The following is a 72,089-nucleotide window of genomic DNA, read 5'->3' on the forward strand; positions in this document are numbered from 1 at the left end:
TCCATTAACTGTGTTTACCATGACTCTCTAAGAGTTTTCAGAGCATCTCTCAAACCTGATGTTTAGATCTAAAATTCTCAGCATGTTCAGCAGAATGTTCACAACACAACTATCTGTTTTTAGAATAAGTGTCTTTCCCTATTCCAGTTAATTGAAAGCAATTCTCAATCACCCTCCTGTGTTTAAAGTATCTGGATAAAGTTATAGTGGCAGAAAAGTCTCAGGGTTTTAAAGACTTATAAACAACATAGTTGTTTGAACAGCTGACAAATAAATTCAAGCTCCCCAGGATACTCTTGTTTAGGATTTTCCCAATTAGGCATTTTATTTGATCTCTGGGTCTGGGTGAGCCACAATTCTCAAGAATTGAATAAGAGATTAATGGACTGGATACAATGGCTAATTCCTCTCCAGAGTTTTGTTCATTGCTTGTCTTTGCTAATTTAATACCATTTTATTCAAAGTGAAATAAATCAAAATGAGAATTAGGCTTAGTGCAACCAGCCTTTGAAGGGAGTTTAGAGCTTCCAGATCATAAGAGTTTTTACAATTCTAAAAAAAACCCTTCATTTTTCTTATGGAATGTTGCAAAGATAGGCTTGCAAGAAAGCTTTTGTAAGAAAACAGAAAGTTGCGATTTTACCTGTTAGACAGAAATGTAAAATCACTTTAAGACAGAGACACTTGAAAAAGGAAAATAAGAACTGAGTCCCTAAAGTATTAAGTATTAAAAAAAAGTCTGGGGAGCTGGAGCACCAGAAAAAATATTTGAGGGAAAGCCAGTGCAATGTGGAACACAGATAAAGGCAAAAACAGTTTTGTGCTTTGTTTGTTGGGTTTTTTTTCTCCTTTAATGGCTGCACTTGAATCTGAAATTAAGCACAGCAGGTAGGAAGATACTGAAGGGATTTTAAAAGGTATCACACATCTGTATGCTAACTGAGTTTGGTTTTTACCCATAGAGATGTGGACCCCACAGTGTTTACAGTCACAAATGGGAATTGTGTATTTCCTGCAAGTATACTGCGTCCTGTTGACCCACTATTTAGAGCAGATAACTTCTATCTCTTAATTGCACTTGGCTTTGTGTTAAGAAACAGGTTTTTTCCTTGAAAAATGCATTTTACGCAGGCTCTCTTCCAAGATAGCGTATTTTTCCTTTCTGTGACTGCATCAGTCGGGACAGGAAAGATTTATATTCTGGGGGACAGGTCTTCAGATGTATAAATAAGTCTAACCCTCCCATAATCAGGTATATATGATGAACTGCTTGTCATTGCAAAAAGGCTACCTCTTTCTCCCTTTTAAACTACAACACATGTAGTGTGCAGTTATGATAGCTATGATACACGTTGTCCAAAAGTTTGCAAGTAATAAAATGGTCAAAATGCCCATCCTACAGGAGCTTTCTGAGAATTCTGTGAAGTGTGACAAGATCAGAAAGGCTATCCTTTCTGATCCTTTTCAAAAATGAAAGTAGTAGGGGGATTTTTGTTCTCCAATTTTTAAAGCAACCACCATATTTTACCACTCCTGATGTATTCAAAAATGTCCTCACTTTTTGGGTAATGTAAAAGTACACTCAAATCTGATTATTAGTATTAAAAGACCTTAGTCTAAGAACTTTGTTTTGTCATCAAACACTTGATATTTGATGTGAGACATTTGCACATTCAGTTCACATCAACGAAGCATAAACTGATCCAAGCAGAAAAATCTCAAAAAATAAAAAGAGAGAGAGAGAAAATTAAAAAGTATGAAAGAAAAAGCCAAAGAAAGCAGCCCAAATACATTGCATTCCTTTTGGGAGCATGAAGGCGCTACAGGCCAGATCAGGTTCTGTGGTCTGGTGCTCCCAGATACCAAGCAGAATAGAATAGAAGGTCACAACCAATTTTTCCTGGAAGTCTTCCAGGTCTGATAAAAGCCTCAAGGTAGATTTAGCCAGGTTGTAGGTTACTGTACAACCTCAGTAAAGCTGGACTATGTAGAGGGTGTCCAAATGCAATTCTTTCAGATGCAGCTCTGGGCAGGTATGTAGCAACAGTTAAGTCCAAACCATTACAGATACCACACATCACCAGTCCAGAAGGAGATTTTCATTCTTTTCCTTGGTGTGACAGGACAAATGACTAAGGCCAGGACTGTCTTAGTCAATGCAGTGTGTCTGGATTTTTTTTCTCAACACCAGTGAAGGAGTGGGAAACCTTAATGAGCTCACTGCAATGGAAGACTGTGTTGCCCAAAAACTAAAGAATATTATTCACATGGGGCTCTAAATCCCATTGGAAGTTATAAATCTCTGTCATTTAGGTATCTTTTGCATTTGGAAAGTAACTTATTATCTCTGTGTTTGTTGCAGGGTCTGAAGAAAAGGAGTTAATGAAGACAGTAGGCCTTTATTAGCTCTCCAGTGTTCTAACCATTTCCTGAAGACTTTTCTGTCTTTACTTTTAGGTGGCTGATAACTGAGGCTTTTCTCACAGCATTACAAAGATTTTTCTGCAAGGGATGGACAGGCCTGTTACACAAGACATTGCTCATGCACTTGAAGAAAAATTGTCTTCTTTCGTTAGAAATCCTCTTTCAAAGCAGGTTCATGTCAATCCTTGAAAGCTGAGAATTATCCCCAGCTTAACCAACTCTCCACAGCTGTGTCCCACCTATCTTGCCACTGCTACCTCCATTTCTGAGTTTCTCTATCACCTGCAAGGAAGGGCAAGATTTAAATCCAGACCTTACCCATCAGCTGCTTCCAGTTCCTGTTCACTCTAACAGGAAAAATATCCTTGCGAACGTGATGAAAATTTGGTCAAGAGCACCCAGAAGTTGCCCTTGCACATGGGGTCCTGTGACTTGCTGCAATCAAAGGAAGTTGACAGTTTCCTAGGTTTCACAGACTTATTTTGTGGATTAATAAAATAACCAACCAAACAAACAAAACTGAAAAAAAACCCGAAATATTTTATTTTGCTGAAACAGTGCACTCTGCTGGGCACAACATTTGGCCATTGTCTTTGTCAGTTGTTCTGACAAAGCCAGTAGTTACTGTTTTGAGCAATATTGTAAACCTAACCTCTATTAGGGTTTTATTCTTCTGAAGTTTCAATTGCCACAATTTTCAGCGTCTCAGGTAACTAGTAATGGTACTGGTATAACAGTTAAAATACGTTTTAGGAAAAACAGCTAGAGTCTATCTCCAGCTAGAAAATTTTATGGAAAATGTAGTGAGAATTTTGTAGGTAAGCAGGTCAACTTTGGAGACATTTTTTCAGTACACAAAGAGAACTTTATTCCTGCATCTCATATGGCTACAAGTGTGATCCTGAAAATAGACTGAATTCAAACTGAATTCAAACATATAAGCCATATATAATAACTATAAACAAACTTAAAACTTTAAAACTGTTTATGGAAGTTTTTTGTTATTATTTTCATTTTTAGAGTTAAAGGGAAAGAAAATAAAATCATTCTTATGGACAAAACAAAGATACTGGCCTGATGACCATTATGCAAGTTATCCCTATCTGTTTATGGCAGAATTTGTGACAACTTCTGAAGTCCTGAGATGCTGTCCTTTAACTGCAGTGCTTCCTGCTAGCTTTTTTTGCACTGCTTATGTCTTTGAATATCATTTTGACTCCACACCACAGAGTTGTAGCTCATATGCTTCTCTGCACTTTTAAATAGACAATCCAACAAATGCAACTGTCAGGATTGTTGAAAGAAGATTTGGCATTTAGACCAGATCTTTGGAAATAGTCAAGATATGTGCAACGCCACTCTGCTTCTCAGACTCAACTTCTACAAAGAGATGAGTACACCAGGGATTAATCCCTATGGTAACATCATCAGTACACCTCCAGATTTCACTCCTTTACTGCTTTACATTCTCTTTTGTAACTCTAGAGAGACTAAAAACTTCAACACCAGAAATCATATGAGTATCCTATTTATCTTAAGCAGCACTTTTAAATAATCCACTCTATATTTTCTATCAGTACTGTTTGATGCCCAAAAATATTTACTTGAAGTTAAAACATTATCAGATACCTACTGTCCCTCTGTAGTACCTCAGGGGGAATTCAAAACCAGACAGCTTAGATCTCTGCACTTCAAAGAATTTCCCTTGAAACCATGTTTACAGCATAAGCTGAAAAACAAGGTCCCTTTCACCTTTTGTACTACCATTAAACACATTAAAGCACAACATTCCACTGAATAATTCTTCCACAACATACAGACCAACTTCACCATAGTCTAAAATTGGTCAATTGCTTTCCTTTTAGCATGCTAATTTACCACTGCAGAAACCCAATACTGGAGTGACAAGAATGTTTTACAGTAATTTCTGCTCCATCCTCTGCTGTTGCATTATTTCACAGCTTCATAGAACTGTAATGTAAGATACAGTAAGGTCTATATTGGATTAAAAAATTACTTCAAAATAGAAATTTTAAGAATTTCCTTCCTTGGTCTCATGCCTTGACCATCACAACGAGATTTATAGTAGTTAATGAAACCCTTTTTTGGTCACATCTTTCTTTTAAGTTGCTCTTTGTTTTATTGTAGTAAAGGTTATGGCTGTATTAAACAGCACACCCTATTTACGCTCCAATATCTTTAACCAGCAAATGAGAGGTTCATACATAAATTTATACACTGTACCCTCCCATCATGTGTGCAAGCTCTCCAAAAGCCAGCGACAGCTGTAACTATTTGTAGAGGGTTGATTTCAGGTGGCTTTCAGATCTCCATCCAGGTTCTTTCTCTCTAACTCTCCTCAAAACTAAAAGACACTAAGATGGCCAAGCTCATTGGTTGAGATAAAGGCAATTTAATAATGAAAACAGAAGCCACACATGGAATTAAAGCAAACCCAGGAAATTTAGTCTCAACTTCCCATCACCAGGCAGATTTCCAGCCACTTCCCAGGCAGCAAGGCCTCACCATGCATAGGAGTTGCTTGGGATGACCAACATTATAAACTTCCAACGCTTCGTCCTCCCTTTCTCCCTTCCAGCTTTTATTGCTGAGCATGATGTTGTATGGCATGGGATTACCCTTGGTTATTTGAGGTTCCTTCCAGACTCCTGCCCAGCCCCAAGCCTTCTAGTGGGGAAATGAGGGGTGTTTGGTGCTCCAGCCTTGATGCTGAGTGAGCACTGTGCAGCAACAGCTGAAACACCAGTGCCGCTCAGGCACTCACACCAAACACAGCACCAGATGGGCCCCTACAAGGAAGGTTAGCCATCTTCCAGCCAGACAGGCCCACTACCGAGCAGTGTCACAAAGTATGCTACATTTTAGCAGCAGTTTGAAACCTGATGCTTTTTGTCTAACAAAAATTTGTAACAATTTCATAACAATCCAAAATCAATCTGCTGGATAAATCAGATTTTATGCTGGTGTGTACAAGTAAGGTAATTTATAGAGTAATGCAGTTTGCATAGCTAGTTTATGAAAGCCTGCTACAACCTTCTACAAGTTTCTAAAGGCATGGGAAACAAATTAAAAAATATTGTTGTTTTTCTTAATTTGATTCACAAGGCTAAAAAATGGAAACTCACATCCAAAAGATGTCAAATGCATTCAGAAATTTCCTTTGCTGCTTCCATTTTTTCACGGCTATTTTCATAATTGTAAATACAAAAGTAATGTTAATGAACTACCTTGTTTTAGTAGTGTGTAAAGTCTTCATATACTTCACTGAACTTTAAATGACACAAAACATTTAAAAACCCCATTAAATTAAATATTTCTGATTTTCTTTTAAATTTTATATTTGATCCATCCCTACAGACATTTTGTCTTCTACTATGATGAGTATCTGTTGAATTTATCTGGTTTCCTTTTTTTGTAAGAATAATATTTTCACACCCATCAAACCCAATGGCCCTCTTAAGCATGAGAAACTTTATTTGAAGTTAGGATAAATCTGTACCATTTCTCATTATCCAAAATATTTAAAAGCTACTTTATGCTCTTATATAAGAGTATAAAGAGAACTGTAAAATGGAAATTAATGTATTCTATTAAGCAAAATAAAATGTAGCATCAGTGAAACACATCATTCATTTATGGGAGATACTTGAATCCTTTTCTTAATGTTTACAAATTCTTATGCAGGTTGCTGCCAAGTAAATAATTTCATAAATAATCCCTCATAACTCTTCTAACTGAAAAAAAATGAAGAATCTGTCTCCATGTCGATGTCTTTGGCTTATAATTTTGTATCTATCTAATCTAATGTAATCAAGGACTTATGGCCAGTTATTTGTTTAGTAGTTCAGTTTTCCTAGAGGATTCTCATTTTAGAATAATTTTTTTAACCCACCACTGAGATAATCTATCTCTCAGGTGTATTATGTAACATGATCTCCAAATTATATTTAAATCCAAACATATTTGAAAGCAACTTCTCTAGATAGCTGCTTCGAATACTCAATTTTTTCCTTTAACCATTACATGAAAGATTCACCTTAAGACTTCCTTGAACAAATTTAATTCTCTCCCCCTACTCTCTTGTTTTGTTGTAGTTCGTTTGAGATTTTGTTTTGGGTTTTGGGGTTTTTTTTACTGTTGTTTGGTTATTTGTTTGTGGCGTTTGGTTTTTTATTGTTTCCAGCCAAGAGGGCTGTTTTTATACCTTCGGTTATATACTAGGGTAACTATCAATAGGAATAATGGTTTCTTTGTCTAATTTAAATCACAAAGGAGGAAAGAAAGAAAATAAAAAAGATCTTTTCATTCTCAGATTAATTCATGAGAAGACAGCAGTCTGTTCTTGTCAGTTAGGAAGATCATCCTCACTAAAGAACAATATTAGTATTTAGTTTTGGTGAGGTGGAGGACATACCATGTGTTTCACTCTTGGTGAAATTAATTGAATGTCACATGCCACAGTTCAGGGTCTGTTGTCCCACAGCTTCAGAATTAATGACAATGAAAGATGTTTTGCACTTGGGACAGCTGACACAAATTTGTAACTGAAGTTCTCACAAATGAGAAGCAAACAGGGGTTAATGTCTTGACCTCAAGCATTCAACTGTGCTCTCAAACCAGAGAGGGTTTTTCACCCACTTTGCAGCTATGAACTGCTGCTAATCTTGGATGAAACAGTGACATTTTACCAATCTCAATAACAACTGATAAGTGCCTCCTGTTGACAGCAACACTGTGTTTTAATGAACAAATAAACAGCTTATGTACCATTCTTGGCAAGAAACCCCATTCACTGAGGCAGAGCACCAGCTCTCCCAGTGTTACTTGGGCTAATTGACTCATTGGATGAAGTTAAATCACACTATCCCCGGTGGGATGTATGTTTCCCAGTAATCAATAGCTCAACAAGATCCACATGGCAGGTAATTACGTGGAAATTAATTAATACCAATCAAATGTTTCATTAAGTTTGCCATTCCTTCACTCAGAAGTCCCAGTGTACTGTAAATAAGGCGCTGAAGAAAAAGATAAATACACTCTGTTTCCTAACAAGCTAAATATTATTGCTAAATTCTTCACTGCTCTGTGCACCATTTTAAAGTAGCATCTCATACACACAAATGTCCTGGTACTACATCCTAGAAGAAATTCTCAGCTCACACTCCCTTAAAGATTTGCCGGCTGCCTGAAAGAAAAGGTGGTGTTTCAGCCCAAACCAAAATAATTACACTGATTGTGGAGAGCATTTGGAGTACTCCTTTTTGCAGTAGTATTTTACACGTCATACAAGAGAGGCAAAAGATGCAAGAAAATGTAAAATATTTCATGTTCACAAAGACAGCTGGAATGAAACAGTCAAAACAATTACTCCCAGCTATATGAGCAGGTGACCGCCTCCCATTCTATGTGCCTGGTATTTCTTTAGTGTTCCTTGAACACACTGGAACAGGACTTTAAAAGGATTGATGGTAATTTTCTATATAGAGTAAGACAGAGATAGATTTCTGCTCTAGAAAATTTCCTGAGTGAATTCTCACTGTGTCCAATGGTCTACAAAGGTGGAAGCCACCACAGGAAAGGAATCTTTCCCTCACCATGAGAAGCCTCATTTCTTTCTCATTTAACAGCTTTTTTTAGCTGCAGAGGTTAGGCTGTTATTAAAATAACAGTTCAAGAATTATTCTGTCTTAGTACTTCTTAGTTTATACACAAATGAGTGGAAACAATAAATTAGGGGAAAACATTGAATAAAAACCCAGGTGAGCAATATGTGAGAAGAATGGTAAGCCTAACCTTTTGCCTTTGTGAATGGGTTTCTTGCCAATAATGGTACATAGGCTGTTTCTTTGTTCATTAAATAATACACAGTCAACAGGAGGCATTCATCAGTTGTTACTGAGATTACTGCAGACTCTCTGAAATAATCAACTGTTTTTTTGTGGGAGACAACTTCCAGTTTGGGTAGACCTCAGCATCTGGAGAGAGATTGTCCTCTGTATAATAGCAATTTAAGGGTAGCCTGTCCAACAGTGCCCTCAATTATGGAGCAAAATAGGGTGAAAATATAAAATGAAGGCAAAAAAGCAGTTTCTTACTTTTGAAGTAAGTAGATTTGGGAATACATTCATAGACAGCATTTATAAGTGAAAAAAAAAAAAAATCCACAAAGGAAGACACAAATATTCCCAGATTGCCTAGTATTTTATTCCAATTTAAATTTTCTACTTGTTCAAAACCCACACTTTTGGCACCTGTTACAAGTGTTTTCTATCTTGCAGGGAGAAAATTGGAAATACCAAAGCCCAGATAGCATTTAATCTGGCTACTGCCAGTGTGCAAGCTCTCCAAAAGCTAGCTGCAGCTGTAACTATTTGTAGAGGGTTGATTTCAGGTGGCTTTCAGATCTCCATCCAGGTTCTTTCTCTATAACTTTCCTCTACACTAAAAGACACTAAGATGGTCAAGCTCATTGGTTGAGATAAGGCAATTTAATAATGAAAGCAGAAGCCACACGTGGAATTAAAGCAAACAACTAATGTTTTTACAAATATATCAGCAGCAAAATGAGAGCTAAGGAGAATCTCCACCTTTCATTGCTTGTAGACAGAAACATAGTGACCAAGGATGACTGAGATACTTAACGCCTTTGCCTCAGTCTTGAACAGCAAGACCAGATATCCTCAGGGTGCTCAGCCCCTCCCTAAACTGGAAAACAGAGATAGGGAGAAAATGAAATCTCCATAATCCAGAGTCAACCGTTTTGACACCCACAGGCCTATAGGGTCAGATGGCATCCACCCAATGCTGCTGATGGAGTTGATGGAATAATTCACCAAACCACTTTCCATTTTTGCCAGCAGTCTTGGCTAACTTGGCTAACTTGGCTGGATTTGACATTGACTGAAAATTATCACATGTGATGCTCATCTACAAGAAGGGCTGGAAGGAGGATCTGGGGAACTAGAGGCCTGTCAGCCTCACCTCAGTGGCAGGGAAAGCCATGGAGCAGATAATCTGGAATGCCATTACATGGCATTTGCAGGACAAACAGAGGAAGTCAGACCCACATAGCACAGATTTAGGAAAGGCAGGTCTTGCTTGACTAAACTGATCTTCCACTATGGCAGGATGACCCATTTAAGTAGATGGGAGAAAGATTGTGGATGTTGTTTCCTTAGATTTAGTAAAGCCTTTGACACCATTTCCTACAGGATTCTCCTGGAGAAACTGGCTTCCCCTATCTGGGACATGTGCACAGTTTACTGGCTGAAATACTGGCTGGTTAGCCAGGCCCAGAGGGTGATGGTGAATGGAGCTGCATGCAGCTGGCAGCCAGTGGTGCTCCCCAGGCTCAGTCCTGGGGCCAGTCCTGCCCAGCAGCTGTGTCGATGGACTGGATGAAGGGATGGATGCCCCTCAGTGAGTTTGCAGTGACTCCAAGTTGGGCAGGAGTTCTGATCTGCAGGACAGCGGGAAGGATCTACGGAGGGCCCTGGACACACTGGATTGATGGGAGGAGGTTGGTGGTGTGAGGTCAATGAGGCCAAGTGCCAGGTCCTGTGCTTGGGTCACAACAGTCCCTGCAGAATTCCATGGGCTGGGGCAGAGTGGCTGGAAGTCTGCCATTAGAAAATTACCAGCTGGGGATGCTGGTCAACAAAACTTGACTATGAGCCAGCGTGTGCCCAGGTGGCCAAGAAGGCCAAGGGCATCTTGACTTAGATCAGAAAGAATGTGGCAAACAGGGCCAGAGCAGTGGCTGAACGCCTGTTCCTGGCACTTGGTAAGGTCACACCTCTAATCCTGTGGTCAGTTTTAGGACCCTCACTTCAGTAAAGACCTTGAGGTGCTGGAGAGAGTCCAGGGAAGAGCAACAGAGCTGAGAAAGGATCTGAAGAGTAAAAGTCATACGAGGAGTGACTGAGATGCTGAGGGCGTTTAGCCTGGAGAAAAGGAATCTCAGGGAGGACCTTAACCCTCTCCACCTCAGTGAAAGGAGGCTGAAGACAGGTGGGGATCAATCTCTCCTCCTGAGTAAGAAGTAATAGGACAAGAGGAAAGGGCCTCAAGATCCACCAGGGCAATATCAGAAAATATTTCTTCTTTGAAAGGATGATCAGGTGTTGGAGCAGGCTGTCAAAGAAAGGTGCAATTACCATTCCTGGAAGTTTTCAAAAAGTGTTTGGATGTGGCACCTGGGGATATTGTTTAATGGTGAACAAGGCAGCACTGGGTTAATGTTTGGACTCTATGATCTTAAAGGTCTTTTCCAATCCTAAAGATTCTATGATCCTGTGAACTCACTCTTTGACAAAATGATCAATTCTCTGTGTTCAGAAGATTGAGCTGGAGAAAGCAGACACAAATATAAGGCTGAATCTAATTTGTAAACATGCTCAGAACACAGTCAAGTGAGAGGAATAATGCCTCTAATACAAGTACAAGAATTCGAAAACACAAAAAATAATCACAACTGAAATAAATAGTAAAAAAGCACCCTCTATTTTCTGTTAAAAATATAACTTATAATGTAGGTTAAATATTCTGTGTATATTTATATGTATGCTTATTTTAAATCTATTTTGATGTGTACTGTATACATTTGATAAGAATGCCCTAGTGCAGTCAAATATACAGAGTAAGATTAGCTGAATTTATGGGCGATATTACTATTCTGAACATCTCAAATTTCTTATAATTTCTAGATCTTCCTATACTAAGTACAAAGCATTTGGTTGAACAAAAAAATCTGCTCTGATATATACACACAGAGTTCCCATTGATTTCTGCAAGGCTGACTTCAATGGGACAGGAATGTGTGTACTGGAGGGCAAAAGACCGCTATTTATAGTCTATCATTCCCAGGAAAAATGAGCAGACTGGCCGTCCATTATACTCTCATCTGCAGTATCTCTAACACTTTTTGTATCATCTTCTCTCACTTAATCCAATTCACTGCAAGTGAGCTGTAGTAAAAGATAGCTTCTAATGAAACAATTTAGCAACAGAAAAATAGAAAATTATGTACTTATCAGCCAGCTGTGAAACATAAAATTACAAGCTTTTTTCCTTTTTTCTAAATAATGTTTTCTAGTTACCTTCTACAGATCATCTGGAATTTCTCTTTTTAGTACAGAAGAATTAGCAGACTTTAACAAAAAGCAAAGTTTCCTCAACTTTGTAAAAATAGCAAAAAGGAAAAAAGTCAAATAAAGAATTTTCATCTATGTTTCTTCCTTTTTCTTTTTTTAGAAAGCAATGCAGCCACACAGATGGTCGGCTGCTTCATAACACTTTTCTGTTGTGTCTGTTTATTTCAAAAAATACAAAAAACCAATAATATTTTGGCTTTAAAAAAAATTAAAGGAAAGGGAAGATTCATTCTAGGTTCCAAAGTGCAAAATAGGAAGCCTTCCTTTCTCTATGTGTAAAATTGTCCTACTTCATTTTCCAGCCAAGAGGATCTGATGCTTTGCAATTTGAAATCAGAAAGGATTTGTGGGGAAACACCTCTATATCTTCTGTCTCAGTTTTGTGAACAGAGTATGAGTCTGAAATAGGTTTGAGTCACATCAGACATGTAGTCTTTGAGGAAATAGGAAAAAGAAAATTTGTCTTGGGTATAGGCATAAGAACTCAGAGGTTCAGAAAAACATAAACAGCCTTGAAACAAGGCCAAAGCTCAGTTTGACATGTTGAATTTATCCCTTTTCAACCTGACTCAGCTGCTTGTTCTCTTAACCAAAGAACACCTTCCCCATCTTTCCCATAATCACTCTGGTAAAAGTTGTGTTTGTAACTGTAACACCTTACTGAAACAGAAAACCTCTCCATTAGGAATTAGGCCACAGTCTTTGAAAAATGCTATTTGTAAAATGCTGATTATCTATGGGGAGTGGTACCACCAGAAACTCCATATAAAATATTCCTCAGATTTCAAAGATGTATATTTTACCCAGCTGGATAGCCTTATGAAAAAAAATCTGGAGTTTGATGCTAGGACATGCCTTTTAAGAAAAGCAGGGCTGTGTTTGAAAACCTGCCTCCAGCAACTACAGCTGTGTGTGCCTTCTATAATCACATAATAAGAGTTGCTAAGAAAATCATAATCACACCTTTAAAGTCACAAATGGTCACCAGATAGCAGTAAAAGCAGTTGCAGGGGAAACAGAGGGAATGTAAAACACCCTAGGAAAAAAATGCAAGCAAAACAAAAACCAAAATAACAAGTAAAGAAGTAGCACTACTAAAAAATGTGAATGAAAATTGCAGAAAGGGGATTCTCTCTAAAATACTGCAATCGTAGAGAAAGTGTTCATTTCAACCCTGATTCCTCCATGAATCTCTTGGCACAAGTAAAATTGTGGATATTTAAGGACTGACTCTTCTGCCAACTTCTCACCAAGGTGAAAAAAATCACTTGTTTACAGGCAGCTCAAGAACTAAATGCTTTTTTTCAAGAACTTGTTTTCTTGGAAATAAATTGTCAATATCAAGTATTCCAGCTGTCACTGATGCTACACCAATGGTTTAAATGATCTTTACAACAGCTAACCTCCACCAGAAGTATCCTCATTTAATCAGTTTTAGGATTCCTAACAAGTGTATTTTCATGGCAAATGTTTTCTAGCACCTCATTAAACAGAACACTCTGTAAAAATAATTTTAAATCAAAAAACTTTTGTCTAAAGATTCACCTAATAAAATAAATGCATATATGTATATATATTACTGAAAATATTATATTCCAAGATCATATCCTGATTGAAAAAAGAAGAAAGATATAAAAAAATTTCTGTCCAGTGACAGAACTAACATTTTAGGCTCACTAATGTTTACACCAGCAGAGCAAATCTTTGGTAGCAGTCTGGAAAAATAAAACTTCCTGTAAATTAAATTAAAAGGACAAACTGAAAAATGTGTGCCTTCACATTTTCACGAAGGTCCCTTTCATCTTTTGTTTTAAATGTAAACGAAGTGCTCTATATAAATTACCTATATGCACACAACAAGTGTGCTTTGTTTTGATTGACTGTGTTTCCAAGGCTGCACTTCCAAACGAGGGAAATCGAACATGCAAAAAATGAAGCAAACAAGCCACACACATGATTCTTCCTACCACACTGTTCAGGATGATGGAGGACATGCAAAGAGTGTCAAGAGCTAGATTTGTTTGGTCTCCAAAAATAAAGAAAAGGCAGCAAAGAGAATTGATGGCTGTCCACAGATGCCTAATGAAGAGGAGAGAAGGATAACAATGCTGAGAGATTTGTTAGGAAATGCTGGATAAATTCTTAAAAAGACTTTTTCATCATGAGTGGGTTCAAGCAGTGAAACAGATTGTTCAGAGAGGGTGTGAAATCACCTTCCTCACAGACCGTAAAAATTTATCCGGGCCTAGACATGAGCAAAGAATATTAACTCAAGGTATATTAAGTGGGGTTTGGACTGAATACTCCCCTTGAGCTCCCTTGGAAACTAAAATATTCTTTGGTTTATGTTTACATTCACTGTTCTCAGGCCTGAATAAAAGCTCCATTCCTAGTCCTCCCTAGGGAATCCCACTACTGACTACCAGCATAAAACAGGAATTAACTTAGTCTCACATATGTAGGATCTGGTTACAGCTTCTCAAGTCTTTTCTCTCTAAGAATGACACCTCCCAAGTTGATAACTATCATCCCATCCCCAAATTATTATAAGCCAACAATAGTTTATAATTAAATTAGCAAAAAAAAAAAAAAATTAAAAGAGGAAAAATCAGTGCTTATTCTTAGTGGAATTTCCAAACTGTAAAACAGAGAAATATTAAGAAATCAGGCTGTGATTGTGTGATATTCAGTGAAATGGAAGAATCTGAGGAAAAAACCCTCCCTTGTTTTCATAATGTGGGAGTATGAAAAGGATATTTCCTCGAGGACAATGCACCTAAGTCAAACTAAGAGATAGATTCTTTGCCCAGGCTCTTCATAGCTGTTTGAAGCAGCTCTTTCCAAGCCTCTTAAGTGAATCTTGGTGGGGAGTGGGGGGGGTAGGGGGGGAGGTGGAAATCAACCATAAGATTTACTGTGTTCTGTTTTCATTTTGCAGAATGAACAGTGTTACCAGGTCACAACATCAACCCTAAAAGCAGGAATGAGCAATAAATGTTCTATTAAATTCTGTCAAAAAATAGAGGAGTGGACGGGCATTATGCTCTATGGTTTTGGCTGGAATTATTTACTGAGTTCTCATGTTCTTGATTGTTATCCTCTGATTCCTTCTGCAGAGAAAACCAAACCCCACCAAAATCCACTCTCATGTATAGGCATGAATGTATATAGCATTGTGGTACATAAAGCTTGTCCTAAGTTTTGTATGTTTACAAACCTAGACCAACAATCTTTGGTTTTGTGGGTTTTATTGCTGAAACGTGTTTTCCTCTCATTAGAAAATCAAATTGTAAAGTTTTTTCCAAAATTACAAAGTACAGTTTTTAATCCAATTTGTGTTGAAACATAAGCAAGTCATCGATGTACACTTCATGCACCAGAGGAAAACAGCATCTCTTTTAAGAGAAGGTCTTCCTGTAGCCAAGCTTAAACCATTGTAAGCTGCTAGGAGATTTAATAGACATTTCTTAAAAGTTCATTTACTTGCATAAGGAGACCTAAAGAAAAGCCTTTAAGAGATTCTTCCATGTTTGTCCGCTATCTCCTATACAGAAAGCAAAAATGATTTGCTAATGTTTCCCAATGGGAAACTCTTATACAGTCAAAGACCTACAGTCACATATCTTTTTCCTCCTTTTTCTTTTTTTTTTCTTCTTTTTCTTTTTCTTTTTCTTTTTCTTTTTCTTTTTCTTTTTCTTTTTCTTTTCCTTTTTCTTTTTTTCTTTTTTCATTGAGGGGTAAGAACAGCATTGCAATTTGGGTTTTCTCAGTAGCACTGAGCTCAACAGTGAGAACAGCAGGAGGAAGCACAGTGGAATCAAATTCTATTTCAGTTTTTCTCCGTGTTTTAGAAATCTGTGTGGGGTTTTACATGTTGGTTGTGGCCAATTTTCTCTTTCTCTGATTTTCTCTTAGGCTCCTTAGTTGTCTTCCTGCCTAGTCACTGAGCTTTGGTGTAGATCTAAAATCAAAAGTTCTTTTTCCTTCTGTTCTTGCCCTTAACTACTTTCAAATCAGATCAAAATATATACTGTCACAGTAAAAAAAAAAAAATAGGAAAAGGTACAAAAGGACACAGGGAGAGAGACAAAAAAAAAGTGAAAGAACTTCTTTCCTTTAAATTGTTTCAGAAAGAAAAAAGCTCCAGAAAATATTATTTGGGGTTCTTATCTTTATGAGAGTCTCTTACAGTAAGTGCTTTTTAATACTAAGAAAGCATAACACAGTGTTTCTCTAGGATCTCTGGTCTCTGTTAGCTGCATGGTTTTGGCTACGTTTTTCTGATTTTTCTATTCACGAACAGAAAATAATTTTGCTTGGGGGTTGACCTGTCACCTTTGATTACATGCAGCAGTTGTACAATATAAACCATAGCATGCAGAGTACAGGTAGTTATCAGTCCTCACTGAGAGGGGGGAGAGGAGGAAGATGAGGATGAGAAAAAGGAGTTTATTTGGGTTTTAGGATGTTTTTTGCAGGTGGGTGGATTTTTTGGGAGGGAAGGTATTGATTGTTTCTTACTATTTAAACAGAAAGTAGCTGGATTATTAAAATTGCACTGTAATGTAAAATTACATTTCTGCAGAAAGATAAATATAAAACAAAGAACACTGCTAGAAAGATCTCTGGCTCTTAAGCACAATGTGAATATTCAAAGATGAACAAATGTAGAAAAACTGAGAGAGACCTCACAGAATCTCCACAGAGGAGTCTGGTTTGTGAAAATCTTATGGTGAGAGAAAGAGAGTAAATAAGGCTGATGCAATTCATTGCTTCAAACTATAAAATTAAAAAGACCAAGCCATAGTTTACAATTAAAATATCTAGCTCTCACAATGGTCAGCTCCCTCCACCATAAATACCTCTTTTCTGCATTCACAGCCCTCCATTTTTTTAGTACAATAGACTCAAACTTTCGATGTCAAGAAAAATATCCTCCTGCTGAGATATTCTTACTCTTAACGTTCTGTGTTATGTCACTAGTTTAGTTAATTGACTTTACTGTTAATGCAAGTCTGGAATTATTATTTTAATTACTGTTATCACTATAACTATTATAATTTTAGCAAGCCTTCTGCATATACACCTTTTTTTGTGAAAAATAATCCAATAGTCAAACACTAATGGCCACACTTAAGGATCAAGCAAAAATTACCTTTTCTGTTATTGCATGATAAGGCTTCCATTTCCTCTTTAGTTACAATGGTAGTTGGAAATATCTCTGTTAACATCCATACTAAGTGTTCACAAAAAAAACTTTAAAACCCTAATTTTCACATAGGATGCTATAATGTTTCTTTGGAAAAATAAGTTGTTTTAATTACAAGTTTTGCATTTTTTGTAATTTCTACTCTTTTCCTTTTCTTCCCAATAAAAATGCAGTAGAAAGGCACAATGCTTTATTATTTTCCTTTAACCAACTGTAATTTCAGAAAAGAAATCCTAAGTTAAACATAATAAAAAATAAAACTGCAAGTGTTGGATTTTGGTTATATTTTTGCTTCCCCCACAGATGTACTTTTTTTGTGAAGAAAAACAGAGTGATGGACACAGGAGGAGAACAGGCAAAAAAAAGTTGTGAGAAATAATGAAAAGAATTTTAAAATGCGAAAACCAGTTCCATTTGAAGAGACCACTAATAAATCTAGACCTAGTCTTGAAGAGTTTTACTGAAAATACGTTTTCTAATTTTGCAGAAAGTTTTTTTTCCTAAAAAAAAAGCTGCACATTTCTTGTTGATTCTAGAAATGTTGTGGCCATCCCAAACCTCCACAATTGCAGACTGTTTAAATGAAAGCAGAAGCAACTAGAACAGAAATAGTCAGAAAATATATTTATGAGTTCTAGCAAGATGTAGTTCTAGCAATGGTATAGAAATACCAATAGTATATATGACTAATTTTATACATATTTGATACCAAAATTTGTTCATTATTTGCTTTTTTCCCCTGATATATCTAACAGGTGAACCTACTATGGCTGAACCATCTTAAGTTTCACTTTATTTCTCTTCATCATGGTATATATTTTAATTTTTAAAAGACTAGTAGGTTTGAGTAAAGTGATAGTCAAAAGTCAAAAACACACTTGGAAGCCATGACTGTAGATATTCAATAGGCTAAAGAGGTGCATTCGGGGCAGACTGGCAACTTATACTCTTCAAAAATTAGATTATTTTCAAACTTTATATATTAGAAAAAAAAAGAAGTGAAAAATCTTCTGTAGTAAATAGTGGTTCAATGACATTATAAACATTAAGGCTGGTTGCACCATCATACTCAGGAAAACAGACTTAACAAAAGGTTGGTACCCTTAAAATCAAATGTGCGCTAGGGACAACTGAAGGTAAAGGATTGTTTTACATGTTGTTCTAGCAGGGAAAGAAAAAGAAGAAAACAGTGACAGAAACAGCATATGAGGAAAGTGAAGAACAATCTTTTTTTTAGTTTTCTCTTTAGTATTGTCTCAGCTACAAAATAATGTAAAATTTCAGCTGAAAAAACAGCATCCTGGAAGCAACCATACAAATAGCAGCAATTTCTAAATGCTCCTTTTGTCATGATTTGTTGTCTGGAGGTCAAAAGTGCCATTCTAGCATAGGCTTCATTAAAAGTTATTTACATAACAGCAGGAGACTCTTCTCCTAGGTTATGACAGGCTCCTACCATGAACAAACCACTAACCCACAAAATGGTCCTCAGAATGAAACAGTACAAATCAAATAATTGCTATAATAGCATAGCAAAAGACAGATAAATGCAGAAATCAGGGGAAAAGTATGGTAAGAGAGGACTTCCATCTAGTATTTAGGAAGGCTATGGATTGCATTAGCTGCAACTCTTAATGATTATTTTTGTAAACCTAAGAGTCATACAGACTGTATCATACAGATTTTGACAATTCCCATAATATAAAATGGCTCAAACTACTATTACAATCAACAGCTATTACAATCAACTGCAGGACATGGTAGGAAGATGGTGAAATGTATTTTCTGCCAAGTTGTCATTCACTGAGGCTGACCTCAGACCATTTTATTCCCTTGCTGATTAGACCATCTCTTGCTGCAGCCAGAATTCCAATTTAATACACAAGAATAGAACAGTAATTCTTTTTTATGGGGATTTTTTCATTGTGTTGTCACTTTATGCGAAATTCTGACATTTTACGTATGTCAAGAATGCAGATAAAATGTGTTCAGGGTGTTACAATAGATTTTTGGGTGCTGACTAACTACCACTGTCTTTGTTTATTTTATGTCAATGTAATTACAAGCTGGAAAAAGAAAGGACAGCCTTGGCTCTAAAGAGATGGGAACAGGGACTTTCTTTCATAGGCACCTGAAAGAAACTGCAAATTGTCCCACATCCCCCACTGCCCCTTATTGTCACATTGCAACCTGGTGCTCCCCAGTTTGCAAATATTTTTGCACAATGCAGTTGTGATAGGCTTACCTGTTATAGCCTGTTGCATTTTGGTACTAACAGCTTCTGCCCACTCTGGTATTTTCTTTGCTTACAAGTACTGGTGTCACCTTTACCCCTGTGAAAGCAGCAGTCCAGACACAAATCAGGACAGCACAATACAGTGTTTCCCTAAGCATCCTTCAGAAGAGTAATAACCAGATGAGCTAAAACCCACAACAGACTAGAATGTGGAGTCTAGTGCTTTTTCAGTAGCAGCAGAGTTACACAAATGCAATTCTGTTGGTGTCAGTGAGCTCAGAAGAAGTGGGAACAGAACTGTGAATTTCAGCTTTAAAAACAGAGTTGGCTGCTTCACCTCTACAGACATTACATTGGAGACTGGAGACTTCTCTTGTGTTTATTCATTGCAAATTAATTGCCATTCTGACTTTGCTGGATTAGAAAAAGCAGTTGGCTTGAAAGAGAGAATAATAATTTAAGATGATGAGAAAAGTCTGAGATCAGTGATTACTTTTTTCCATTTTCTTTCCAATCAATTGTCAGTCATTAAATATTCTGCAATTTTCAGGAGCATGTGCTTGTTTGCCAATATGTTGTACACAATGTCTGAATATGTATCAGAAGTATGCTGACTTACTTATATACAAAATTAGAAAAAAAGAGACAGATTAAGCCAGAAAAGACTTTAACATCTCTTTAGGGGGTAGGGAGATGGAGGAGTTTTTCATATCCAGAACACAGCCAGACATACATTTCTTACAATGCCAGTAGGAATGTTAGATATGTATTTTCTACGAGTTTTATTGGCATCCATTTGTCTTAAGCTTTCCTTCAAGAATGCAGGAAAATTGAAAAATTACAAAGATCCCTTCCAGCAGTTTTTATCTCCATTAGGTCATTTTTTCATTATTGTTCATCTGAAAAGAAAAATCAAATTTCATGAGATACATTTCATAAGCAATGATATTCACTATCACAGTTTTGTTCATTTGCTGTTTCTCTTTCTAAAAGACCACAGAACTAAGATTTTTGGCTAGAGGGACAAAATTAAATGAAAATTAATTTGAACCATTGTCCCTGTTCAATGGACCTGCTGAATAAGTTATGGAAGTAGTCATATTTCTTCAGTGCCAAAACACACAGCTTCATTAAAAAATTAGACAGCTTTTGTCTCTGAAATGTATGTGTGCAACACAAATTAGGCTTTTAACTCTTCTGCAGCTTCTAGAGGATGACATCCTGGAAGCAGTGGGAATTCCAGAATAAAGGTGGGGAACTCTATGAGTGCAAAGAGGATTTAAGGTAAATTTCCTGTGAGTCTAGAAGAAGTGTGAAAACACTGCCCCTGCTTTGGAAATGGCTTCAAATTACTTAAGGATGTCCTCCAAAACTTTCAGTGGAATTAGAAACCAGTTTGAAAAGGTAAGTGCAATGAGAAAGTAAAAGACATATGAATAGCCACTCTGGTCTCTCAGCTACTGTACCACCTGTGTCATTGGCTTTGGCATCAGTTCTTAGCAGTGTTACAGAGTGTGTTGTGTTGCTCTTCTATATTTTCTGGATTTGAGTGTGTTTTCATGCTTTTATGAATATTTCCAGTAAAAGAAAAGCAACTATGCTTTCTATATCCCAAACCATGTGCTAAATAGCTTCATTATTAAAACTGTGAGATGTTTTAAAGCACAGACTTTGGAGACTAATGGGAGCCAAAGAGCTGGCAAGGCATCTGCTGGGGAACTCTAAGGACGTTCTTGTGTTGAAAGATTGACAGTGATTTTGGGGATGCAATCTGTAATGTAACATCAGTGGATAACTACTGTGTGTGAGTATGTGCTTAGATTTATTTTTTAACTTGATACTCTGTAGCTGCACTGATCTTTTGCTTGTTTCTTGGATCTGCCTATTTAAATGTACAAATACAACAAACCACACTGTAAAAATATATTCTTGTAAAGTACTCACTAATAGAATATGGTAATTTTAGTTCTGGTGAAGAATGCTAATACTTGTAAAAAATACATATTAAAGAAAAAGATACTTTAAATTTTGGTTAAAACATCATAATGTCCATGTATACCAGCAGATGAGTCCACACTAAACACCACAGCTTTACAGCTGTCTGCTCATGCTAATTTCTTTTTTTTTTTTTTTCTTTTCGTTATGAGGCATTCTTTTGTGGCCCATAATGTGATTGTATTCCATATCTATCTACGTCCAAAAGTTCTTGCTGTGTCTGTAAGACCCTACAGGCAGACACCTTGTGTGTGTGTCTGGGGGTGCTACCCTGGGGAGAGACATGATACAATTTTAAAATTGTCTCTCATGGGGATCTTCTTTGCCCCATGGTATTTTCTTCGTGTGCTGTTTGATTTCAACTCAGGCAAATGGTTTTTTCTTCTCTTTTCAGTTTTTGGGGTTTTTTCCTCATCTCAGAGGGGTTGCAGCAGGAGTTTTGGGCTGCCCTGGGGAGGATTCCGCAGGTGCCTGTCCGCAGCCGAGGCTCTGCCCGCAGTGGCGCAGTGGCAGCGCTCCGGCCGGGGACAGAGAGCACCGAGTGTCCCAGGATAGAGGGGACAGAGAGCACCGAGTGTTCCGGGACAGCGGGGACAGAGAGCACCGAGTGCCCTGGGACAGCGGGGACAGAGAGCACCGAGTGCCCTGGGACAGCGGGGACAGGGAATACCGAGTGCCCTGGGACAGCGGGGACAGAGAGCACCGAGTGTCCCAGGACAGCAGGGACAGGGAACACCGAGTGCCCCTCGCCCTGCTGGGCCTCTGGGGGAGGGTGCCGGCCCTGGGGGGCCATCAGGTCTCCATGTGCTGCTGCACCTGCCCTGAGAGCTCTGCCTTCTGGCACGGATCTGTTGCTGCCATCTCGTCCCTCAGTCCTACAAGCCCGAGGCCGTCCCTGCTGGGCATGGTATCAGGAAGGGCATTTCCAGCATTTCGGGTCTCTTTGGTCGTGTGGCAGATCATGAATTTGTTATTTTCCTTTTTTCCCTTGCCTGTTGGTATTCTTTTATTAAACTGCTACTTTTTTAACTTGTATCTAGTCATATCTCATTCATCATGGATGAGAAGAGATTGCTTGGAATCAAGGAGGAAGTTACTAATTTCAGACTGCCCACCTCTTTAAACTGTCTCAGTCCAAGACAGGCATTAAAAAATTTCCAGGGTCAAAAATGCTTTTCACCTACTTGAAGATTAATTAGGTCTAACCAAAAGGGAAGTGTGTGACAACAGGCTGTTTGAGACTATAACAGTTGTCTAGGTTTGTAATTTAGGGCTGCCTTTTGAACCTCAATTATTCCCATATTTCTGTTTGGTTCTCCAGATTAAAAGCATTTTTCTGACCTGTATCTCACAAGTTTTTTATCAAAGGTCAGGCTTATCAGTGGGTCAGGCACATGTAACTTTTAGGAGTTATCACTTCCATACTCCCTACAACATCCTCAAAAGGCTATTGGAACTGATGCTGGATGCAGCTGCCCTTCTGTTAAACTGTGGCAGCTGTAAGTAGATCACACCACCTGCATCTCATTTTTTTCCACCAGCAATCCTAAGCATTGATTGTGAGTGCCATGTTTATGCAACTGGGATTCCTACTGTAGGTTGTTGGTGCCATGAAGAAGAGTCACCTATTCCACTACTCCAAGGACCAGAAAATTAACAAGGGACAGAGCAGACCTTCAGCCATGTTCAAACTTTCTTTGTTTCTTTGTACACGAAACACAGTCCAACACCTCTTTTGAACTGGATAAACCAATTAATTATAATCATAGCAGCCTAAAAATTTAGTCAGTAGTCAAAGTGAGAGTAGACAGTTTAAACAAATCAAGAATATTTGTAATGCATTGCGCATTTGCAATTCTTTTCCAAGTAAACACCTTTGTGTGGCAGCAAACAACGCTATTTCAGAATCAATTTTTAAATTTCTTAATGAATTACTCTTAATTCAATGGGAAAAAAAATACAAAGAAAGCCCAAACTAACAAACAAAAAACCCACAAAATTCCAAAAAGCCGAACAACACCCATCTTCGCCCCAACATTTGGATGGGGTTGGTTAAAATAAAGGTTACCTTAAAGGTTACTGAGTCATTGCTGGAACTTTTAAACTGCAGTGGTTTGTTTTGTTTGCATTTCCAGATATCTAAAGAAAATATGAAAATTGGGCACTCCAGACTTTAATCATTTTGCAGACTATACAAAAAGGCTGCAAACACAGAGAGCTTGTTTCATGACCTTTTTTACCATAAACATACAAATTAAAATTGTTTTGTTGTATCATTGTTAGGGACAGCACCGAGTTCATAACTCAAGGAAAGCAGACCCCTATTATGAAGAACAGATTGAGTGCAATGGTGGAAACTGAAGTAAAAAAATTACTTTTCATACCATGATTCACATATTTTTCCTGGTAGACATTTCTGTGGTAGTTTCTGTACAATCCCTTTGGCCTGTGTACATGTTTTGTAATGTAGCTCTTAACTTTAAGACGTAGACCCCCCAATGGCAGCAGCTATCCTAAACATGAGGGGAGGGGAGGAAATAGGAGGGAAGAAGGGGACAGGGGAAACAACTGGCACAGAGAGGGCAAAACCGTGTTGAGGTCAGCAGCAACTGGGACTAGATTACTAGAAAGGGTAAAACTGCTGCTGTTTTTCCCCTGGCTCAGAGACTGAAGTGAATTTGCCTTGGCTGAACAGGGAATGATGCTTAAGAAACCAGTGCACGTCGTTATTAACTTAATTCTTCAGGGATTAATTTTACTTTGAGTTCTAGAGTATCTCATGGCAAAATTCCTGTAGCTTTGCTTCTGGATTTCCTCTAAATACCTATAATCCTCTCACTGTGGTTCTTACATTGATGATCCACTTGCATTGCTGCCTGGACCAGGCATTTGCCATGTGATGTCTGGACTAGTTATCATGATGTCTGGACAAGTTATCAGGGCTTCTGCACAAACCAGCTGTGAATCGTGGCGCACATACAAATATACAAATGTTGATGTAAGGGTATTTATACCACAGCAGTCACCTTAGGATCTGCACAAAGTCACAGAAGCACAAGTGAGAACAGGAGTGAGAACATGGGCTCAAAGGACAGGTGCACATGGGAGTGTGTGACACCCTATAGGTGTAGGTCTTTTGTATCTGCACGGTATTCACTTCATTCAGGTAGGAGTGTAGATGCTTCTACTACTCATTTGTATGTGTAACAATTTCTGTATAAAAATTGTTAATAACCAATAAAACATTTTCACTAACAGTAAACTGAGCCAAAAATTCATGCATCTTTCCCAATTCTTCAACATTCATAAATGTACAGCTATGGGTGCTTGTCAACAGTCAGCCATTAACATTCTTCTAAAACTGACACCTTGTTATACTAAATATTTGTTTACATTTATCAGCTACAAATTAATAGTAATATCAGATCCCTAGCTTCAGTACTTCATTCATAGAGCGTGAAAGAAGCATTGCAACAAGAAAAATTCATGACTCTCTCCACTGTCATTATCCATCTTTTCTGTCTCTTTCTCCCTAAATGTACATTTTACAAATACATTCTAGAGAAGCATCTAAATGCAAATACATGTGCCTGCAAACATACTTGTCTTAATCATTGCAGAAGAAAATGACACAAAAAAGTCTTGTATATGCTTACATGCATGCCTTATTTTTATTGATAAGGAAACTGGATTGGGTTTTTAATTTCATATTTTTTTTGTATTTCTTTGTTTCATAATTTTCCTAATTAAACTGGCAATTCTAGCAAAATTTTACAGACTCATAATGTCAATACAATTCTAAATATTACCATGGCACAGGTAGCTGAAAAACAAAACAACTTTAAAAAGCAATAGAAATAAAAGCAATGGGTAACTTTTCAGATGCATTTCCCACAAAACAGGACACAGAACATTTATAGATGTAACTGAAAATAAAACCTCATAATCCATTTTGATTCAGTTCTACAAGCATTCCCTGATACATTGCCAAGTGGCACTGAATTCAATAATCTAGACAGATTAGTACAGGACTCCTGTTTTCAGGGATCCATCTGGTATTGTGGCAGTTGCAGCTCATCAGATTACTGCTATGTCCCAGCTACGTAAAATGCATCAATGCTGCAAGAGAAACCTGCCCTGTACCACTTCAGTCACAATGTCAGGCCAATTGCTTGAAAAATATGTATTAACTTTTTTTCAATAATCATTATTTATAATTAATTCATGAACAGTCATATCATGTTTAAATTTTACACTACCTTCTTGTATCATGTCTAATGAAGAAGGACTGATAAATTCAGAGACTGCAAAAAGACCTACATAATACTGTAAGGAAAGCCATAATATGAAGGTTTTATTCTTAAAAAGTAAAAATCCAAAACATCACTTACATCACCAACAAATACCCAGCTGGGAAGGGGAGGAGGAGGGGGCAGGCAGGTGTGGGTGTGTATTTGGGCGTGTGTGCTCTTCCTGCTGCAAGCACCAACAGCTACATCTAGTGGTGTTAGGCAGTATGAACAATTTACCCACAGCCAAACCCTGTCTTAGGGAAGCATTTTGTATTCTCCATTAAGGAGAAAAGTTAAATTCTTCTCCAGTGTAGAGCTTTGTAGCAGCACTGATGCTTCACTGAAAGTACTTTTTCCCCCAGTTAATTTTGTGCTAATAAATCTATGGAGACTGGAAGTTCTTCGTAAGTTTTCAGTTGTATATTTGTAAAAGTTCCATATTCTGTATTTGTGTATTTTCCTTAATAGTTGGCTAAATATGCATATAGATAAAAATATAAATTCCAAATCCTAAGATTTCAATTTTGTGGAGTGGAAGTAAACAAATTCAGGTGACTTCCTACAGGTTCATACCAGAGCATCATAAAAATACTTAACTATCACATTGTTTCTAGACCTGGTAGATGAACCATAGATTAAAAAAAAACCTTCAAGTTTCCATAATACCAAGTGTCCTGTTTTTCAGATATTCTATAAGCACTTGCCTCAATCAATTAGAGGCAAACTTCCTATATATCAAACAATTCCACATAATGGTAATTTCATAATATGAAAAAAAAAAGTCCACACACAAACCTCCAGTATTTTTTGAAAAAGTGTTAGCAGAAATAATTAGCAATATATGGTATTTATTTATATCCAGTCATTATTTGACATAGGTATTTATTTATATCCAATTATTATTTGAAATAAGCAAGTATTTGGAAGTAATATTACCAATTCAGAAATTAAAAGCATTCAATTTGTCAATAAACTCATTTAACTGAAATGTTCAGTGCAAAGAAAAATATGTTTAAAAACTCCTAATCATCCCCATAATTAAACATACATGACTCCACAAAGAGTGAAGAGTTTCACTGTAAAATGGCAGAAATAGCAGAAGAACGTTTACAACTCAGCTGGACTTCTTGAAGCCTGCCATAACCTCCCAAGAAACTTCTAAGATCTTTGTTAGCTGTTTAGCAGCCAAGTTCTAGCATAGCTTAGAATATGGCAAGAGATGGTTGTGGAAAAGAAGAAAGTGTTGAAATTTAAAATGGATAAAACTGAGCAATAAGAAATTAAAAATTTTTCTTCATTCATTACATTCATCAATGATCTTGAAAAATCATCTGCCATTTTTTGTAATGACCTACAACCACTTTATGTGGATAAGAGGGAAGGACTTAACAGAGTTTGAAAGAGGCAGAATAAGTTTAACTGCCAAGGTAAGTTATCACTGCCAGTCACAAGTGCATGTTATGTAGTACTTACTACCTGCAACTGCTCAGAAAACTGCTGTTGGTATCACAGTGATCAATTTAATGTAAAATTCAGCACAGCATAATCAAGGAATATCAAAGATCTAATTTCCACCATTCTTTACTCAGACAATGCTAGAAATATTATGATTCACTTGTTTGTGAAGAATAGCATAGAAAACAATAATAAATATAGTAATGGGCACCTTGCCACCACTTTTGCAAATCTCAACTCCTACGAGCAGTGCATTTATCTTTTCTATATTTGGCCCCACTGAATGAAGGAGGCACTTGAATAGGTTGGAAAACAAGACATTAAAACTAAAGCCCAGATTTTAAAATAACCTTTTGTCTACATTTTTCCAATAATCTGAAGCAAAATGGGCATACAATAAAAGCACATAGCAATTGATAGAATTGGGCACAAGCCACCTCTGGAATGGAGATGGAAAACCAGCCTAATTTCCTGGAACAAATTTATGTGATTTTGTCTTTATACTAGATAAACACACAGGACTACTTAGCTGTATCACCTTGCCATAGCACCTTCTGTAGTGGTGTCTCTCAGAAGTTCCCCTTTCTATGTCCAAGTCTGCTGAATAAGAGAGACATACCACAGGATGGATGAGTCTTTCAAGTACAGGGTATGTTGTAAACACCCATGCACATTTGCTACCGTTTTTAAGAGGCCTGGTGATGTGTTGGGTTTGGAGGTTTTTTTCATATTCTACAGCTGTCTGTGTCAGCGATTTGAGAAACTTCTCTTTGCTGCTCCCCTTGAGAATACATCAGATAGTTCTTTTTTTCTACTTGTTCTTTTTGAAACCAGTGGGAAAAAATGGACACTGGAGCAGGGGGGAAATAGAAAACACCTATTTTCCATGATATGCTGAACTACTTTAGCTCTCTTTATTATGGCAGTTCAGAAACAGTGTCAGTAAATGAGCCTCCGCTGTTTGAGGCTGAATTTCTGTTGAAATACTATCCCTTGTCCTTGCTCTCGACAGTCACAAGGTGGCACCAGATGTCAAATTTTTTGGAAACGCCATTGGAAACTCGTAATACTTTTTCTCCTGTAAATCCATTATTTGCTTTTTGAGGGCAAAGCCAAAAGGGTCAGATAAGCATTCACAGTGAAAGAGAACCTGAAGAATCTGTCCAAGCACGCAGCAGACGGCTAATCATAAAATAATACAAATTAAATGTGACAAATGTAGCATTTCCAGAGTATTTTATTAAACAGTTTTATTAAACAGTTGTGAAAGAATTAGTACTATTTGAAGGAATCGTTTTCCAATCTATTTCTAAATTATTTCAAAGTTAATAGCCCTTAAGAAAGCTTTTCCTGGTGAATACGCAGGGTGGCTCTTTAATTTACATGTTTGTGTCAAAGCTGTGCCCTCACAGTAGTTTTCTGTTGATAGACTACAAGTGTACAATGATTAAAAAAATCGTATTTCAATCTTCTTGAAGCCTTTCTTGTGGCCCTTTTGTCTCTCCCACTCCCACCAATTTGCAAGGAAACCCTTCTCATGAATGTCACTATGGCCTTTACTGTAAGGTATTTATTGACATCGCCCTGACACTTCCTCTTGATTTCACCACTCACCTCCCTCCATCACCTTTAAATGGCTGGATGGCCATTCTCATCGAGTGGATCACCATTCTTCATGCATTTGAATGCAATTCAAATAATAATACATGACTTTCCAATAAAATAATATCTTACTGTCTTTGAAACATAATAGGCTACATTCCTTCTTTTCCATGTTCACACCTGATCAAAGGCTTCTTTATTTTTGTAGCTTGTTATGAAATACCAGCCCTGTCTCAGAAGAGGGATTATAAAATTCAAAAATCGTGTTTCACTAAAATAGAGGTGAAAATTCCAGCACTGTGCCTCAGCAAACCTTCCTCTGGACAGCCTGAATAAGCACTAAGAAGTTCTTTACAACACTGTCACAGTTGACTTTTTGATTTTGAGATAACTTTAGAAAAATGTCTTTTTTATTTTGCCTTTCTTATTTTTCCTTATGCTGCTGCTTAATATCTAATATTGGTTGGGAAAACAGCAGGAGAAAAATTGTAAATATATTTCCTTGGTACAAATCTGTGGACTGTTCCCATGCTTGAACCTCAGCACAGAGAGAAGTATGCTTCTGAATGGAGTCCTTAGGGACTTATTAAAACTCACTTGCAGTGATTTTATGTGACATTGTCTTCTTTGATGCAAAAAGATAGGGACAAAAAAATCAAAACAACCATTGATTACTAGTCTTCTATGGTAATCCATTTTATCTTAATGATAATCTGACTAGAGCTAGCATATGTAGACTCTTACTTACATTTCATTGCTGATGCTGTTATTAATTTTCATTGAAAATGAAGATTATTTGTGCTTCCATTTAATTCTCTGTCTCTCCCCTTTACTGTGCAGCATAACTCTTTAAGACAAGGACTGTCCTTCTTAATGCCAGGAAATTACCTTTCCATTTATGTCAGCATACCTAAAAACCTTTTTTGTTTTATTTTGGTTTTTGTTTAGAAACATCTCTCACTTCTACTCAGACCATCACGGGGCCTTCTGGCAGTGAAACAGATGCTGCTCTGTTTCACAAGCTTTAACCTCAGTCCTATTTTTTGCAGTATGAATGTTTCCAGACTACAATAAAGGGCTGCAAGTTTCCATGGCAATAAATAGATCACAACATTTAAAACAATTGTGAAACAGTCATATGAAAGAGCCATATGAATGAAATTTTCAAAAAAACTTCTGTTTTTCTAAATGTTTAAGTAGCTCCCTAACTGTACAGAAACTTATGCCTCTCAGACAAAAATGAACATCCTGGGGGATTGAGCTGGCTTGCAGTGAAGCTGTGTCTTCTCCTTGATACACCACTATGCAAACCAATCTGTCCTCTTCTTCTTCATTTTTGAAGTAGACAAAACAGAATACAATCGAAATGCAACTAACTCTGACTAAGATGCATACATACAATACTTTAAAAATAGTGAAATGCCTTAAAATTAGGAGAAGTGCTTTGAATACAGCAATGCACAAACATTTCCTCTGTTGCATGGTCTGGCAATGCCCCTGTAATCAGATAACAACTGTTTTCATACTACTAACATGTTTAACTTTATCTCCTCCTTTACTCTAAATTAAAATTCTATTAAAATTCCAAATTAAAATGCTCCCTCATTCCTATTTTGAAGTTGAATAGTTAGGCTGGGCTCTCACAGAGGACACATTTCTGCTGAAACCCTGTTGCAGTCTGCCAAAAAGAAATCTTATGCAGATCAGAGCTATACTTGATATTATTACATTGTTTTTTGATTAAACTGTTTACTGATTTTTTTCCCCTCACACACACTGCATTCACACAACTTGAAGTTAAATGCAGAATAGCAACAAAGGACATACAAAGTTAAACATGGATGAATTTTATTTTTAAAAGTTTATTTGCTTCGCATAGATTAAAACTTTACCATTTTCATGATTAATCATGTGGATAGAAACTTGGGGGCATTCTTTCACTTAGGATAAATAACGGCAACCAGAAATAATGATGCTGTTCAGAGCAAGGATATTGAAAAAAAACATTCTGGATTACAGGTTTTCAACACAGTATGTATATACTAAGTGCCATTCCACAGAAACCTCTGTGTGTAAAGCCTGTGTTTTACATAGACATGCAAATATAAAGATTTTCAGCAACTGGGCTTGAGTGCATTTCAGGAACATGAAACTTAGTTATCACTTCCACATAAAGCCACCAGGATGGTTTCATAATCCCCTTTGAGTTCATCCTGTAAATTTAAGCATGAAAACCCGACAATTGTTAGAATAATGGTCTCAAGTAAAATAAATTTCAATTAATATTCAATATATATCAATCAAATATCAGTGCTCCATCTATATAAATTAATCCCTTGATTAAACACAAGTTAGCCACAGACTGAGATGGAACCAAGCACCATCACTGAAGTTATTTGTATGATCTAGAAATAAATGCATGCATATCCAGAGTGGAGCACAGGTAGACAAGGGAAGTAAAAATGTTGAGAGGTTTAGTGGCAAAAGGGAAGAAGAGAAGCATAGAAGCGTTTTATCTACCCAGGAGCTTAAGCTTTTGCTCTAAATAAAGGGAAACTTTCTTTCTTGATCAGTGGTGTCTAATGCTCATTAATATTAAAACACTGTGTATACACATTGTGTCTAGGAGCATCTCAAACAAAGGCTAACAGTGCAGTGATACTCTGCTCATCATGGGACTGATTATTCAGCTTGGTAAAAATGGATAATATGCTTTAAGTATGCAGTGTAATTATTACATGCATTTCTTGTTTTCTCTAATTTTAATGTAGTTTTCAGAGGTAAATGAAAAGTGTAGCCAAGCTATGCCTCAAGACATTTGGATGCAATCACCACTTTGGAACATGATGAGGTGGTGTAATTACATACAAAATTACAGGTAACACACATGCTTAAGGAAGATTTAAAATGACCTATGGCACCAAACTGAAAAAGTAGCAGACATCAATAAAAATCCAAAAGGCATTTCCATACATGTAGGGAGTATGTTTCTACTCCAATCAAGACATATTTTTTTTTTTTCAGTAATGTCTACTACTCTCCACAAAAATGCTTTCAAAGTTTAGCTTTCTTTGAGTCCCTCACCACTTGAATTTTCTGGAAAGTACATTGGGTGGTCAGTCCCTTTTAACAAAATATTTCTGTTAGTTTAACTCATTTACTTAGGTCATACAGAAAACAGGCCAAATACATGTTAATAAAATTAAAAATTCATTTGCTGGAGTACCCCAAATGTTAAAAGCCAATATCCAGTTGTGCCAAAAACCTCCCTTAGAGCTGTCATGGCAATCATCTCCACTCTCCTGCCAAGGACAAGAATTTGGGAATATTGTACTCTCCTTTCAGCTCTTGGATTCTACTGTAAGGTGATATCCTGAGACATGTATCACTGCTAATTCTATAGCTCTTTCAACAACGACTTTGACCTGGAAAAGCAATTAGTCTCCCAGCCTGTGGACCATTAGAAACGTAAGGTATTTGTCTACAATGAGCTATGCAGGACAAACTGGTGACTGAGGAGCAGAAAAGTTAACAGATCTCTCCTGCACTTCAAAAATCATCTGGCTGCTTTGTGTTTCATGTGTCACATGGGAGAAAACCTACCATGATGGCTTGGCGGAGGGAGATGCCATAGAGACTCTTGTAATAGCCTTTGATCTCATTCAGATCCACCTCATGGCGCGAGACCATGATTCTGATGAGGTCTTTGTGCCGGGTCCCAGAACCCTGTTAAAACAAAGAAGAAAGGGGGAGAAAAAGGAGGGAAAAGAATTATGCTACTTTTATCACTGAAATACTTTTTGATCAAGTTCCTTAGGTTAAACCATCAGACTTCTTTATGGATGAACATACCCCTGTCTTTTTCCTTTAGTATCTTTTGTCACAGGGAGGTCTCATATCTGCCCTATGAGCACAAAACATGCCTGATAGGCTACCTCCACCCTGTTGTTTTTAGGGTTTTTAATATTTTTAGACATTTCTTTTAGCTGTTTCCTAAAAACAGACATCTCCTTCACCGTGCTTGCTCGACATTAGGGACAGCCTAGACTTTACTACCTTTTTAAATTACTCTTTTGATAGTGCAGTGATATGCATTTTCATAATGTTTCACTTAATTTTTCCCATATTGCTCCTGAACAAGTCATAACAGAAGTTATGACAATACCTACATACTAGACTATTTCATGATCATCAGCTGCCTCACTAACATGGGCTTCAAACTTGCCAGAAGGATCATGAATTTCTCATAATAGATTAGCCTTCCACAAGGTTCTTGCTAAGATCTATAATTGCTCTCCTTTTCCCTTTTTACTATAATTCTTGTTTCACAAGAAGGGTTCCAGTCTGCTTCCTGTCCCTGTAACAGTAAAAGATATGTGTGGATGGACAGATGCCCTCCTGAGCATATACAGCAAACAGACAACTCCTCCAACAGAAAGTCTCCAGTTTCAAAGGAAGGAATAAAAGGAGCGAGAGAAATACTCTGAATTTCCCTCTGCAGTCTTTTTCAACAACACAAAGGGCCTAGAGACCTCTAGCTAACTTTTTATTTTTCAGCTTATAAAGCACCTCATGTTTAGGAAGAGAATATCTTTATTTAGATTACCTTCATTGCCAAATGGAGTTTTTCTGCAAAGAAAGCTGGCTTGCTTGTGGCACACTTTACTGCAATGAAGCAATGAGACAAGGTCACTTCTGCTATACATGTAATAAAAGTATAATAAGACGCTTTCAAAACCCTCTCATTTTCCCTACCCACATACCCTATTTATGTACTTCTTTATTACTTTTCTTCATAATGTATGAGGACAGTAAGATCCTTTCCTCTGTTTACTCAGAAAGCAATTCAGTCAGTGGAGAATAATTACCATAAAAACAACACATTTCTCCCTAGCTTACTGTCCTAAAATTAATGAAGGTGTTGCAATTCCCAAGAAGAAAAATGGAAAACATTTGTGCCTTCTATAGCAGAGCTGGAGGTTGTAATCTGATGTTCTGTAAACCAAGTTGTAGTTCAATTTTGATATTAAGAGCAATCTGATGAAAATTATTCTTTTATCCAAAGTATATTTGACTGTGATACAAAAGCTAAGAACAAGATGAGGGTCTGGTTCCCAATCATATCCCTGATCCACTGGTAAGAGGGAGTCCCTTCTTTACCTTACTGTTCATGAACAACAGCCACTAATTTTGTATGAACATTTTCTCGAACAAAACCACTGAAGGAATGTTTTTTAGTGTTTTTAATAACCACTATTATAAGTATTCTTACAGCATGAGACTTAGAGAAGAGTGGCTTTGGTTGAAGATAGGTTTAAAACTATTGGACTTTTTGATATAAACTATACCTGTTTTGACAGCTTTTTTTGGCATACTGGCTTCTTTTAAAGCTATTCCGATGTTGGCAACTCATCTGTTCCCATTAAAAGACCTTTCCAAATATTGGGAGAGGTATTTCTACACATTCATTAACTTCAACTTATTTTAGGTGTGTCAATTAAATCACCAAGACTAGATTGGACTTTACAAGGTATTATTTAGCAAGCTCAGTGAAGCAGGGTAAGTACAGAACAGTTTCTGATCAGAGCAATTATGGCAAAAATAAAAGATTTAGTCAGAACATACAGTAGGTTTCAATGTGCAGAACCACTTACCAAGGGCAGTGAGGCAATTCTCAATATCACCTTTCAGCTCCAAATCCAGTACCTTGTTCATGTCATGCTTGCTGTATTTGGTGTACTTCTGAAAGACTAAATAATGGAAAGAACAGTGTTCTCCCTGCTCTGTCTCTGCCCCATTCTGTCCTCACTGCTGCAGCAGAGGACTGTTTGTGGGTCATCCTTCTCACTTTCTTCAGACAGCACAGTGTAAAGAGGAGTGTTACTGCATGCCAGGCACTGCTGATGGAGTCAGCATAGGGAAGGGGACTTTGGTAGAATGGAAGGGCTCACTTCCCATTGGCTGGAGTAGAGGTGGCCAACTGACTGGCCCAGAGCCTGTGACATTGTGTGACAGCCGCCTGTCTAGGGGAAACTGGCTAAGAAGCAAGACCACTTTGGGAAGCTCCCATTACTTGGCACTGTGATCACAACCCAGCTGAGACTTCAGATTTTTTAACAGCCTACATGATATTGCTCATCTCTACTACTGAAAGAACAGCTAGGCTGCCAACCACACCCTTAGTCTGCAGGCAGACTTCCAATTAGAGCAATGTCTTGATAATCTGTATCTTCTCTGAAGTCATGACCAGACAATGTTCAAAAATCATCCCAGAGAAGCATGAAGCTTTGTTCAACTTACCCCTTCGAAGATGTGGGTAGCTTCTTGTAGTAAGAACAGTTACAAACACACCAGTATCTGTTCCTTTCCTTTTCTCTCCTGCTTCATACAAGGCCTGTCATAAAGAAAAGAAGGTCACAAGGTCAATATCGGAATAGTAAAACTCAAACAGGAATACTGTATTTTGAGGGCCATTGCTTGTTAGTAATGAACACTGGCCCTTGACCCAATCCAGATCAAAACTCTACCTCAGACTAACTCCAGATCTGTCAAATAAAACTTCATACTTCACTTACGTCTTAATACTACCAAGGGAACGCTATGCAGACAGAAAACATATTTTCAGACATTTTACGACCATCATCTAGCTTTCCTGGGTGTATTACATTCTTGAACAAAGTTATTTTTCACTTGTCATGACAGCAGTCTGCACAAAAGCCTCAGGACTGGTAGGATTTCATAAGACTGACTAAATTATCTCTGCAACTATCTGGTGCAATATGTAGGAGAAACCTATCTACTAAGTACTTCCTAATCTTTCCAGGAGTCACTTTTACTTCCAGGAAAGTAAAAACCAAATCAGTATCCTCCATTTTCCTCACCTCCTCAAACCTGTCTAAGAGTAATAATAGAAGACCTCCCCACAGCATGAAGATTTAATACTCTGCATCAAAATAAACAGTGCTGAACTTTTGAGCTTAGGAAAAGTATTAATTTACTTTCATATCCAGGGCTGATGACAGAACTAAACTCCTTATGTAACAGGAATTAAAGCAATATTTCTCAATGGCCTTCTCTTTGCTGTGTTTTTTTAAAAATCAATTTGAAGTAATCTAAACTTAAATTGTAATTGTGATGTAACATTTTGTTGGTGAAAACTCGGCAAGGACTGCTGAGTTTTATCAAGATTTTAGCAAAGATAGTCCTGCTAATTTGGAAGAAGTAAGAAAAAGATCAGATGTTTATTTTAGAATTATTGAGAAAATGACTGTGAGGTTTACCAATAATCTTGAAACATTCATCACTAAAAAGCAATACCAATATCTAACATACTGCAGAGTTCACAATGGCCAGTGTATGGTAGCTGATCTGAATATATATGAGCACAACCTTGTTCCTTGATTCAAGAACTCTTTTATACAGAAGCAAGACTGGGTCTGATTCCTCCACCTGTTGACTTGTATTTCAAATGGTCTTCATGCTTTTCATGAACTAGACAAGGTCCTGCAGAAATGTTTCTGAAGCTAGATATCAGGGTGAAGATCTAATTTCCTTCATATAATTAACTTCCATGAATTCTGTAAAATACTATCAGAATTCTGTAAAATACTCCTCAGAAATGATTGCTGTATGACATTGAAATCTGTTAGGTCTGCAATGCAGAGGATTCAGACAGTCAGAGGAATCTCAAGAAGTCAGAAGAAGTTCTGCAAAGTGCCAATGACCATACCCTGGCATCATTGTCAGCAAGTTCATCATTCACGTGAGGGTTTTCACATCGGTCAGCCTACATAAAGAAATAAATAAAATTTCACTGGTATTCACAATCATTCAGTTCACTAAAGCTCAACATTTGAGAATTCTGCAGCACCACTCTCATACATAAGCCAATACATAAGTGGAAATAGGTGCTGTTACATGAATGATCTTGTGAATAAAACTGTTGTATTTGTAATCAGAGAACATACTTCTACAGACATCAGTGACTTATTCCTTTATTCCTGCCTAAAATTCCACAGGAAGTATTTGTTTCTTGACATGAAACTACAGGCTTCAAACCTGTCACCTGGTCCCTGATGCTCATTTAATAGACTCCTTTCAACTTGATTTGAAATTTAAAACTGGAAGTCCAAACCATGCACATGGATGTATCAAAAAATTATCCTGTATACAAGTACAAGATTCATATACGTACATTCAAAAATCAAATATTTATTAATTTTAAAAGGGTATTTTAATTGGGAAGGTTAAAATGTGTTTGAACTCATCTACTTTTGAATGCAAATATATGAAGCATTTTGTCTACTTGTTAACTCCCTGCCCTTGTCCCATTATCTAACTACTAGAAACATTCATTAACAGGAAAGAAAAGAACTTTATTTCTCTAATATTAAACATTTATTCTTTTTCTAGTCAATTGACCTGACATTATGCCTGTTACATTTTCTAGTGCTTAAATATAACACCAAAAAGTCTTAAAAGCATAACTGATTAAAAAGAAATATTGTTTTACAATTAAGTTTTTAAAAGGCATTTGAGATAAAATCTCATTATATTTTGTTTAAGGACAGTTTCTAGTGGTCTAGGATTTGAAAGTTTAAAAAAGCAATGCAAATAAATAAATTTTGCCTAAATCTTTATTTATTGCACGTCTCTCTAAAGTAGTCTTGAGAACATTGATTTTTGATTATAGATATTGTCACTCAAAATGTTTAAGCATAGCATACCTTGGCTAGAGCAACCAAAGCTTTTTGAAAGTCTCCAGATGTGTCAGAGATGATGTCTTGTGTCAGATCTCTCTTCAGCACTGCAATCGAATAGTTTGTTTTGAAGTTATCGACTAAGTTGACTACATAATCCTTAAAGGTCCCATCAAACCACTCTATGATCTTCTTCAGTATTTTCTTAATTTCCCACTGTAAAATGCCCACTAGAAATATGGTTTTCTTTTAATTTGGTTTCAAGTAAAGGAGTTTATTTATAACATATCCTTTAAATCCTGAGATGTGCTTGAAATTGGAGGTTAAACCTAAAATGTGCTGAGAAATGTCCTTCTCTAAGGTCTTGTGGGTAGCATTGTCTCGGGTTTCCGCTTGTAAAATACACAAACCTTGTTTTGAGCCTTTTTCATTCTTACTTCTGGCTGCCCTTATCAGTATTGAACTCAAACACAAAACTCTCCCAAAAAATCAAGCTTTTAATATAGGCATCTAAGAAGAAACATCTTGGTAAAAGTTACCTCATCATCTCAGAAAACAGGATTTAATTAGACAATACAGTAAATTCAACATTTAAGAGAGACACCACATTTCATTGTAGTAATTTCTTCAAGTAACTTCCCCCTGCCGTTCACTGGCTGTTCCTACTGCTAACACTTCTGTGTTGCTGACTCAGTAAGATTTTTTCTTTTTTCAAGCCTATGCTTTTTTCTTAAAATGTCAGCCAAGGTTTAGTTACAGGGGAAGAAGAGCAGCTTGTCTTTGCATGCATCCAAGAAAACATCTGAATGTATGACTCATTCCATGAGACCACCACAACTCCAGCAGTGGTGATGTATCTTTTCCTTCACTACTGGGATTGACATAGTTCAGCAAAAGTCACCCTGATCTCCCTCACAGCAGCCCTGTCAAATTTTTGTGAAGCTTCATTTGCCTCCCATTTTGTTCTCAGCTCCTCATACTAAGAGAGGTTGTGAATCCAATGTGTCTGCTATAGGGTTATACAATGGTATAACTTCTTTCTTGCTTCTTAATACTTCTTTCTTGCTCTGAATTACCTTCCTTGTAGTATCTGCTGGCTTCTCTGATCTCTTGGTTGTTTCTTGAGGCCAGAATCTCAATTAAGGTATCTTCATCAGTTCCAAGCCCCTGATAAAAGTGATTGAAGTTTTAGAGATGTTAGTCAATAGAACAAACTTAAAATTTGCAACAGAAATAAGATGAAAATCATTGGCTTGGCTTTGAAGACACCACATGGAATGAGAAATAAAAATTAAACATGTTGTGCTTCCATATTATGTAATTTCAGATCTTTTAGAATTAAATTTTTATCACATTCAATACACTGGTGTCAAAAGGAAGTGGTAAAAGGATTAAGCAGTGCACATAAAATATAAGAATGTAAAATCTATGAAGAGAAAATACCTCCTTCCCTTTTTTCTTTCTCCTATGTAAACATTAATGTAAGTGCTATAGCTCCCATTAGCAACCAGTTTTCAGAAGGCAAGAAAGAGTTCATTCTCTCCAACGAATTTCCTCCAACTCTGAAATTCAGCAGGGATTACTGGGTCCTGTTCTCATAAACTGAGTTGCCAATACAAATTTATTTAACAAAATGGAGTTAAAATAAAGATAATACACAAACCTTGAAATGTCCAGTGTTATTTACAGGCCTTGATAAGTACAGATGTTCTCTAGGAAAGTTTTTCTCTGGAGATTTTGCCTTACCTTCATAGAGGCTCTTAATTCTTCAGCATCAAATTGAGCTGGAGTTTTCAGCAATGCCACAACAACATCTTCCAGATGGCCTTTCAGAGCTTTTTTCAAGGCCTCTTCCAGACTCTGTTTCAGGAAGAATAAGAAACGCACCAAGTTAATGAATGGTGGAAGTGTAGCTGCTGTTCAGTTGCAATCCAAAAATTAGTCTGACCTCTGATCAATCTAAGTCTACATCATTCCTATATCTAACAGAAAGAATTATGAAGCCCTACTTCAAGTTTCAGATTTGTCACATTTGACACTTTACATTAATTAAAGTGTCAGGCAGGGTTTTTCAGTAAGTATTCTGGAGTGCTTTCACACATTGCAGTTCAACTGCATTGAAATATTTACAGCATCAGAAGAAGACTCTCAAAACGCTGCTCATTTTTCCAGAGAAGATAATGTCATATTACTCTTACAACTATGGCTGAGTTGCTTATTTGTGTAACATTTGAACTCATTGTTTATTGCATGAAGTTTGAAGTGAACATATGTAATAACACCCTAAACAAAACCACAAGTTCTGAAGATAAAGGCTATATTCTAATTTAACCTAAATTTAAGTGGGGGGAAAAATAATTAAAATCTGGTTTATTCTGCTGTCATCCAAAAATGTTCTAAAATCACTAGAAGCCTGTCCCTATGGCAGCATTGGTAGGCTTGTGGAAGAGTGTTATGGTCCTACAACTCTCCTATCCTACTCAGTATTCTATCTTTGCTCATCTACACCATTTGAGCCAGGAGAAACTTTGATAATCTGAGGGAAAATTAAGCTTGGTTTGATATACATTACCTTTCCTTTAGCCTGCTGATAGGCAGCTTTGATCTGCTGTCGCTGAGCATTTGTTCTCTTAGTCAAGATGTCAATGATTGTGGCTTCATCCACACCTTTAAATAAACAAACAAAATTCCAATATATTTAAAATATATACATCATTAAGCCAGTTAAATTATTTTATCTGCTTTATTTCATATTTTGATTTCTTGACAAACTCAAATTCAACCAAAGGAAAAGTTGCTATTGTCTACAAACTAACAGGATTAGTTATGTAGCCAAGAAACCAAATAAATAGACCCATGTAGGACACAGAAATTTCATACAAAAAGTCTTCGTGTTCTGAGTGTAGATCTTCCACTAAACTCAAAAAACCCTAAAAAACCCCAAACAAACAGAACCCACATTAAAAAGCAAATTAGATGGCATTCTCCTTTAATCTCAGTAAGTCAAACTGAAAAACCTTTGGAAGCACAAAGCACCAAATGTGATTTTCATTAAAAGAGAGATATGTAACAGAAGCATACAATATATTATCAGCATAATCACTGCCTCTTGCAGGAATTCTGTGGTAATCAAGCCAAAAAGTATTAGTATGGTATGTTGCAATATTATTTCCTTCCCTAGAATTAACATTTTTTCAATCCTTCCTTCAACATATTCAAGAACTTTAATATAGCATTAAGATCTGAAATAATAATACAAAGTCAGGTTATCAAAGAGTTGAGATTCTTCACCAAGTGGCATAACTTAATGTATTGCCAGGCTTTTAAAAGTAGAGGCACCTCTCCCACTTGTCACTGCCTCTTGTTCCCATATTTTATTCAGTGCTATTCTCAAAATTTTCTAAGGAAGAGTCCTAATGTAGTAAGTTAAAATATTTACTCCTCTTACCTTTTACAGTAATAGCTCTGTCCAAAGCAACAACATCAGCTGATGGATCAAAATTTGGGTATGTCTGTACTCCATGGATACCTTTTGAGCTCTTCTGCAGAGGGAAAATAAAAAGTAAAATTTAAAACAGAAAAAAAGAAACATATTGCTCTTACCAAATAATATTTTTGTACAGAAGCAGTTTTGAATACTCAAATAAACTACGCATTTGGGATTGCCCCTTATCATCAGGGAACATACAGTTTTGTAGCTACAGGTAATTGAACAGGTTCAATAATGGACATGCATTGGATCTATTCCTTTCACAGCTCTCATATTAAACAAAAAAGTACTTCATAAATTGGTTTAGGTACCTAAACATCTATTTCTTAGTGTAAGTTGGATTGCATAGGAAAATAATTAACTGTCATAATTAGGAAGTTGTGCTCAAATTTTAAAGGCCCTAAACACAAAATTAAATTCTACTAGTAAAGTGCTATTTTCTTTGCTCATCTTATGCAAACTGACTTTGTTATCACATTGCAGGTGTCCTCAGCTGATTCATATCTAAGCTTTCAAACATTTCTTGCATTCAAGATCTTGGGGAAGAGTCCAAGCCTACCCCTACAAGGAAGTGGAGACCTCTTGCCCAGCTTCTTTGAAACTTTAGACATAAGCCACAGTCTTTGCAAAACATTATCCACTAGCTGATTTTGGTGAATCTGCTCCTAGATGGGCACCCCCTAGTCAATGGCTGAAGATCTCTGGGAAGTGTACAACAGATCATTTGGCTTGTCCTATGTCAGCAACGTGACACATCAAGTTACAGGTAGGACTAACAGCATAAAATAACTCATACAGCACTCACCTCAACAGCACTAAATAACAGATTCTAGTCTACTACTATTACAGAATTATAAAATGCTCAAAGATTCTTGGATGAAAGATTTATAGAAAATTCCCATTGTTGTGATATGCAATGAGGTTTCTTATTAGAAGACACCACTAGTTTAGCTAGATGATTCAGAATCTCCTATAGTCTTGCTCTTGTTTCAAAAATAGTATTTCAAGTTTTTTAATCTTTTGCCATTAAAATAAAATACCCCAAAAGAAAGGGCAAGGTTTTATGAGTACATATTTTATATACAACAGTTTGTATTGAATTTTGTACACTTCTAGCATCCGATAATTAAAGCTCATCTCCCTACACAATTGTCTCACTAGGAGTTGTAAGAGAGCAGACAGACTGCATACTTAAATCTCTAGCATAGAGATACTTAAACCTCATATTTAAATCTCATATTTAAATCTGTGCATCTTAACTCTCCAGCATACTTTTCAAGAGATCATTGAGTCTTGTGTCCTAAGTCAACAAAGGAGTGGGACTGTCTCACTGCCTGTTTCTCAATCTTGCAGGCTAACCTTTGTATGCTGGTTTCCATGCCAAACTTATCCACCAGCAATACAAAAGTCTCCATAACCACCGTAGCCAAGAATGCCTCAGGACCCTAAGAATGGAAGTGGAATAGGATGGTGGAGCCAAAGGTTTGTGCACGAAATGTTATGGAGTCAAAATTACAAAATCTACAAGGGCCTAGAGCAGAAAACTTTTGTTTACTGAAATTTACCCTATAAAATTTTGTTTTCAAATTGTAAGTTTTTTTGGGAACTTGTGTGATTTCACAACTTACTGCTTTACCTTTGCTTTCATTTCATATCTCCACCTCATCATTACAAAGATTCTCCATATCATCCTAGCACAGTAACTCTTGACTCCTCACAACCTATCCCTCCCTTCTAAAGTATAACCATACTCATTGAGGTTTTTTATTTCATGTTGCGGCTTGTTCCACCATGAGCATGACATATGATATGAAAGCTAGGATAAATACTAGTGACTTTACTTCCTCTTTTACATTCCTGGGTTCCAACTCATGGCTTCCTAGACCTCAGCCAAAGAGTCCCTGGTTTTTTCACATACATTACCTGTTCATACACGTTCACACAACTCAGCATCAGATTAGTACATTAAAGAGGACCATCTGAGTCAGTCAGTGACTGGGAATTACAGTTTAATCACACTAACTAGCTCTGCCGAGGAATTGATAACTGGACTGATAGGTGCAAATAAGAGCAATTTTTCATCTTGTAGCAAACTTCCTATGTTATATGGTTACCTTAGATTATACATTGCAATAAAATTAGGTTCCAGTTCTAATCTGCTAGAGTTTTGCCACTGTTTTCCTTCCATTTGCATGTATGAAAGATGATGTTTGGCTGTCTTTAAACCACTTGTAAGACTACAAGCAAATAAGCATGGTGGTCTCAAAAGTTGATAATACTTACAATACATTCCTGCTCCTGGTTGTCAATGAACCATGCCTGCTTCAGAAATTCTGATACCATAGCCATGTTGACAGAGTTTCTGGGAAGAGACGCATCAAGTTACAAACAAATTTTCATCATTTTCAGCCTCAGTGCAACTCAAGATTTCCCACCCTCAAAATCACTTCTCTAGCACAATGACATGTTGTGGTTAATGTCCCACATGGTAATTGGCCTGTGCTATTGGAGGCAGGTAACTTTGATGTTTCATGAGTGATGTGATGCTCCACAGCTGCTGGCTCACCCCTACACTCCTAGCTACTTTCAAAAGTTTTAGGTAAAAACAGCAGCAGTACTGTGTATGTGCTTATAGCAATGCATTAGAATTAGCACTTACTTACAAAGGGAAGTTACTAGAAACCAATTAGTTAATCTATCATCTATGCCCATTTAGTTTGATCATTTTGAAATTCACTGGTAAGCAAGGGTTCTTGTCTCAGCCTTTATGGACATTGGAGTTCTTGTGTATTATGTTAGGAAAAAAGAAATTCCTTGTTAATATACTTTCATGTAATTTCTTTGACAAGACATTTTCTAAGAAAGATGAGAAAATCTGGATAGTTTCATATACATTGCTTTTTCTTACAGATTTTCTACAATTTCTACATAATAATAATAAATCATTACCAATTTAAGAAGAGGAAATAAAAATAAGTTTTGCCTTTTACCACTCAGAAAGAAAGTCCACTCAGCTTTTCCAAAAGTCACTATGCAGAAAAGGGAAAAATGAGAGGTGATGTAACATTAAGTACTCAAAAATAATGAATAGGTTGCTTCATAACAACTTCTGTTGCTGGTGTGGGGAATATTCTGTTTGTTAACTGAAATAGTGAGGAAACAGAAAGAAGAAAGAAATAGTTTATCAAATAAAGTTATTCAAACTAGATTTTTTTTTTAAAAACACTCTTCCTCAGCAAGCTCTAGGGAAGACTTGGTTTTTAAGCATACATGTAAGCAATAACTAGAGATAGTGTTGCTGAGTAAACAAGACTGATTTTGAAACTGGTGTTAAAAGACAAAATTCTGTTTGCAGTCTTGGAGTACAGATCATATACACAATTATAAAAAATTATGTTAGTTATGCTGCTAACACGTCCCCTCTGTCCTGTAGGAAGGACAGAGACCAGCCTTTTGACTTGATACTAGTTGAGGACCAGGGAGTGTAGCTGCAGCCCAGCTCTTTCTTTCCTTCACAGCAAAACTGTAAAGCTTGCTTCTGTACCCAGCAGCCAAAAAAGTGACAAATACTTCACAGCCTGCCTGCAGCTCTCTCCAAGGTAAGAGCCAGCCATATTCTCTCTTCCTCAAAAAACTCTTGCTTTTGTTTCCTTCCCTCAGGAAGGAATTTAGTTCTGCCTGTGCTGCCAGAAAAGCTGAAACTGATTTAAAATCTGTATTTGTATGCTATCTGGAGTAGGTCTCAACTGGGTAAATAATGGACAGAATATTCAGTCAGATTTAAGGATAAACTTTTTTGACCTGCTATTTATTCAGGATCAGAAAAGCATGCTCACATCACAATTGCAACCTGCACTTTCCTCAGGCTGTCAGAGTGAGTCCTTCACCCTTTTGTGGACAGAAGTTAGCAGGGTCAGATGAAGCAGTATGCCCAAAAGTCTGCTGCATTTTGTAACAGCACACATGGAGGCCATATGCAGGACATGGGAACACTTCAAGTCTCCACACTGGGTACACTGAGTCATCAAGGCTGGCATGTCCTGGTATGTCTGCTAACTGATTCACAGAGCAGAGAACCACTCCAAACTATAAAACAAGATTCAGTCTCCCAGCACCAGATCTGAGAAGAAGTGTGTTTTGCCTGATAAAGTAACCCTATTCAGAGAGAGCTAGCTTCAGGAAGCACATCCCTTTCTTCTATATATTCCCACACCTACCTGTGACACCAAGCTCTAAAGGTTTCCATGCCTTTGGGGCTCGCTGGAGCAGAAGGCTACTAGACTACACTAAATTGGGTTTATTAAGCCTCTAAAACTTCATGTGTTTTCTGGCTTAAATGACACAGTAAGAAGAAGAAGTCTGTGCCTTTAAAACTTTTAAAAGTTTTTTTTTTCTTTTGAAATAAAGACACTGGCATGCAGATCCATCTATTTCCATCTATTAAAGAAATAATGCAATTTTAATATAAGTCAAAGTAGACAATAGCCCTTGGCAGAAGCTGAAGACCTTAGTCTGCTTAAATTAGCTTTGCCAAGTAAGAAACCAACTTAATACAAAACTCTTCTTCTGCTTTGGACAAAACTACAGCTGATAAGAGAAAAGAAGGCTGGAATCTAGGAAGACAGCCAGCCCCCTGATGGAGACAAGGTCTTGCCCAATACTTTGTTCTGCCAGTCTAAAAGGCAAAGAGATCATGTAAACAATACATACATTCAGGAGGGATACATTCAATCCAAATACCACTTTAATGTGGTATTAAAAGGACTGAAGCAACTGATTCCCAGTTGGAACAATCAACATCGCAATGGGATTGAAAAATCAGACAGACATCCAGACTGAAAGCCCTTACTGTTGTTTCACAAAAATCACCACAATATTGTTTTCTGCCTGGCTCTTAATCCCCGAAGATGTACCCTTAAACAGGAGCAATAAAAATTTTTAATATTTTGAGAAAATGCTTTACTAAAATATTTAAAGATTAGATTTCGATTTTTACACAACTAGATTTTTACACTACAGTCTGTGTCAAATGACAGCATTTATCTATGCTTATTTAACCATATCATGAAGCATGTCAGATGCCTGGTTACTTTCAAAGGCTCAATACCAGGATCTTGATGTAAATTACTGCCATGTCACCCAGTAAGAAATATAGGCAGGAAATCTAATATAGTAATTTACTTTGCAGTGGAAAGTCTGCTGAATATGGAAACATCAGAGAGAAAAATAGCGTCATCCTTGTAAAATTCTATGGAAAGATTTAGCAGGAAGAACTCCAGATGATATAGCTTTTACGTGGCTTTGCCAAGTTCTTAGTCAGAAAAGCAGGATTTTGCTCTTATGTTTCTAAAACATTGGTTTGATTTCTAAAATTGTATTTCTATTTTGATTTCTAAGAGATTTGATTCTCATCACTTTCATGAACAATGACTCCTCTACAGTCATAATGCAGCAAACTGTTGTTAAAGTATCAACAGCTGTTTCTATTTTTCAAGTTTACATACACAGCACAGTAGTTTTCTAGGAACTCTGGTTTTACCACAGATTTCTATAGCAGCCTATTAAAAAGGCAAAGAGAAAGCATATGAAATGGTAAGTTCCAAGTAAGTTTGCTTTTGAAGATTTACCCATTTTTTATTCCCTTTATTTAATTGCATTAAATAAAAGCAATCATTGCCCAAGCCCTTGTGTAAAATGTTTCTGAATGGAAAGAATTTCTCCTGCCCGCACCCGTCTTTTTCCCTGACAACAAGTCCAACCCACAGAAAGTTTCCACCAGGTCACTTGACAAATTCAGCATACAACTCCTAAAGTGCTGAGTCTACAGAGAGCAATAATGAACTACAAAATCCTACCTTCCTCTTCACGAGCACTGCCTTGCAGGGCTGCACAGTCCGGAGCAAAGGAGCAGAGGGCTCTCGAAGCTTTTGTAGCCTGTGCAGGAAACTCCACCCAGCAACCAGTGTTTCCACAGCCCTAGTAATCATCTGTAGCAGCTATATCTGGGTGCCGCCCAAAGTCGAGAAACATTAGGAAAAAAAAAAAGTCATTGCGAAACTATGTGCTAGCAAAAATATGAGCAGATTTCAGAAGGGAAAAAACAACAAACGAGCAAGCCAGGGTAGCTCTTCTCTCCTGCCCTAGCCAGTTTTAATAAATTGCCATAAATCTTTCGGGATCACACGATTAAATATTAAGAAAACAAAATTTGAATAATTCTTTTCACATTTTAACATCTGATATAATTTCAAAAGTGAACATATTAAGATATATCTTTGCTTAGTGAAACTTTGAGAGAAGAAACAGTGAAGAGTCAAGGCAGCATCCTCACTTAACTGAGATCCGGTGGCTATCAGCTCTGCAGCATTTGCCTGTGAGTCCATGGCAGAAATAACCCAGGAATAAACCACATCTAGTATTTAATGTAAATAACTTTTTCTTTTCTTGAAAAGAAGCTCATGGAAAAAGGCAGACCTAATATAAGGGCAATAATTGGCACCTACATAATTAGAAAGAGATTGAAACAATCAGATTAATCTCTGAAGTACAAAGTGAGAGTGATTTGCCAAGATGAGGGTGTACCTGCTAGAAGTGGTTTTCTGCAGGCACTTCCTTGCCAAGCCAGCACAGCACAACACCATCACTAACATCTCAGATTGGCCTGGAGCATGATGCCCAGTGAAGAAATACCTGTTGCTGAGCCAGAAGTGCTTGCAATGGGCAGATAGGGCTCCCAGCAGACTTCCATCCTCCTTCTGCTGACAGGCTGCAATGCACAAGTACCCCCAAGAATGGCTGATCTGCCCCACATGAGCATACATGAAATGCAGTCTGCCCTTGAAACCCATATCTAACAATTAATTATATGAGGAGGAAAAGGAACAGACTGATAGTAATTATTAGAGGAAATCCTCACAAATTTCTCAAAGGTAAAATAACACACATGGATGTTCTAGCATAACTTACACCTTTCTCTGTACACCCAAATGTGTGCTGCTCAGAGCAATCTGCTCATCACATTCAAGGAGGTCCCCATCGCAGCAGCCTAAGGAGAGAGCCTCCAAGAGTGCTAAGGACACAGCAGCCAATCCACCCCAGCCCCAGGATCTGCCCTCATCAGGGGGCTCAGCCCTCATTCCCCACTTGAGTCACTGCCCTGCTGCCTAACACAAGGCGGGACTGAAAGTGAGACCCAGCCTATGGACTGATGGCCCCTCACATTCCAACCTCAGAGAGGTGCCAGATGCCTGGAGCTGGGACTGCCTACCCCAGGTCTTCTGCTCCTCCTGGGGTGATGGGATAGGAGGGGCTGCCAGGCCCTGCCTGCTGACCCCCATGGGAACACTTCTGGCCCCCAGGGAGTTCCCAGACGCCCTGATTCTCTGAGAGCAATTTTCTCCTATGCTTTGTTATTTCCTTTTCCCCCGTGCATTTAATATATCATTTGACAAAAGTATTTTAGATGTTTTTAGTAAACTGAAGAATTGAAGGGGCCTACCAGCTGAAAATTATAGTGAGCAAGTTGTCAGATGCATGTTGATTTGTTTATTTAATTATGATGTGTGATGTACAAATTACTCTAGCCCACCCAAATTCCGTATCAGAATGACACTAGCAGTTTTATTTCACTTCACTCAGGTATTGGCCAGAATCTCTGTTTTTACACTTTCTCTGGGACTGTTTCCCCTGTCTATTAATGAGCACAGCTAAGGGTAGGAATCAGTGTGCTAGAAGTGCATAGTAAGACACTCCTTCATGTTGTTGACTCTTTTTTCTAATATGGTTTTCCCATAATCAAATTATTACCCCATTTTTATAATAGTACTTTTTAATACTATTTTCTGATTTAGTTCTTTTGTTTTTTGGGCTTTTGTCTAAATCTAATTCTTTTGTCTTTCAGGCCCATGTTTCCACCTTCAGAGTGATATGACAAGAAGGTACAATGACTTGTGCTACTAGTCATAGAAGAAGCTGTTTGCATTTGCTTTTCCTTCTTAATGGGTGGACAGATGCTTGTTGACTCACTCTCTTCCTGGAGCTCAGCTGAGTCACCATCTGCACTAGAGTGTTCCATTGTACAAAATGCTGCCACCTAAAAAAAATGCAGTTTGGATGGAGCTCTTAACAATTGTTTATTGATAAGTTTTTAATTGTTACTCTGTCATTTGTTTCATAAAGCTATCACAGTTTGCATATTGTTTCTTGTTGAGTTGTCATTATCTATTCAGAAGTGGCAAAGCATGCAGCCACTGTTGTAGATGGTCAAATGCCTCAAAAGTGACAAAAAAAAGTATATTTGTTTAGAGCACTCAATGCATGGAATGCAATTGAGAGAAACAGAAATGTTCAGTGAAATAAAAAAGAAAAATGGTCACTTGATAAACTGCCATATTTGGCCATGCCAAGTATTTCTCTTAAGGCTAGTGATGACTCAGCTCAGTCGGGAAGATGAGATTTCCCAAAGAAATCCATCCTACACAAAATGATAGGAAAATGAATCAGGAATTTTCATGGAGTTTGACCACGAGAGCAGCAGCCCTTACATCTATTTCAGGCTGCTAGCAACCTGCTGTAACTCTGTGTTTATTCCACCCAAGTGCCTTAAAGAAGAGTTAAGGCTGGAGAAATTTAGCAAATGATGATTCTACCTACCCGAAACCAAAGACCACATTTTACAAATGACCTTCAGACTGCCTATGAGATAAACTTTAAGAGAAAATTGATGCTCACAAATTGCATAGTTATGAAATAACATTATTCTGAGGGAGCTACTGACATAGAGCAGAGCTCTGCCTGTTTCATGCCATGACAGCCATCCATTTTGAACCATCTGACAGCAATCCAGAGCCAAGTGGAATCAGCCTCTCAGATCTTCTGCACCTTGTGACTTCATTTATCTTCAGTAGCTTTTATCCATTTCCTAAAAAACTGAGGAGGAACACATTAGTCCATTTCCTTAGGCACCCAGGACCTGCAATGTAGCACCTGTACTCAGGTTACAGGTAACAGAGACATTAATATCAAAGATACACATCTAAGAGTATGTATGACTTACAGCAGGCCTACTGAAGGCAGTAATACTCTCAAGAAGACACTCCAGAAAAAATGCAGTGGTTTTACTACATATTTACCAATTTCTGTACAAATCCTATTTCAGGAAGTGTGTCTCAGTTACATTATTCAGAAAAAAATTTCCTGCATATTGAGGTAAAGGGCCTCCTCAGACCTTCATGCCTTCCTTTGACATACACAAGAGATAAAATATCAAATTCATTGAGAACAGCTACACTATCTATTCATTTGCACCTGATCTCCATGGTTCTAGTGAGATCCATCTAGAGTCCATCTAGGTTGTAATTATGTGTATCCCTGTGATGCTACATTATGGGCTAGATGGATTAAAATCTAGACATACAGGTTTTTTTTAGCTTCATGCTTAAACAAAAAAAAAATTATTAGACACAATAGGATATTCAAAACTGTGTAATATCTCTTACGGATTCTCTGTTAAAGGTTTGATTTTTATTGTATTTCCCATTCAGATGATGTTTCAGTTCTGAACCTCTTTGCAAACTTGTAAATAGTGAAAAGATTAGGCAACATTTGTTGATGCTGATGCAAAACAAATCATAAATATTTCTGAAGAATCTTCTAATAACGATTCATTTTATTTACACTGCATTAAATATTTAACACCTCTGTCTTTTAACATGGATTTGCATTTTGTTATTGCCTCATGAAATACTGAATTAGCATAATTCTCAAGCAGCAGGAATTCCATGATTTAATCAAACATACATCTGCTTCTATAATCAGCTTTAATACTACTGCTCTCTTAGTTGTAGTAAATACTTTTTTGCAGTTCCATACATTTTTTGAAGTGTAATGGGATATTCTGAGTCTCATGGTTAAACATGGCTTGGCTATCCAGAAGACACAAAATGTTAATGAGCAGCCCCCTGCACAGAGAAATAAAAATAGCCCATCCTCTCACAGAAACAAGCAGAGTAGCCACATGAGAAATCATGTCAAGGTAACATCCTTTTGGAGATTAGAAATCCCATTCAGTTTAAATGAAGTCAGGTTCAGAGAAACGCTTCCAGAAGCTTTCCAATGTCTCAGACAGCCTTACAGACAAAAACCCCTATAATGCCAAAGTAATTTAGATGAGGAAAATGTAGACCTTCTAGGAAGCCTCTTGGAAGAATATGTTGGATGTCTGTTACATATCTTCATCCAAATCACAGTGTAGAGCACACCAGACCTGTTTGATGATGAAGTTGTGACAAAAATAGTAAATTACAGTGGAAGGTAAAACTCAGTGCACATTCAGGGGAAAGTGCTAAGGGGACAAGAAAAAGTGGGAATGCATAATCTTTCACAGTCCTATGCAGTGTACAATGCTAATCAGAGGCTGTAAATAGTAACAGAAGAGTCATTCAGGTCAAGGGAACACAAGTGAATTTAAACAATTGTACTGCACATAAAAACTGTGGAAATGTCAGTGTCCTTAACGGAAAAAACATCCAAACATCCTCCCCAACAAAAAAAGCAAACCAAAACAAGAGAATTGGTGGTATGTCACACCTGATCTAAGGAGGAAGGGAACTGGGCCATCTCTTCTAGGGAAACCACACAGCAGGATGAGTCCTCCAATTTACAAGAGACTGAACCCTGCTGCACAATTAAGTTGTTGTAACTTCAAAGAAAAAAGAGACAACACTAATTAACAAAAATTTAACCAGCAGATAAACCACCTGTGGTACTGCAATTTGCAAGTTAAATTTAGCCATCTGGGATTTCCCAGTTTATTTGGCATTCTGAAATTGATTCCTTGAAGTAGCTTTACATCTACTGCCATTTCTTGTGCCACTTTTTTCTTTTAAAGAAAATTAATATTATAAATATTTATAAATATGCCCTTAGCAAACTGTGCTCCTTTGGTTGCTGCTGAAATACATACCACTGAGTGGATCTATTGACAAAAAATGTCCATGTTAAAAACAATAAAACAATAAAACATATCTCATTCCCTATCTACAGTGAGGAGCAAGTGTCATCCTCTGAATCTTCAGAATCACTTCAGTCAAGGTCATATTTGTTGTGAGCGGCATAGCCCTGACTTGGGGCTACTATGAAGAAACAAGAATTCATTACTATGAAGAAACAAGAATTACATAATAAGTGCATAATAGTAAATCGTGTTTTGCTCATTGTGTACGTTAAAGGTGGGGTAAGAATAGTCATAAAAACCTGAGGAGACTATACATTCCATCACTCTTGTAACATCTTGTTCCCAGAATATTGAGGGTGGTTTGTGGTTAGAAGTTTTTGGAGACTGCTTTGCTGTTACTAGTTCACTCAGCAGCTTACCTGCCAAAATTAGGAGACAGAGCTAATTCACAATTAGTCAGTGATTGCAAAACCGGTTTACTTCTGTGGAACATCAGAACAGTTTAACCTCCGACAAAATAAAACTCTTCATGTACCTTTCCCACCAATTTACACAAAATCAAAATGTTGATAGTGAAAAATCTAAACTGCAGTATTCCATTTGAAAAAGTAGTTTATCTAAGCTCCTCCATTTTATGCGGGTTTTTTTCCTTCAATTTAAATATAAGTTTATTGTTGATTTTCCACAAAATATGATTTGTATCTAGGAGATGTCCTTCAAAGTCCTGCATTGTGATGTTGAACAAGAATTCCCTATTGTGTTTCCAGGTAAAACCCCTGTTTTAAAAACTCCTGTTCTTTTGTTTCAGTTTTACTCTAGACTGGATTGCCTCAAAATGCTGGGGAAGAAATACCACTAGGGCACAATGGTGCAAGTCACAGTTATTGAAGGGAAATCTTAAAGAGTTTAAGCTTGCTTCTGTTTCAGAGAGAACAAGGTTCAAGGCATGTTTGTATTTGTTGTAATTTGTCCCATTATAGAACTGCCTAAAGGTACATAATTCAGAGTTTGATTTGCATTTGATTTTCCTCAAATAGAAAGATGCAGATGCAACATTTCAAATGTAGCCCAGTTCTATACTAGTGCAAATTATTTGTCCCCGGAGCTGCTATAAGTTTCTTAAGGTAATCAAAGTCATTGGGAATATAAAAATAGGAACAAGAAACTCCCAGCCATAGAAATTTAACTTCACGTAATTGTCCATGAACTATCATGGATAACAAAATATGAGACAAGAGTGGAGTAGTGAGTCCCAATGACACTAATTTAAGAAAAAGACATACAGTGTAACTGTAAAAATATAGGACTTTTTGAAGGGTGTTTTAAGTAAAAATGTAAAGGTTTGTGAGGTAAAGATTTTTCTTAAAGTAAAATTAGCAAGAATACCAGCCAAAACAAACATACCAAAAGGAGTGATCTCAAGATATCGGTGGCACTACCAATCTGTTTTAGAGTGTTTATTTAATAGATAGCACTGTCACATTCTAGTTCTAGAATGGGACTATTACACAGCCCTCAAAGATTAAACAAAGCAAGAAACATCACAGTGAAAATTAAAAATCTAAGTAGAAACCTATAATACCTTATTTAAATACAAGTGGGAGTCTGTTATTTTCTGTTTGCTTTGCCAGTTTCTTCATTTAGCAGTAGTTGTAGTGCAAATATGTCTTACATAATTTATTACTCTAAAAAATAATTTGGAAACCTAATCTGTCAAATATGTTTTTATTTTTTTGTAGGATTGTGAATATTAAAAATCTAACACCCTCATTCATTCAGACAGTTGATTTTTCTATTTTTCTTTCTCTCTTTTTCCATTTTTTATTCCTTTTTTCTGGTTAGAGGAAAGAGAAAGGAAGGCAAAATCCCCTTTGTTATCATAAAAATAAAAATCACAAAATAGTTCATTAAAAAAAATACTTTCTCAAAAAAGCCTTTTGTATAGGTCACATTGTTATATGTGTTCTTCACATCCCAGTGAAGCTATAAAATATTCAAATTAGCACAATAGAACAAATAGTTATAGAAATTAAATTAGCTGTGGATTAGTTGTACAAAAGTTCACAATAAAGCTGCTTCCTGTAAACTCACAGCGAAACTGCTTGTTGAGTTAGTGATACCAAAAGCCTTTCTTTTGTACTATAATCAAAAGGCAAGTTCCTGGGTTTAGTCCTTTTTGTCATAAGGGTGGGGTACATAACAATAGCAGTGAGGTAGAAATCCTGAGCCATTTATCTCACCTGCCTAGGCTGGATCATGTCAGCCTGCAGATTTCATTCTCTATTTTTTTTTTTTTTTTTGCAACTGCTAAATAGTACTTGCTTCTCCCTATTTCTGCTGCTGTTTTGTTCATATTTATCTAGGAATATATCAGAAGTTTTGTGCCTGGAGTTATTCCAGTTAAATTTGACTTACAGTTCAAAATAACCTGCCTGTCTCAGCTGAGGCCAGTCACAGCATAATGGCATAGGAAGTGATAAAAGTGTGGGCTTGCTGTACATTTAATTAGCAGAAAAGGGAAATGGAAATTCACTTCATTGAAAAAATTGTAAAAAGCAGGGAAAACTTTGTTCTAATGTAATAACAGCTTCATCTGGACTGATTTAATCACTCAGTTCATATGAAATAAGACCTGAAATTGTGTAAAATACCCCTTGGAACTCTATCAATTTAACTACTCCTGGAAGTGTAGCAAGAGAATCATGTTTCACATTCTTGCAGCCAAAAAAAGTGTGGACATTTATAAATTATTCTAGTGAAACCCTTCTCATCTTGTGGGTATTTGCACCTTCAGATACATATATCCATACTATATTTTTTCACTTATAATAAGTTTTAGTTTGCTGGCAAAACAGATATTGCCTGACACAGGAGTAAGTGAGAAGAAACCTGATCCACGTCTATTTTCCTTTCTGTAGGTATCTTGTTACCTAGAGAGGCTCTTGCATTTTTTTCAGGTTAAATATTTATGTACACAGTGTGGGAGGTTTTCAGAAAATACCAGAAGTTAAATCTCATCTCTCTGGAAACACTGAGAAACAGGCGGATAACCATGGATGAAGGTAATTATTTGAGACTTAGTGTGTATTTAGTAAAAATGAGAAATGTTTGTGTATGTTACGTTATGACACACAACTATTGAGAGTGGAAGGGTGGAGTGAGGCTACTATTTCATCAAATAAATTGAGTGCGAAGTGTAAAGAGGACAACCATCTGTTTTTCAGGGAAAGAAAAGAACTCACTCATATGAAATACGTACCAAAAGAGCTAAGTCCTTTACATAGCAGAAAGATAAGCACAAATGAATGACAATAGTTTTAAACACAGCTAATTATTTTTCAAAAGCTGTCTTGCTAACCTAGGAAATATGGTTTTGAATGATAGGGATAATTTGGAAAGTTGTGTATGTGTCTTCATAAACATTTAGGAAAGTGTCATAAATTAAGAAAAGTCACCATTCTAAGTAAAGTCGCTGCAGGTTTTACAAATAGTTTGTGATTTTTTAGAAAAACAGGCATGACTTTTCACAAGTTCAACAAGTTATTGAATATTTCAGACATGACACTCATGTCATTTCAGAAAATTGCAATCTTAGAAGATGAGCAAGAGAGATTATACAGGGGAATCACCAAAGGGCTGATGAATGTGGCTTCCGGTGAAAGTCTGAAAAGTGGAATGATGGTAATAATGGAAGAATCTTTAGTTATTTCTCAGAAGACTGAGTTCAGAAATCTTAAAAAATTATCTATTTGATTGTAGGACAGGAAGCTATGAACTTAAGGAATGGGAGTTTCATTTGGATTTTAAACATAAACCATTTTCACCATAAGTGATTAAAAATGGGTTAAATAGGTCCTAATTTCTTTTTTACCATTATTTTATTTAGGACTATTTTTTTTTTTTTTGCAAACTTAGACCTTTTCTCAAAGCCTTACATCCCTGCTGCTTATTTCTTCCCTGAAATGTTAACTCCTGTTTGCTGAAAAAAAATTAACCCTGCAAGGCAAATAAATTTTCCCAGAGGATTCTGCCTCAAAGAAGAGATGATGAGGTCACAACCAAATAAAAATAATGTTGCCAAAAGTTGCACGTTTCCTCATAGATTTTCCACAGAGATAACATGTATCCTAACTTGACATCTTAAAGTCTTCAAATTGCACTTGTACTCTTAAAATAATTTTTGTTATGCAGATTACCTCCTACAAAAACTATTGTGATTGTTCTTTTTTTTTTTTCTGATACAAACCCCAATGTGGCCATATTTGAGGCATTGAAAAACACAAGATGGTTTGTCTTGCCCCACCTTAGAAAGCAGGGTGTTGAAAGGCAGTACAGGGAAACATGAGGAAGATTTACAGCTTCTTCTATGTAACCTGCGGATTCCGTCCATAAATCACGAGGGAACAGTCTTCTCTTTCCTAGTATTAGGCCTCCCCACACATATTTGTAGAAGTAGTTTTTCCTCAGATGTCAAACATAGTTTTTAAGCATTGTGTTTAAAATTTAAACGTGATAGTAAAGATTAACATTGAAATGCCATGTCTGATTTAGAGATAAATAGCAAGATTAGTGGGGCACTGAGGTCTGTGTGTAGTCTCAGGCAGCTGACTAATGAATGAGCAGACTGGTAATACCATGGAGTCTCAGGTCTAACCAACATGAAGGAGCAACTCTTGTCTATCAATACATACACAAACAGACATCTTTTTCCAAGGAAAGGTAAATCTACATTCTTGCATTTTATCCAGCATCTCTGTGACTTATAGTACAAAATTCATGCCTTTATTTTTATTTCCAAGATGAAAGATCAGCAAAATACAGCAAGAAAAGCTTTGCTGTCTGTCGTAGCAAGATGAAATTTTATCTCTTGATATGGATGTTTTGCTCTGCATTGGCAACCTATCAGGTGATAGCTGCCACATTTTCTCTTCTTCTTGCTAATATACTATATGTACATATATATGTCCTGACTGTTTAACCTTCACACCAGAAGTGAAGAATAACAAGTTAAACACGTTTAATTGTCAGCTCTGTTGGGCAATACAACTGGGCAAGATTGTTACTTAAGGCAGCGTAACCTGAGAATGTTAGAGATAAAAATGTGGTTTGACCAGACAGAGTAAAAAGAAAATGTTTGCATAATACATTTCCATCTGGACAAGAACTGAGTTGTAACTTGTAACAATGTAAACAAGCCTTTACTTGTAATACGCTGTCCAACTTCATTGCTAAATCACTTTCAGGGGATGAGATGGAATTATAAAATATATCCTGGTACAAATCTTCATACCAGTTGATACCAGTGTGATGTACTACTAATGAGGAAGGAGTGGACTTCAGTGGCAACTGCTGTTGCTACATTCCTGCTTCTCTGCGTGATCGCAGCGGGTTTAAAAATGACAATTTCCACTTTTTTGTAAGCCACAAAGGGAAACAATATGGTCTTGCTTGTCAGGACATTGGGAAAACAGAGAACAGTTACTCTCCATTTTCCACATGATGAAGTAGGAAACGCTCTTTATATCTCTCTGCTCAAGTCCAGAAGCAATAGTCTTTTTCACTCCACACTTTAAGGACACTCCCACACTCTTCTCTCACACTGCTGTTCTTTGTTTCGCATCACAGCACAGAGGGTGGGACAGGCTCTGTTCAGTCTGCTGATGTTATTACAAGAAAGCCTAGTGCATGCATTTGCACTATGGGTAATGTTAAATAGTAGAGAGTTTATGCATCAATAGGAAGTGCTGTAACAAGAAGCAAGAAAGAAACTTGCTCTCAGACAGCCTCTCTACATTAAAAGAGCCTTTTTATACATTATGAGAGAGTGGTGTGTGGCTTAGGAGAGTCTTGGTGCAGGCACTGGGGATTACAATTCCTAAACAACAACACTGTCCAAAGGGATATCCCATGCCATACCATACTGTGTGCTGCAATGAAAGTTTAGCCTTAAGATAAAAAACAAAGGACTTTTTGAGTTACAGAATTTGTCTCTTAAATAGCAATTTTATGCAATGGAGCCCTGCTTTCCTGTAGATGACTGAACATTGACTTCCAATGGCAACTAGTGAATTAATTCCTTATTATGTTTTGCTTGCATATAGACCTTTGCTTTACCTATTAAACTCTGTTTAACTCAACCCGTGATTTTTGTCACTTTTATCCTTCTGATTCACTCACCCATCACTGTGGGGGAGTGAGGTAGTGGCTGCATGGACCTGAGCTGCTAAAAGCTTAAACCACAGCAGAAGCTGCTATCAATCTAGCAATCTAGCAACATATTCTTTGTGCTGCTTCTTTGGGTAGTACTACTTACTAAATTGATCAAGAAAATATTTTAAAAAATTCAAACTGTGGTGATAGTGGGAGGGAAGGATTAGTTAAACCAGACTGCATTGTTATACTGCATTTCTAAGCTGCACTTCTCAATCCCTCTTATGAAAACATTCTGTTAGCTTCATTAGCTGTGAAGAACTTCAACTGGTCCATGGTCGTTTCAGTAATAAATTTGCTCTCATTTTAATTCTTTTTGACCACTTTTAGGTGAAATTTTCAGGTCTTTTCAGTGGGCACAAGCCAAGTTTTAAAGGCTTTAACACTTTTTGTGCGATGTTGACAGGCAGCGGCAAGTCCCCTAGGCAGATAGTTGAAATTACTGCATGTCATGTCTTCAATTGCTGAACTTACAGTCACCTACTGTTTCATTCCTGTGCACGTGCTCTAATTGCTTCCCAAAAAGCCTGTCATTTGCATTTGATGTTCAGAATCCAGTATTCATTTTATTCCTGGCAATTGTATAAACCTGGAAGAGCTAGAAAAGCAACATTTCTCTATGAAAATTATGAGGTTGGCAAGGTATTAAAAAAAAAAAAAAAAGGTCTTTTTGGTCACAAATTGAAGCGGTCCAGCTGGAGAAATATTGTCCTTCTCGGACATCCCAGCTAGCTTTCCAGCACCGCTAGCAGTACGGGGGCACTATCCCGATCTCCATGGTTCAGGACAGCACCTGAGGCAAACGCTCTGTGCTATGACAGCAGCGCTTCCTTGTGCTGGGACATGGCTTGGCTTATGGCTACAGTCAGCAGAAATGAGAGAGCACTCCAAAAGAACCAACAGCCAAAGAGAAAGAGGGGGAAGTTGCAACAGCTTATAAGGAGGGAGGGAAACAAGGGAGGAGTTGGTCCTTGGACGAATAGGGTTTCAGAGGGGAGTGGGATACAAAAGATTGACTTAGGGAGAACACCAATGGGGATAACTTGAGGGTGGGGCCCTGGCCCCTGAGCCAATCACTCAATGCTCCAGCTGGAAGTTTCTAGAGAGTTCTAGAGAGAAGGGTGGGAGCACCAAGTGATGGACAGGGCACCAGGGAGGGATTTGAGAAAGGGTACATTGATCTCCAAGGCAACGGGGGAGGAGTTGGGATAACTGGCAGCATAAAGGAGGGACGGGAGAACCTGGGCAGAACCAGTGCATGATAGGGGGAACAGAACAGTCCAACTTATACAGACACAACACAACAGCAAATATCTTTGATTTCTTTAAAATTCATCAAGAAAGCTTTTTTTTTTTTTTTCTGGGGAAATAGAAATTGATCAAAAAGAGATCAAATAGCTTAGTGATATCCAGAGACAAAAGTTGGCCAAGAGTTATGCATTGAGGAGTGTGTTTGAGATGCACTTTTGGATGGAAGCTGCATGAAACTTGACAGGTTTTATTCAGGATAGATAGTGAATTCTGACTACTGTATTTCATGGATCTCAATGTGTTTTACTAATTCAGCTAAATCTGACAGTCAAACCAGGATTAAATCACCAAATCATGTTAGATTTCAAAAAAGACAGAAAGAAAGACCCAAAACTAAAGGTTTGCTCTAATCAGTTTCTAAAAAAGTCACCCAGGTTTAATTAAACTGCTGACAGTTTGGAGTATTTTGATCTTAAATCCATTTTGGTGTGTGATATTACAGATCTGGTATTGTTTCACAATATTGATTTTAAGACTCTTTTTAAGACTCTTTAATGCCTTGTCCTGGCATTTTATTAAAAACAATTATGTTGCTTGTTTTTCAGAAGCATGGGTGCAAAGTGATGACCTTTCAGGCTGGCAAGTTAAAGATTCAGTACGAATTGATCCTAGAACTAAACCACAGACCACCAGGCCCTCCACTATTCCTCTACCAGGCAGTGTTATTGATTACTCAGAGGAGGTACAGGAACATCCTTCATGTGTGATTGAAAGCGTGGTGGAAGACACACCTGAGGGGGGTAAGTAGTAGTGGTAGTGCCTCAGATGTTTGGAATGAGATTGTACTTCACTGCTTTCCACAAAAGGTAGTGGTAGTATCTGTATTGTAGGGTCACAAAAGCAGAACTGCATAAACATTATAGCCCACATTATCATCAGTGCTGATATACCTTGAATATGGATAAAAGTCAGTATGGACTAAGTGGAAGGGTTCCTGTCATGATTTAGTTTATAGCTTTTGGATATGATCTTCAAGCTCCTCATGTACAACAGATGCATAGTGGCTTTGTGCCTGTTAAAACAAAAGCCATCAGAACAGGACTAGATTTTTTATATGGTCTACACCTGTAACTTCTAAAACAAAGTGTGCAATCTCTCTGAAAACTGTCAAAAAGTATAGCTGTATTTATTCAGAAATAGTAATGTGGCTGCCTAGACTCTGCTGGATGCTTTCATTGTAGCTGTAATCTGAGAAAGAAGAGACCTCTGGTTTGAGGAGCCTTACATTCTAAGAGAACTAAACTGCAAGGAGCTGTCATACCCAGAGTGCCCTTTGGGAGCAGTCTGACTGGAGGCAATGGAAAGAAGGGCAAAGAACTGTTACAGATGTCTCATCCCTGCCACTCCACAGAGTTCTGTGTGAGTTAACTCACAAGTGGTGTGAAAAGGATGGTCAGTAGCTTTGAGAGGCACATGCTCTGTGAAATGCTAAGTTAAACAGAAGACATACAGACTGATTTTAGCATTCATTAATTAACCAGTTGGAGTTTCCAATATTTTTCTTCCCAATGGTCTGTCTAAATTGAAGACAAATTTTGCAGTTGCAGCAGTACATGATATAGCAATGTATTTTTTAACTTGGAAATGAAATCTGGATGTCTGATTAATTTTCATACTAAGGAAAATATAGACCCTATGCTCTTGGCCTGAAAGCATCGATGCATAAGTGGCTAATTTTGCCCAAAGTAGGATTATGTTAAGTGAAGGGCTGCTAAGAGTCTCCAAGATGGCAGAAAAAAACAAAATGTGAACCAAAAGGATGTAGATGCAAGACATCAAATCTTTTTAAAAGTAGCTGTTCTATACAGATTTTGTGTCCTTCAATGACATTACTCACAGAACAAATGCTGACATTTTTTTATCTGTAATCTATAGCAATGAAAAGACTGAATCCAGAAAAAAATAATAGCTTGGGTACTCTTTGCAACATGAATTTTATGCATTTCATAAATCACCAAAATTGGATCTTGAAAAACAAGACTTTTATGGCTGTACCTGAACAGGACTGATGATCCACCGAGTAGCTGGACAGACTGTACTTTAGAATGGTGCATCCACTTACAGTTCAGCTAGTCAAGAAAACATGCCGAGATAGGTATTTTTTAGTATAAAATCATTGCAGTATGTAACTAGAATTGTGTTAGGAACTCAGGAAAGGTATACATTTATATTTCCCCAGTGCAAAAAATTTCTCAAATTCTGATAATTGTTTTGACCAATTCAGAGTCAGAGGACTTCTTTCAGACACTGTTTCCTCTTTCACATCAGAGCACTTGAAGGTGTTGTGGCTTGGTTTTGTCTCAGCAGGAGTGTTGAATGCATCCAGAGCTGTCATAAATATACCTGTCAGACACACCTCATGTAACAATGTGATACAGCCTCACCTCTTAACACACACACACACACACACACACACATACAACCACATTTTCCAAGATATTGGGCAAAATTCAGTTTATTTTGTAATTTTTCAAAATAACATTTTGAAAACATTCCTACAGAAGATGAGAAAGAAGTCCAGAATATAGACTTTGCATTCAATATCTCTATTTTCAGGATCAAGTGAAACCATTCAAGTCTCATGCAAGTCCTCACACAACCTTCTTATGCTTCTGGTTTTCTCAATTACTTCCCAGTCTCTCACATCTGTGTAACCCTTTTAATTACTTAAAACACTTTTTAGACAAAGAGAATCAAAGCAAGAATGTCAATGATTTTCACAATATTTTAGCACTTGAATTTTGTTAACAGATGGAGAGGGAAACTCATGGTTGCACAAGCTTGGAATTAATATAAACAAGTGGTCATTTCTGAATTCCCTGATTGGATGGAGTGAAGACAGAACTCAAGAAAAAGGTATATTTACAAAGCAAGTATTATTCTTGCTTTCTGGAACAGATAATACTTAAAGAAAAATAAGAGTTTTATTCCTTTTTTTCCCTTTTATGTGACCTCGGATTGAATTTACCTGTGTTACTTGGATTTTCAAATAAAGTTCTTTAGCTTAGATATACACAAGTCACAATTCCAGGTAATTACATCAATAATTTTTAACTTACACTCCTGTTAGTTAATAATGATACTGGGTTGTAATACTTAAATTAATTTTCCAATAGAAAGTCAGCTCTGTATTAAGCCAGAGCAATCTGACAGGGGGGAAAAAAAGTAATCTTATGTTCTTATTTACCAAAAAGGAAGATTAGAAAAATAAAATTTGTATCATACTCTGATAAAAAAATATGTCTATCAAATAACTTGTAAAAGATAGTTTCTCAGGACATAAAGTGTCCTCTTAGTTGTGGTAAAAGCTAGTTTTCTTAAGGGGCAACATGTTTCTGCATGGGTTTTTAAACCTGATTTTTAATTTTTAGTTTTAATGACATACACATATGTAAGGAATGAATATCAGAGTATTCAGGAACAAGTAATTGTGAAACGTAAGTTTGTATGGTGTCCCAAGACAAAAGCTAACAAGTCTGAATTGCTGTATTTCTCCTCCCAGGGGCCTATTTTGTTATCAGAAAAAAAAAAAAGTAGTCAATGCCTTTAATAAAAAATTTTCTATATAATATATATATGTGAAGTAGCAGTGCATTTTAGTTGATAAGGTAAGTTTTGTTTTACACCAGATCAATTTACCACACCTGGAGTTTGTTCTGCTGCTGATCGCAAAGGAACTGAGTTGGAGGAATGTACAAGCAAAAAAGTGCCATACATTCCATACAGCTTAGCTACACTGCATATCATCAAGGTAAGAAAAAATTAAAACAAACATCCCCTTCCCTCAAAGAAAGTCCCCAATCATTGGATAGTTTACAATATTTTAAAAATTGACAGTGTAAGCAAGAATCTCTGCTTAGAATAAACTGGATGAATTGTCATAATCACTGTCATTGTATAAATTCAATTCACACAATCCTTTTACCCAGCAGGTTGGGTTTTTGATTCACATTTGGAAGCCTGCAGTTAAATTTTGAATATTGGTATAAAAATGCAAACACTAATATCGAAGTGCAATCTTAACTTAGATCAGACTGTAAATTGCTTAAATGCCTTTCCCAGGTTGGTGTCTAAAGATGAAAACTCCCTTGTAACTGTGTTTGGAGGAAATCTATGCCTTCTTATATATATTTTTCATCATTTTTCCTCATTGCTGGAAGTGGTATGTGACTGGAAGTGTAAGGGTTTTTTCCTATTATAATATTTTTGGTGCCAGAAACTAGAATAACTTCTGATTTTGTATTTAGATTTATTTAATTTATGGAACATTATATGTGCACGTTCGTCTGTATATAAAATAAAAACAAATGTACATATATCCTGGTTTAATGGTTTCCTTGCTTTATTTATTCCACTAGATATGGTCTTGTATTCTTGGTCTTTTAGTATGAATCAAAAATGTTCAGTGGTGATTTCTTTTGTACAGACTACATAAAGGCTGCTGAGCTAGCTGTAAGACACAAGTTAAATACCTGAAGCAAATTACTAAAATCACTCAGACCTCTGTGGGTGATGAGATCTGGAGCCCATCTGGAGCTTTTCAATCCTCTCAAAGAGGCTTTTCTTTGATTGTGTCTCTCTAAAATTTCTCTACTTCTTCTGTAGTTTTTGTGGTGTAAATAGGATGAGTATATTTCAAGACTGCATCGCTGCTTGGTTATTTTTATGTCATTTGAACTGTGACAGTGTCAGGTGATAGACATTCCTCACTCCCAAGCCAACTGCTTGTAAATATGAATAAATATTTAATCTGTCAGCCTAGATCCATGCTAACAACCACAACTGTTTTCAAATAATGCATCAGCCACAATAAATAATCTGAGATTTTATTATTTTTGTTTTGATTTCGCTGAGCTGCTTACTGTCAGCAGAATCTGCATCACGTGAAGCTTAAATGAAGAACTGAAACCAGGGAAATCTCTAGAAAAGTTCTACATTTTTATAATTTACATATGGTCATGTTCATTACTGCTGTAATTGACTGAGCAGTATCTGTTAATCTCATTCATGTGTCAGTGCAATTTGACATTGCACCTACCAGATAGCTATGTCAAATAAAGGTGGACAGCAGAAGCTAGGACAGGAGCTGGTGGAATTTTCCTTTAGTGACTATTGTGAATTGATTTAAAACCAAAATTAATTAAAGAGGAACCTGATGCAATTTAAAGCTTAAATGATTCACTTTCAAACATGAAAATGCTCAATTTGTCCATCCTTGATGTACACATCTATATTTATTAGTCATTAAAACTGCCAGTGTACTTAAAGTTATATCAATTTTGTAGGATTTCAAATTATTTTAATGAAATAAAGCATAAAATAGAGTGTATTCTTTAACCGCTTTGCTTTTCTAACTCTTAAATGAGAAAATGCAATCTTCCCTACTGACTGCCTTTTTTTCCCAGTTACAGGCCTCATAATGCTATTCTTCTTTTTCAAGAACTTTAGAATTGTTTTAATGACGATGTCTTCCATTTTTTATTTAGATCACAACATTAAAAAGGAAGAAGTGAAGGTACAATGTTAAACCAAAAGAGAAATTCCATTTCAAGTTATTCACAGACTTTCATTCAAAAGCATAATATATTTTCTATTACCGAAGGCTGAAAGTTTTGGCCTGTACTTCTACTGGGTACTTATCTCTGGTTCATTGTAGCTGGAGTTGGTAGTGCCCTGAGTTTATCATTTTCTTCTTCTTTCTGCTCTGAGTTTCAATTTCTTTCTTCCTCTACAGATTGTAAAAGACATGCAGCAAATGAAGAATAGACACATGAAGATAATCAGAAAACTAGATGATATGAGGAAAGAAAAGCAGGTAATTATACTGAAGCATTAGAACTCTTGACCATTAACCAAAGTGATACAGAGAGGTAAAATCTCCTTCATTCACAATTAAATATCCATTCCTGTACCAATCTTCTTATCAGTGTATCTTGAAGTGTATTTTATCTTACAACTTTGTGAAGTCTGGTTTTACTTTTTATTTGGCACAGTGGCAGAGATTTTTGTAAAATTTATCTGTTACTAAAATTTTCTCTTAATAACACCTTCATGTCATGACTGGCACCATGTTTTCAACATTTGCATTTCTGTAGGCTGTGCCTCTCAAGAATGACTGTATTGTTAAGGCCTGTGCCAGGCTGTATTGCCTTTATGGCTTTTTATTTTTCTGTGTGTAATTTTTGTCTACTTTTTACTTAGCTTGGTTTTAGCCTTGCAATATTTTTTTAATGTGGTTTATAGCATAACAGAATCTCTTCACCTGTAAATTCCTTCAAGGTGACAAAGAGGATCCAGAGGTGCCATTCCTGTGACCTAAATTCCACAATAGCTCTCTATCCTTAGTGGAAGTATTTGTTTCTCTAAAAATATCTCTAAAATATTTTTAGAATATTTTAGAAAAATATCCTAAAAATAGAATATTTTTTCTATTTATATAGTGGAATAATTTCTAGAATTATTTCCATCAGTCAATTATTCTCCCAAAAAATGGAATTACCGACATCATCTTTTGCTATTCTGTCCTGGAATGTTTTCTTGCAGTTAGAGCTTCACATTTCTGTTTATTTGTCACACATTCTCCTTTTCTGATCCACAGTAAGGCAGGAATTCAGCTCCTATAGAGAACAATGCTTTCCACACAATTAAAGTTTACTGTGGGCACTCAGAAAGAGGACATTCAGAAATTCCTCTAAAGCCACCAAGGGGAAGTGAACAAATTCTTCTGACTGTCAAGTAAAATCTAGAGAATTTCCTGTCTGTCATGTACAAAGGCTAGATACCCTTTGGTGTAGAGCAAGATTTCATCTTGTTCTCAGGTTGTCACATCTGCACAAGCATTGTATACTAGTGTAAATCCATTTCTGAACTTTGATAGGGATGTAACCCTGGCACAGGGTTCCACTCTCAACTGACTACAGATCACTAAGAGAAGAGAACAGGGAAGAACACAGATGCAAGACACAGCAGCCTCCTGGGCAGTGATGCAAACACTGATCTTACTCCTCAGAATTGCTGTCATTTTGGTTGCTGTGTGGATTTTTTTTAATGCTACTTCCAGACTTTCCCTGTCTGAGCAAAGTTTAATTTCTTTAAAATTGCTTAACTTTGCTTAGGCAAATTCATTCTGATCTGCTCTGAGAAAGGCTTTGGTTTTTATTTCTGCAGAAAAATACATAGAATATATGTTATTTTAGCAGTAAGTTTTGCTTGAAGTCTGCAATGAATGACAGTACAAACTGCCTCTGATCAATAGGAAATGTTTGCAGACAATAAAAAACATCGAATAAAGATAATAAAGAGAACCCGATATGGAAACTTTCCTTATTGTGCCTCACTTCCTGTTCTCATTCACTATTAATTTTCTCATAATATTTTGTTATAAAGGAGGAGACTATAACTACTATAAAGAAACATTACAGTGAGAAAATGAGGTGTCTGAAATCACACTTAGAAGCTTACCAAGAGCTGATGAACAAGAGCAACATACATTGGCAAGATACAGTTAAGGTAAACAAGTATTTCCGTTTCACATGGGGATAAGCACAGCAGGTATTTACAGAGGTTGCAGGAACAGGCCTTATAATTAATGCTCTCTTCTTTTGGACAGACATTTAAATGTCTGTCAAGACATGCAGTTCGTAAAGTTGTAAAATTTTATTTTAAAATAAGCCACGGTTTTCTCATTCTGGAGATGAATACAGCTTTGCACAGTATACTTTCAAATCAGTTTTCATAGCTTGGCCTAGCTGTGCTATGCACTTGGAAATAGCTTTGCTTTCATGTAAATAATGTGTGAAGGGTATTGCTAGAAAATTTAGGATGTGTGCTGCTTATTTGGTGATGAATAGATATTAAGGTTTATCCTGTTCCTCATTTCTGTTTCGCTACTGAGGAAAAGGTTCAGAGTTCTCAAGCATTTAGAAAAAGTCTTTAGAAACAGACTACCTTTGGCCACAGATGGTCATTGCTAAATGAGGAATTTTAATTTTTTTAAGATCCACAAGCCTTAGCAGCCTGGTCCAAATATTATGACTTTTCAAGGCGTAGAACAAAAAAACTGAAACTGGATTCCTTTCTGAAAAATAGCGTTGCAATTCTTATCCCTTTTGCCCTATTTTACTGCCTTCAGAACCTAAGAGAAAAAAACAGACAACTGATCCAAGAGAAGGAAGATATTCTTTACCAAATGAAACAAAGAACAGAGAACTGGAGAAAAGAAAAGGTAAAGACACAGAGTTTGTGTTTTCTTTTTGGAGTCAGATGGTGTTCTTGCTATTGTTTCCAGTGTCTGCTGTTTGCCTGCCTGTATACTTTTAGATATGTACATCTAAATTGGTGAAGATTAAACTACTATGCATGTGCCTTCTTTTTTTTTTTTTTTTGGAGAAAACTGTATGTTTTCGTCCTTAAACAGCAACAAAGATGGCATATGCTGTTTTGTCTTACTATATTATTCTTTCCACTTAAAATTATTAGATGGTCATTTCTCCTCCATTCCATATTTTATGTCTTTTTTTGAAGAATTTTAAAATTACAGTACAGCACATTGCTTCTTCCTTGTTTAGCAATTAAAATTAAAAATCAACAAAACATGTCATTGTCTACATTGCTGCAATATTGCATTTCAGCTGGCTGATAGCAGCAAAACTACCTTATTTGGTGTTTCTCACGAAAAACTCCTTAAATTCCCTGAGGCTTTCCAAATTTATCTGTAGTAACGGCACTTTAATTTATTAATAGCATAGGTGTAAAAAACAAAAAGAAATTTGTTGGATTTGTAGTAGATAGCGTTGGTAAGCATGGCCTGATATTTGTTATTTTCTGGACAGGGTTCTGCTCTGTTCAATATGTGCAACTCTTCCTTTAATTTTGCAACACTGCTTTGTTACAGACACTTTTCGTTGGATTTCTCCAAGACACAAATTCAGGAAGATCTTACCCAACCTTGGGCTGGGGAGTCATGGGGGAGGGAGGGTTCTGTCAGGCAGATTCTTTTTTAATTTGTGAAACTGAATGCAGAGCTCTGTATGATTTCTGAGCTAAGATCTCAGGCAAGTTTTTTAGTTTCTCTTTTCAGGTCTGTGCCAGTTTCTCTTTTAAGGCCTGTGCCAGGCTGTATTGCCTTTATGGCTTTTTTATTTTTCTGTGTGTATTTTTTGTCTACTTTTTACTTAGCTTGGTTTTAGCCTTGCAATATTTTTTTAATGTAGTTTATAGCATAACAGAATCTCTTCACCTGTAAACTCCTTCAAGGTGACAAAGAGGATCCAGAGGTGCCATTCCTGTGACTTAATTTTCAGGTGTCTTTTCAGGCGTCCTAGCACCACCTTCCGTTTAAATTCTGCATGGCACCCGTGTTTATAGTGAGGGTTTTCACTTTTCAAACACATTGAGCCGTGCCCACCGCTGTAATATCCTATGCCTTATGGAGAAACTGCAAAAAAACCTGTGGTGTTTACAAATCTTTTGACCTAATTATTATATGTCGAGGAAATGTAGCAAAAGTATTGTAATGAATAGTTAGAAGTGATGAGGGTACTATGTACTAAGGCTTGTGGGAAGAAGGAATATTTTCTGTTAGCACGCACAACCTTTTCTGCAGGGTTGCTGTAGGAATCCTTCCAAAAGCTTTTGTGATTCAACTGTTTCAGGAGAATCAATCAGTTTGTCACTGGTAGCATTTAAGCAGTGTGGACAAAGGCTTAAGAAAGTATCAGCAGAGGACCCCTTGACTGAGGCTCATATGAAAACACTGGTGCCTGAGCTGTCTCTGGTTTATTTCTGTATTTTCTTGTCCAGTGACATCTAATTTTACTGCTCAGTAGCCCATTTGTGTTGGTTCTACACATAAGTAGAAACAACACTATTTCCTTTTCATTGATTATTTTCCCCAAGGAAATATAATGAAAATTGGTAGAGTAATGATTTCCTGTTATTCTTCTTTTCTTGTCTTGCAGGTCTGGATTATAGAAAATTTGTGTAAAAAGCTAGATTACCTTTATACACAGCACACACTGAGTAAGTGTTTCAGATGCAGCATTTCTTGATCTGTTTCTGTTTCTTCCCTGTTTGCTCTTTTGTTTACACTAAGCTGCATACCTGCTAAAGTCAATATAAATATTTCCTTTTCAATACTGTGTGTGCAGGCGGAATAATAAAAGAATGTTGAAGCTACAAATACTGCCTGTAGTGTGTCTCCAAACTGCTTAGCACACCTTGCTGTTTACAGTCAGCATAATTTCTCAGTAGGTTTATTTCAACACTTGTAGCCTTTCCTTTGAAATATAAAGCAAAACAAAGCATGAACGCTTAAAAATTCTTTGAGTTTAAATAAATAAAAATGAGTTATTGATAAAAATGAAATATTGGTTATTAAAAAATATTGGCTTGTGACAAATTCTTGGTTTCTAAAGAGAGATAATTTTACAGAGACAGTAATGTTGGAACTGCAGATTAGAAATGCTGAACTTATTCTTACCTGGTTTTCTATTGTTTTCAATTCAGCTTTACAGGAACTACACAACATCAGTTTACATGTGGAAAGATTGCAAGACTTCATGAATTTCCAGATAAAAAATCTTCAACAAAAGTCTGAAAAGGCAGGAGGAGAAAATTCAGATGTGTCAGAGGTTTTAGTATTAAAAACAGACCAAGTGAGCACAAAAATGTAAATTTAACTGGTGGTTTATGGGATTACAGCAGGTATTTCAAAGTCAATCAGGCTGTTTCTTTCAAAAGCTGAAATCAACCATGGGTCTAACTGAAAGTAATTAAGGTGTGCTAATATATACATGGCTTGAGAATGATACATTTATGATGAATGTTTAAAACATCACAATAATGAAACAAACTCATTGGTTCTGGAATCACCAATAGTGTGCTATGGTTGTCATTATATATTTGATAGTAGACACTTTGCTACAAAATGCTTTTAAGTATCCACCTCTTTGATGTAAAAGGAGTATATTCTAAACATTGGAACCAAAGAAATCATCTTATTCAATATTTCATTTGCTTTTCTTCATTTCTGCTCCACCTTACTCATTAAATTCTCGGTAGTTTTGTATGAAAGCAATCAAAATTTAGATCTTGGTTTAGTGTATAAGAGTTATATTTTGTGCCTGCAGGCAGCTAATGAAGAAAGGAAGACTGACTGGTCAGTGGAAAAGCAAGATCTTTGGCAAGCACACACCATCCTGCAAGAGATACAAGAATCTTTACAGAAACGAGAGAGGGAAGTCACTGAGCTCTTACAAAGTGAAAGAAGATTTAACAAGGCAATGAAACCTCAAGTGACTGTGCTAATATTCTTGAAATCTCTTATCAAGATGGTAAGAATACGGTTTTGGCAAAGATAAAATTTTATTTATTTAATGGACTTTCTAAAAACTTCATTGAAGAAAAAGAACACAGTTTAGTCTATTAATGTCATAGTCTTAAAAATGGCAAAATATTATTTTGTATATGTTAATTTACTGGTAAGATTTTCAGACTATCTCACGTAATTAAAGACCAACTTGAATATTCATTAGCTGGCTTTTTTTTTAAAGATAAATTAATGAAGCATGAGAATGATACCATGGAAAAAACATGTTTTTCTAGCCTTTCCGTTTTGTGAACTGCATGAACTGCAACTTTTTATCCATGTTAGGTTCACACCATATATTGTGATGTTCCTGGAGCACAGCAATGCATCCATCAGCTTATCAGGAAGAATGAGGATGAAAGACCTGATCTGGAAGAAGTTTTTAATAATGCTCAGGCTGACATTCTGTCCTATGAAATATTTTGTGGAAATGAACTTATGGATGACACAAGGTATATTGAATAGTTAATAAAACAAAGAAATAACATAGAAAAGTAATGAGTTCTTTTCTTTTGGGAAAATATTTCCTTGGAGAAAAGTGGAAAACAATTTAACAGGCAAAGCATTCACCATCACAAAAAAAGAGAGAAAAATATATTTTTAAGACTGCTGTTACAGTTTTTATGTTTATTTATAGGGGGAAAGTATTAAAGTAGAGTCTACATCTATATTGTAAAAGAAATAAATTACTTAGAAATACCTTGTATAAAAAGAAGAAAAACATCTCAACTTAACTGGCCTGTGCAAGTTATTTCCATTGTATTATAAAATATGCTGGAATAAGCTTATTTGACAGCCCTGTGCTACAACATCATCATCTTTGCTTCCTACTTTTTCTACAGGAAGTTCCTTTAAAAATAGCCTTTTTACAAATTAACTTCCTTACAAATAACTTCTAAGGGCTTTTTAATTACTATTTTTCTTCCTTTTTTTTTTCTTTTTTTCTTTTTTTTTTTTTTTTGTTTTTTATGATAGGACACACCTCCCAACAAAGCTTTTCAGAAATATTGGGAAAGCAAAGTCTGATTTAGAATATGTTGAAACAGAAAAAATTGTGTTTGACTGTATCCAGACCGGAGAAATCCCCAACTGGATTAAAAGTGATTGTCTTTATGTAGCCTGGTCAGGTGAGAAATCTTCTTGTCAAATCACAGAAGCTTAACTATCCTCAGCCAACTAACTTTTGAATACATAAAACAACAGTGCAGCTGTAAAAAGCATGTTTTTGCCATGCCTTAAGGGTTTCTATGCCACATCTTCCATTTTGTGTGTTTTAGTGAGCTAGTGTATGAATTATAATAATGGGTAATGGCTTGTAAAAACAGGGCTTCTGAATTTACACTCCACCGTGCATCTTTTCTTTGGTATCTTTATCATTTTGATAATAGATGTCTTTTTATATTGTGTCTAAATATCTCAGTGCATGCTCTAGGTAGATGCACCCAGAATCTGCCCAGATTTGGCAAACATGCACTGAATGAAATAAAAAATGTGGAATTCACAAGGCAGTAACCCCCTTTGATGAAAACTTAAAAATATCCATTGCATGACCTTAACACACTGTGCTCTCCTAGTGGGACTAGCAGAAAATATTTTTCAAATATTTTATGTGCTTTTTCTATGATTCTGCAACACAAAGTCTGGTCTTAGTGACTTAGAGAAATGAAGGCA

The 72,089-nt window shown here is 36.7% G+C and overlaps 1 protein-coding gene across 1 annotated transcript; it reads right to left on the reverse strand.

Annotated features, from left to right (window-relative positions):
- Positions 1-30,217: 30,217 nt before the first annotated feature.
- ANXA1 (annexin A1) lies at positions 30,218-46,673 on the reverse strand. The gene is made up of 13 exons (XM_071448604.1): positions 46,431-46,673; positions 42,859-42,937; positions 40,534-40,627; positions 39,658-39,752; positions 38,832-38,945; positions 38,162-38,252; positions 37,113-37,192; positions 36,116-36,172; positions 34,687-34,780; positions 34,041-34,136; positions 32,993-33,051; positions 31,990-32,112; positions 30,218-30,599 (listed from the first exon to the last, which is right to left on the reverse strand). The coding sequence occupies exons 2-13, from the start codon at positions 42,922-42,924 to the stop codon at positions 30,540-30,542; spliced, it is 1,029 nt and encodes a 342-aa protein (XP_071304705.1). The 5' UTR covers positions 42,925-42,937; positions 46,431-46,673; the 3' UTR covers positions 30,218-30,539.
- Between the last annotated feature and the right edge of the window lie 25,416 nt (positions 46,674-72,089).

The sequence above is a fragment of the Agelaius tricolor genome, unplaced genomic scaffold (genome assembly GCF_023055355.1).
Source record: "Agelaius tricolor isolate 1412-34295 unplaced genomic scaffold, bAgeTri1.0.p SCAF_27, whole genome shotgun sequence".
In the NCBI taxonomy this organism is placed as follows: Eukaryota; Metazoa; Chordata; class Aves; order Passeriformes; family Icteridae; genus Agelaius; species Agelaius tricolor.

What these genes read in the sequence shown, in the direction of transcription:
- ANXA1 (XM_071448604.1), bottom strand. Translation starts at nt 42,924, where the DNA reads ATGGCTATGGTATCAGAATTTCTGAAGCAGGCATGGTTCATTGACAAC. An exon ending in CAGCAGATACTACAAGGAAG is followed by an intron (nt 37,193 to 38,161) that starts GTAATTCAGAGC and finishes ATTCGATTGCAG; the next exon opens with TGCTGAAGAGAGATCTGACA. An exon ending in TTGCTGACAATGATGCCAGG is followed by an intron (nt 34,781 to 36,115) that starts GTATGGTCATTG and finishes TCTTTATGACAG; the next exon opens with GCCTTGTATGAAGCAGGAGA.